This window comes from Nelumbo nucifera, chromosome 2 (assembly GCF_055504915.1).
Source record: "Nelumbo nucifera cultivar China Antique chromosome 2, China Antique-T2T, whole genome shotgun sequence".
Lineage (NCBI taxonomy): Eukaryota > Viridiplantae > Streptophyta > Magnoliopsida > Proteales > Nelumbonaceae > Nelumbo > Nelumbo nucifera.
The window spans coordinates 98,594,948-98,660,586 of NC_142650.1; the positions used below are offsets into that span (position 1 = coordinate 98,594,948).

The 65,639-nt window shown below is 36.5% G+C and overlaps 2 protein-coding genes and 1 long non-coding RNA gene across 4 annotated transcripts; 2 read left to right on the plus strand and 1 right to left on the minus strand.

Moving 5' to 3' along the window:
* The first annotated feature begins 9,946 nt into the window (after positions 1–9,946).
* Positions 9,947–12,937, plus strand: LOC104606348 (uncharacterized). Its single transcript, XM_010271493.2, has one exon. It carries the CDS (start codon positions 10,501–10,503, stop codon positions 12,289–12,291), a length of 1,791 nt encoding a protein of 596 aa, XP_010269795.2. The 5' UTR covers positions 9,947–10,500; the 3' UTR covers positions 12,292–12,937.
* Positions 12,938–14,674: 1,737 nt separating this feature from the next.
* On the minus strand, positions 14,675–17,977 carry LOC104606263 (calcium-binding protein CBP-like). The gene is made up of 5 exons (XM_010271367.3): positions 17,251–17,977; positions 16,957–17,003; positions 16,662–16,837; positions 16,098–16,116; positions 14,675–14,957 (listed from the first exon to the last, which is right to left on the minus strand). Exons 1-5 carry the CDS (start codon positions 17,786–17,788, stop codon positions 14,853–14,855), a joined length of 885 nt encoding a protein of 294 aa, XP_010269669.1. The 5' UTR covers positions 17,789–17,977; the 3' UTR covers positions 14,675–14,852.
* Positions 17,978–39,621: 21,644 nt separating this feature from the next.
* On the plus strand, positions 39,622–55,205 carry LOC104606264 (uncharacterized). Of its 2 annotated transcripts, XR_016082952.1 has the most exons (5): positions 39,622–39,810; positions 39,942–40,107; positions 43,770–43,861; positions 54,667–54,772; positions 54,897–55,205. It is a non-coding gene; the product is annotated as an uncharacterized LOC104606264 (long non-coding RNA). The 2 variants fall into 2 exon arrangements; XR_736750.3 differs by lacking the exons at positions 54,667–54,772; positions 54,897–55,205 and having other exon boundaries at positions 39,629–39,810; positions 43,770–44,640.
* The last annotated feature ends 10,434 nt before the right edge of the window (positions 55,206–65,639 follow it).

Sequence of the window (65,639 nt, forward strand, 5' to 3'; positions counted from 1 at the left end):
GGGCATGCGAGCCAAATAATATCAACCAAATAGAAAATATATGCAATAACAAGAACGCAATCCACAAATAAAAGACACAAGATTTTAACGTGGAAAACCCTTCAAAGCAAACGGAAAAACCACGGGCTCCTAGCCACTTAAAAACTTCCACTAATAAATCAATGGGGTACAACAAAGTGCTTCTCTAGCAATAAATCTAGAGGCTATCAACATTAACTACTCACCCAAAGGTGGATTTCAACATATATCACCAAATAACTCAGAGACAAAATTAAATCTCACCAAAAATGATAATAGAGAAGAGGAATAGCAAATCAAACCGGTAGATATGTAGCTTGAGATGCCATCAACAACATATTAAAATCTCAGGACAATCGGAGAAGGGATCACCACGCGATCTTGTGTTCTTCACCCAAGAAAACCCATAAAACCTGTCTTTCTCTTTTCTCCTCTCTCTTTTCTTTTCTCTTTTCTCTCTTCTATTTTTGGTGGAAAGCTTCTCTGGACTCTTCAAATTCTCGCAACTTACTAAGCAAGTTTATTTGCTCATATATATATATATATATATGCTCATGAGAAGACACATGAGGCTCCTTTTATAAGCCTCTTTGACTTCTTTTTTTTTAATTTTTTGGTGGGCCCTCCACGTGGGAAGGGAACCCAACCAACAATCTCCCCCTCACTTCTCATGTGGAGGGCGGGTCCGCCATGCCAGCAGCCTTCCTGCAAATAACAAGTTTTTCCTTTGATAAAGTCTTGGTCATCATATCTGAGCCATTATCATCAATATGAACTTTCTCAAGTTGTAGCAACTTCATCTCCAACACATCTCGAATCCAATGACACCTCACATCTATATGCTTAGAACGTGAGTGGAAAGTAGAGTTCTTACTAAGATGGATTGCACTCTAGTTGTCACAGTATAGAGCAAACTTTTCTTGCTTATGGCCCAACTCTTGTAGGAACTTCTTCATCCACAAGACTTCTTTACAGTCCTCAGTAATCTGAGATATCTGAGAATCCATTTCACAGTTGCCCAATGTTCTTTTCCTGGATTAGAGAGAAAGCGACTAACAACACCAGCAGCATGAGCTATATTTGGCCTTGTACATACCATAGCATACATCAAGCTACCAACTATGGATGCGTAAGGCACATTCTTCATTTCTTCCTTCTCTTTCTCACTTGTAGGACATTGCTTGGAGCTAAGCTCGAAATGACCTGCAAGTGGAGATACAACAAGTTTTGCTTTACTCATATTGAATCTCTCTAGAACCTTCTCAATGTACTTTTCTTGGGATAACCAAAGCTTCTTGTTCTTCCTGTCAAGGATGATTTTCATGCCAAAGATCTGTTTATCTGGACCCAAATCCTTCATAGCAAAAAGCTTTAATGAGTTATTTCTTCAACTTGTTGATCTTAGCAGCACCCTAACCATGAAGGGATGAGAGATCCATCGTATGGACGCCTGAAGATTGTGGAATTAGAGGGCGAATTTCAAAAAATTTTCTCTCCCTTCAACTGGGAATCGCATTCCCTATTTAGAAAATCATATTTTCAATGATCATTCTTGAACCATAAACTGAACCAGATCTGAACAAAAAGGAGTAGGAGAGGATTATACCTGATACGGAGAAATAGTATCCCCCAATGAAAGTGTTCACGCCCAAGGAAGGATCCAAAGACTGCTCCCACTTAAGATGGCGCAGTGCAGAATGGAGTAGAATCAGCAGTGTTCTTCTCCAAGAACTCTGTCCTTCGCAAGAAACAGCAGGATGGCATGTGAGCACAGCTTCCTATCAATTCTTTCTCAAAGAACTGATGTCAAGATCAAATCTTGACTTCTCCCACATCTGGAGATCGAACTGACAAACAGGGCGGCAAGAACAGGGAGGCGGCAAGAAAGAATTTTGCAGGGTTGCATAATTCTTTCTTCTTTGATTTCAGCACACAAGAGGATCTGAATCTGTCTGTGTTAAAGGCTGTCGCCCCCTCCTTCTTTTGTTAACCTAAAAGATCAGCTCCTAATCCAATTAAGAGCTGCTTATCTAAATCATATTTGGATAAGACCTCTCTTTAGGTGATAGGGATAAACCCTTATCTTATCTGTAGATTAGATTAGCTTTCTCCTAATCTCATTAGGAGGTTTCTAGATCTGAATCACATTCAGATCTGGACTCTCTGAGTGGATAGGGTCAAGACCCTATCCTATCTGCTAATCCATTTGCCATTTTGGCCCTTCAACTTGTTGTCATCAAGTAGTTTTGCAAATGATCCGTTTGCCATTTTCTGATAAAAGAGCAAACATCAGTCCACAACCTAATTTGATTCATGTTCATTACATAGATATGGATTTTAATCTACGTTTCATTTCCATTTATTCATCTTTGAGATTTCCCTCCTTTCTCAATGACGGAGACTACGGGTTGTCTATGGAAATGTGGGAAATCACATAGGGTGCATGGAGCCAACTGTTTCAGCTGCATAACCCCACCACCTTTCTGTGAATGATCATATCCACTCATCACATGAGCTTTCCCTTTGGCCTCTGTCAGACAAGGTTCAAAGCCATTTTCAGGTAAACCTTTCTATCCAGTGAGTGCTTACCCATCATGTTCGTGAACGCCAAGGTACCGTGAGAGAGTTCCCATTTTCTGGTGAAGCCCCTCCCACATCGGTCTATGACGCCCCAATCATCTTATGAAACACTCAAACAAGCCCAACAGCAAATGGATATCCCATTTTTTGGTGCATTTCTTCATTACTGAATGACCCATCCTCATGCTAATGATGGAAGGCCTTTAGAGAGTTCATCATATGAATCTCCCTATCACATGCACTCATATTAGCTGGAGGGAACAGTTAATTACGCCCTAGTTCTAATTTTAGGTCAAACCAAAGTGGCTCTCACTGACTTTCATAAAGCCAGATTTCGGTGGGCCTAAATCGGCTAGGGTTCCGCACGTAACCTCTTGATGATGTGTGGAGCCCACCACTGAGGGAGGTCATCCAATGACCAAAAGGGACACCATGGCAATGATGTGCATTCAGCCATGGTGTGCGCAAGAGCCACTGTCCATTGAGCATGGGCCAAGTGCTTATGGCCCATGTACGTAGCACATCACACATCGATACATCACATGCAGGGATAAATTGATCCAATCAATTAATCATCTGTAAGGCCCATTTGAAGCCCATTTTAAATCCATAATATTAACCATTAATATTATCTAGGTATATGGGCCGAACGGTTCAGCCCATATAGCTTCAAATGTTAAGTGGGCTTTTAGCAGTTTTAACCTTTTAAAACCGGGCCTTTACAGGTTGGGCCGAATTAACCATTTAATTAAACATCAATCCTCAGGCCCATTAGTGGGAAAATTAGGGCCAACTTTCAGCCATGATTAAACTCTAGATTTAGTCCAAACAATTTGAACCAATCTTGGTTCAAATGGGTCTAGGGTTTGATCTTTAATTAAATCTTTAATTCAAGAAAATAATCTGAAATTAAATACTGATAAAATAAAATCAAGAATCAGTCAATCAGGGCTGTTCGCACAATCCACCCTGCAAAACAAAGGTTAGATCACAGTTTGCAGTTTCACAAACTACAAATCGCAGATTGCAGTTCTCCCATCTGCGAAATCTCCTTTTCTGCGCCGCCATCTTCGATCCAAAATAAAATAAATAGAAATCCTATATCTATTAATAATTACATCAGATCGAATACCTAATACATTATGTCTAAAAAAAATTATTTACAGACCAAATGTAATGAATAAATCAAGAAACTACAAATCTTGCAGGTTCCCTGCGCAAACCAAGAATTCGATCTCCTCTTGTACGAACAGCCCATAAATCAAGAAAATCATAAAGAACAGTTCTAAATAATAATCAGATTTATGTAAAATTAATTTCAGATTATTCACCCATTAATTTTGGGAACAGATTTCCCAAAACCCATATCTGCGCAAATTGGGTAGAACACCTTCTGCCCATTTGCGCAGGTTCAGATCTGAAACAAATTGGTTCAAGATTTGAACCATAGCTCTGATACCACTAAAGGGATGAGAAATCCATCATATGGACACCCGAAGATTGCGGAATTAGGGGGCAAATTTCAAAAATTTTTCTCTCCCTTCAACTAGGAATCGCATTCCCTATTTAGAAAATCATATTTTCAAGGATCATTCTTGAACCATAAACTGAACCAGATCTGAACCAAAAGAAGTAGGAGAGAATTATACCTGATACGGAGAAATAGTATCCCCCAACGAAGGTGTTCACGCCCAAGGAAGGATCCAAAGACTGCTCCCACTGAAAATGGCGTAGTGCAGAATGGAGTAGAATCAGCAGTGTTCTTCTCCAAGAACTCTGTCCTTCGCAAGAAACAGCAGGATGGCACGTGAGCACAGCTTCCTATCGATTCTTTCTCAATGAATTGATGTCAAGATCGAATCTTGACTTCTCCCACAGCTGGCGAACTGACAAACAAGGCGGCAAGAAAGAATTCTGCAGGGTTGCTTAATTCTTTCTTCTTTGATTTCAGCACACAAGAGGATCTGAATTTGTCTGTGTTAAAGGCTGCCGCCCCCTCCTTCTTTTGTTAACCTAAAAGATCAGCTCCTAATCCAATTAGGAGCTGCTTATCCAAATATGATTTGGATAAGACCTCTCTTTAGGTGATAGGGATAAACCCTTATCTTATCTGCAGATTAGATTAGCTTTCTCCTAATCTCATTAGGAGGTTTCTAGATTTGAATCACATTCAGATCTGGACTCTCTGAGTAGATAGTGTCAAGACCCTATCCTATCTGCTAATCCATCTCAGAATTCGCCCCATTATTAACTAATAAAATAGCCCAGTTCGAAATGGGCTTTAGGCCCATTAAGCTTATGTGCTCACTTAACCTTCCTAACTACTGCCCAGTTGGGCTTCCTTGTATGGCGTGGGACCCAAGCATTGATCTACACATCAGCCACATGGGTTCGGCCCAGCCTTTGTTACAAGGCCTGGCCGAATACATTGTTAAGGACAATACACCCCCTAAAACCCATCGAATGGGCTCTATGGGCCCAGCACTTACCCTAACTGGTCCCTGGGCCAAGCCACCTTGTAACACCCAGGGACTGTGGGCAGATGCAAGATTAGCCCATTAGGTATTATCCTCAATGGTCTTACACTTAACCTCTCAGCCCATAATGATCATACACTGCCCGACAAGAGAGGACCTCTCCCTCGGCTGCAAGGAACAGTGTTGCACTCTCTACTTATATGGATCCCGGGAATTAAAACCTTCTTGCAAACATTTTAGAAACCATAGTATATATACTTTTATATCTCATATAATATATATTTTGTAAAAACAAATCTCAACGATTGAAATCGGCTGCCGGCAGTCTTGGTTTCCATCAGTGAGAGTGCACCCCCGATCATTACCTTTGTCCGACAAAGGGGTTGATCCTGTCACTATGATCACCCACTGAGATGAATTCTCAGACAGTTCCAACATACCCAAGTTTTGACCCCCGCTAAGGATCTCACTGAGTGGTATATCAAAGACAGCCCAATCCGACACCTAGTGCAGTATCATAATCGAGTCTAGGGGTCGGGTGTAAATTTCCAGTTTTTCCCATCAATCTCCAAGGTCCAAGGCAATACTGAAAATCTAGTCCAGTTCAAAGATTCAATTAATCCTACACTGTATGTGCCTAGGGTCTCACCCTGGTAACTGAGACAGGCCACCCCAACCGACTTGGTGGCACCACAGTGTCAGCCTTGTCAGGATAGATCTCCCCAGACTGACCCACTGGCTGTGAACATTCCAAACTAACACGAGTCTCATTAAGTGTCCAGTTTAAGGGTATTACACAGAAACATATCAAGGGAACATGAATCAAATATGCATTTTTATTCATTTACAATAAACTCATAAAGTACATCATTCTGATTGAAGCTAAGGGCATACAAAACTGTCTAACAGACCAACAATCAACATATCATCCACATAAAGCAGGAGAATAACAAAATCAGCATCAGAAAATTTCTTTACAAACACACAGTGATCAAAAGTAGTCTTACTGTACCCATTAGCTTTCATAAAGGAGTCAAACTTTCTGTACCACTGTCTGGGTGCCTGCTTGAGCCCATATAAACTCTTTCTCAACCTGCAAACAAGATCTTCTTTACCTTGTTTCATAAAGCCTTCAGGTTGCTCCATGTAAATCTCCTCCTCTAAGTCACCATGGAGAAAGGTGGTCTTCACATCAAGTTGTTCAATTTCCAAGTTTAAGCTAGCAGTCAATCCCAAAATAACTCTGATAGTTGACATCTTCACAACAGGTGAGAAAAATTCTTCAAAGTCAACACCCTTTTCTGATTAAATCCCTTCACAACCAATTTTGCCTTGTACTATGGTTGTGAGCAATTTTCTTCACTCTTCAATCTAAAAACCCATTTATTCTTCATGACCCTCTTACCCTTTGGTTGCTTTACCAGATCATAAGTATGATTCTCATGCAAGGACTTCATCTCATCTTGCATGGCTTTTAACCATTCTTGTTTCTTCTCATGAGACAAAACCTCCTGATTGTTCTCTGGTTCTCCCCCATCAGTAATCATTACATACTCAGTAGGGGAATATCTTACAGAAGGTTGATGCACTCTAGTGGATCTTCTCAACTGAGGCTCATCTGGTGGCTCTAAATCATTCTGTTCATCTGCTTTCTCTTCTTCATTTACTAGCTCATTATCAACTAGAGGGGTATTTTCATCTTGATATTCTTGTACATCTCTTCTATTTCTAGTGTTTGCAACTGGTGGATCAACCATACCTGAGTCAACTGGTTCATGATCTGTAGACTTTGGCTTATCTGGCTTTTCAAAGTCTACAATAGTCTGATCCTTGATGAACACTGCATCTCTGCTTCTGATGAGTTTCTTGTTGACTGGATCCCAAAACCTGTACCCAAATTCCTTATGACCATATCCAAGAAAGATACACTGCTTCGTTCTACTATCAAGTTTGGATCTCTCATCTCTATGAACATGCACAAATGCCCATCCAAAAACTTTCAAATAATCATAAGATACATCATTTCCTTTCCAAACCTTCTCAGGAACATCACCATTCATAGGAACTGAAGGAGAAAGATTTATCAAGTCAGCTGCTATTCTCATTGCCTCCCCCCAAAAGGACTTAGGCAGCTTTGCATGAGAGAGCATACATCTAATTCTGTCATTAATAGTACGGTTCATTCTCTCTGCAACACCGTTGTGTTGAGGTGTTTTTGCCACTATCTTCTCAAGCTTGATCCCATGAGTTCTGCAATACTCTGTAAATGGCCCTCTGGATTCACCACCATTATCTACATGAACACATTTCAACTTCTTTCCAGTTTCACTCTCAACTATAGCATGAAAATACTTGAAAACATCTAAAGTTTGATCTTTAATTTTCAAACAATAAGCCCAGACTTTTCTGGAATGATCATCAATAAAAGTAATATAATAATGAGCACCACCAAGACTCAAAGAGTCCATAAAACAAACATCAGTATGGACCAAATCTAGAACATTTGCTCTTCTAGAAGGAGAGAAATTTTTAAATGCAACTTTGTGTTGTTTACCTACCAAGCAGTGAGAGCATGACTTCAAGTCAGAAAAATTCAAACCTGGAACATTATGCTTCTTTGAAAGAATCTGCAAACCATTCTAACTCAAGTGACCCAACCGTGTATGCCAAATTTCAATGGAAGAGTCTTTAATTACATTTACCTCTCGCCCACAAGGTTTAGCCTCTGTCACATAGAGAGAACTGTACTTGTTTCCCCGAACTACCACCAAAGACCCTTTAGTGAGCTTCCATTTTCCTTCACCAAAGTAGTTATGATAGCCATCATCATCAAGCATCCCAGTGGAAATCAAATTAAGGCGAATCTCAGGAACATGCCTCACATTCTTCAAGAGCAATTTGCATGGAGTATTTGTATTCAGGCAGACATCTCCTATACCGACAATTTTGCACTCTGCATCACTCCCCATCTTCACATGACCAAACTGACCACTAGAATATGAAAAAAAAACATCACGACAAGAAGTGACATGATACGAAGCACCGGAGTCTACAACCCATTGTGAATCCTAACATGTGAGATTGACACTGCCACCATTGCATATAATACAAACATCATCACTAACTGCAGCTACTATAGTATTGGCTTCTTCTTTCTTTTCTTCGCCCTTTTCTTTGCTTTGTTCCCTCTTAAGTATTCTGCATTGGAACTTCTTGTGTCCTGGCCTGCCACAGTGATAACACTTAATCTCTTTCCTTGACTTGGATCTTCCTCGAGACTTGTCATTGCTATCATGATTCTTTGGAGTTCTACTTTTGCTTCTCCCTTGCTTTTCAGTAACCAGAACTTGACTCTGCGTTGTTAACCCTTGGACTTTTCTTCTGTTCTCCTCATTCAACATGCTCTCCTTCACCATTTTCAAAGCGGGTACACCATTTGGAGAAGAGTTTACAAGAGAAACCACAAGAGTAGCCAAACTGTCAGGCAAAGAGCTAATCAAACACATAGCATGAATCTCTTCATCTAACTTTACCTCCATAGCAGCCAACTGGTTCAATATACCTTGAAAGACATTCAAATGCTCAGAAACAAAAGTTTCATCCTGATATCTAAAACACATAAGCTTATTGAAAAGAAAAACTTTATTCTGATAATTTCTTTTCTCATACAACTCTTGCAGAATAGTCCCCACCTTATGGGCGTTAGTCTCATTGGCAATATGCTGATACACAGTATTATCCACCCATTGCCTAATCTTTCCAACTGCCTTTCTATTTATTTTTTCCAAGTCTTTATCAGAACCCCCTACCTTGCCTTCATCACCTAATATGGTGTCTTAATAGTCATAACTACAAAGCATATCCATCATTCTAGACTTCCATATTGAATAGTTTGAATCAGTGAGCCTGATCATAGTGCCACTGTTGTTACTGGTCAAGTCCTCCATTTAATTAGCACAAGAAATTCCTCAAAATAACCGAGGCTCTGGTACCACTTGTTGGAAACAAACATGCTATCTCACAATAGCCAAATAACAAAATATATCTAAACAGAAGCAAAATAATTCTCTTTCCCTCTTTGTGCAATCAAATGGGCATGCAAGCCAAACAATATCAACCAAATAGAAAATATATACAATAACAATAACTCAATCCATAAATAAAATACACAAGATTTTAACGTGGAAAACCCTTCAAAGCAAAGGGAAAAACCATGGGCTCCTAGCCACTTAAAAACTTCCACTAATAAATCAATGGGGTACAATAAAGTGCTTCTCTAGCAATAAATCTAGAGGCTATCAACATCAACTACTCCCCAAAGGTGAATTTCAACATATATCACCAAATAACTCAGAAAGAAAATTAAATCTCACCAAAAATGGTAATAGAGAAGAGGAATAGCAAATCAAACCGGTAGATATGTAACTTGAGATGCCATCAACAACATATTAAAATCTCAATATGATCGGAGAAGGGATCACCACGAGATCTTGTGTTCTTCACCCAAGAAAACCCACAAAACCTCTCTTTTCTCTTTTCTCTTTTCTCTTTTCTCTTTTCTCTTTTCTCTTTTCTCCTCTCTCTTTTCTTTTCTCTCTTTCTCTCTTCTATTTTCTGTGGAAAGCTTCTTGGACTCTTCAAATTCTCGCAACTTACTGAGCAAGTTTATTTGCTCATATATATATATGCTCATGAGAAGACACGTGAGCCTCCTTTTATAAGCCTCTTTGACTTCTTTTTTTTTAATTTTTTGGTGGGCCTTCCATGTGGGAAGGGAACCCAACCAACATCATAGCCTTGAATTTAGAGTCGCAGAGCTTGGTTGGGATTGTTTCCCCTCACATCGGAAACCTCACCTTCCATAGGCGTATCACCCTCCAGAATAATAGCTTCCATGGGAAAAATCCACCGGAGATGGGTCATTTGTTCCGCCTGCAAAGTCTCACACTCAGCAACAACTCCTTCAAGGGTGAGATCACAACCAACCTTACTGTTCAAGACTCAAGGTCATCAATTTGATCGACAATAAGCTCACTGGTAAAATCCCGGACGAGATGAGCAGTCTATCAGTGCTTTCCAGACTAGGCCTTTCTTCTAACAATCTTACAGGAAACATCCCACCTTGGCTTGGGAACCTTTCGTCTTTAGTTTTAATTTCTCTAGCTGAAAACAATTTGGTGGGAAACATCCCAGAGGACCTTGGACGAATCGCAGGCTTTGAATTTTTTGAGTTGATTTTAATAACCAAGTACATGGGGAACTTCCTGGGGATATAGGACTCACTCTTCCAAATTTCTAATGGTTAGCTGTTGGATTGAACCTTTTTATAGGAACCATTTCAGTCTCACTAGCCAATGCTTCAGGACTTGAGTATATAGACTTTACTGCTAATGGATTCACAGGACCAGTTCCTGACAATCTAGGCATGTTACCAAATCTTTCCGTAATCAATTTAAGTGGAAATAAGCTAGGAACAACGTATGGAAATGACCTGAACTTCTTCTCTTCATTAACCAACTGCACACAATTAGAGATGATCTTCATGGGTGCCAATCGTTTCAGAGGTTCACTGCCCAACTCCATGGCTAATCTCTCCACCCAGATCACCGTTCTAGAATTCAGAGAAAATAATATACATGGAAGCATCCCTTCAGGTATTGGAAACCTCATCAATATGGAGTACTTGGATATGGGGAAGAATGATATTACAGGCAATATTCCAGTGCAAATTGGGATGCTTCGTAGGTTGCAGGCCTTGTACTTGGACTCCAATAGGATCTCCGGACAAATTCCATCTTCAATTGGTAATTTGACCCTTTTGAACAGTCTTGATTTTGGGGAGAATAACTTAGATGGACATATTCCTCCCTCTCTTGGAAATTGTCAACGGTTGTCAGACATGAGTCTTTATCATAACAACCTTAATGGCTCAATACCCAAAGAAGCTCTCTATATTTCCTCTATTTTAATCATTCTAAACCTTGGTGACAATCCTTTGACTGGCTCCCTACCTTCAGAAGTAGGCAACTTGAAGAACCTTGCCATCTTAATCGTTGCTAAGAACAGATTATCAGGAAGTATCCCAGGCACTCTTGGGAATTGTTTGCTACTAGAGAACATTTTCATGGAAGACAACCACTTTGAAGGAATGATTCCAGAGTCTCTGAGCGCCTTGAGAGGATTACAAAGCTTGGATATTTCAAATAATATGTTGTCTGGAGAAATACCAGAATTCCTTGGAACACTACACTTTCTCATCTATTTGAACCTGTCATTCAATGAACTCCGGGGTGAAGTTACAAAAAATGGGATTTTCAATAATGCAAGTGTGATTGCAGTTGGTGGAAATCAAAAACTCTGTGGAGGTATAGCTGAATTGAAGCTACCCACATGCATCATCACAGCCTCCTCCAAGAGAAAGAGCCACTATCTGCTTCTCGAAGTAATAACCCCAGTGGTTGTTATGGTACTTGTCTCAATTCTATTGTTATCTTTCATTGTTAGGCGTTATTTGAGAAGGCCTCGCAGAAATGAACAGTCTTCTGCACCACCATTTCCTCAGCATTTAACAATTTCTTATGCAGAGCTCCTTAAAGCAACAAATGGCTTCTCTGAGGCAAATTTGATTGGTGTTGGAAGTTATGGCTCCGTATATAAGGGAATACTAGATGAAAATGATGAAACATTGATTGCAGTGAAGGTTCTTAATCTTGACCAAAGAGGAGCTGCAAAGAGTTTCAACTCTGAATGTGAGGCCTTGAAAAATATTCGGCACCGGAACCTTGTCAAGATGTTGAGTACCTGCTCCAGTATTGACTTCCATGGTAATGATTTCAAAGCTCTGATTTTTGAGTTCATGCCTAACGGAAGTCTTGAGAAATGGCTGCATCCAGAAGCGGATGGGCACCAAGAGTTGAGGAAACTTAGCTTTATGGAGAGACTAGGCATAGCCATTGATATAGCTTCTGCACTGGAATATCTGCACCACCATTCCCATGCAGCAATAGTTCATAGTGATCTCAAGCCAGGCAATGTTCTTCTGGATGAAAAATTGACAGCCCATCTGAGTGATTTTGGATTAGCAAATGTTCTTTCTGAGTTCTCTATTAGTTCTGCATCAAATGGAACAAACTCTGCTGCAATGAAAGGATCTATTGGGTATATTGCTCCAGGTAAAGTTGTAACACTCCTTTCCTTTCCTACTTTTATTTTTTAAGTTAGCCTATATGGCAAAACAAGTCTCAAATAACTTAATTAGCACCAGTAGACCAGCTTTCCTTTGCACTTCAAAGATCCAGAATGCAAAATGAGAGCTTTTGTTAAATTAATCCTATTAACACGCAAGGAGATCATAAGATCATTTAAATGGCATGTTCTGAATGAAGGAAAAAGCTGTGGCTGTTTGGTAAAACACAGAGCGCTTATCATGGGCCAGATTGGGCTGGGCAGTGGGAATCTGGGCTTGCGCGTACAAATTAACAAAATTAAAATTTTAATTTAAGTTTGCAATCAAAATTGAGGAAAATATATATAACATTTGTTAATAAAGTTGTAATCTCTCTCTCTCACACACACATACAAAGCAGGCGTATAAATTAGTTGGCCTAGGTCGGATTAAGGGCCAATCTAAGACCAACCCTAACCAAATTTTCTGGGTCAAGATGGGCCTAAAAGAAAAGTGGGTGCTCCGGCCCAGAAATTCCAAGATGGGCCAAGATGGGCTATGCAGGCCTGGGAAGAAATGATGAACCATATGCTAAATGTGAGCCATATATTATTCCTTATTATAGTTCATTGCCCAACGTTGGTCTTGGCTCTGGGTCTTGGGAGGGGTAGAAAAAAAAACTGATTTTCAGCATTTTTTTTTATGTTGTACAAGTGGGCACTCTCAGACTCCTACTCGTGCTCATGCTTGTTAGCCAAGGTGCAATCCTTATTATAGAAATAGTATTTAATCTTAGTTAAATAGTATTTAACAGAGATCAGACATATTGTCACCAAATTGCATGAATTCCCTTAAAACCCAAAACAAAGCTCCAAGTTAGATCTTCCCCATGAATAGCTGTACCTACAAGTTTTATTGATGATAATGGGTTGGAAGGGGTGAACATCCTCATGTTCAAAGTATCAATACACTACTGTGTATCGATAGATGTGTATCGGTACTTGTAATGATACTCCCCCTATTTTTTTATTTTATTTGTTTTCAATTTCAAATAATATATATATATATATATTATTTAAAACATATAGGTTCCTGAAAACATTTGTAAATAAATGTTTTGAGACCCCAAAGATACAATATGATACCTTCGATATGGGGTGTATCGTATCGAAATTTTGATCTTTGATCATCCTTAACTTGGCTAGAACCAAAGGCCTCTATTTTAGGCCTAGGGAGTGGGCCAGGCCCAGGCTTACATCAAGCCCTTTAGCTTGGTCCTAAGCCTGGCCTGGCCCAACCAAAATCATCCCTCAAGTGTGGTGTGACTAAATCAACACTTGCATGCTATAGTCTTCACTGCAATTAATTCATACCCAAATGGACGTGCAGAATATGCTATGGGTGGCAAAGTGTCTACACATGGAGACGTTTACAGTTACGGAATACTATTGCTGGAGATGTTTACAGGGAAGAGACCAACTGATGAAATGTTCAAGGATGGCCTAAGCCTTCACAGCTTTGCTGCTTTGCTAAAATGGCTTGCCAAGAAAGAGTGATGGAGATCATGGATCGGGGTTGCTTGTTCCATAGAATCGCAAAGAGATCGTATGGATGCTCTCACCAAATTACACTTTATCAGGAAAGTTTACCAAGGGATACTCATGCGGAGGCAAAGAGGTACGTAGTAGAGTCGAAGCTCAAGGCTAGCTAGAACACTGCCTACCAATATGGTAACTACAATATGGACATTGAAGTGGGTTCATGCCTTTGCTTTCTATATTCTTCTGAAGTCTGAACCAAATCGTTTTGTCTTAGTAATTAATAAGAATTTAGTTTCTTTTATTAAAAGAAAACTACTATATAAATGCCCAAATAATAGTATATATATGTTACAGATTATGCGTGTTGATAGTGTATAATACACAGGTGAATTGGATTTGTCCAATGAACCGGTTGATGTGATACTTAATTGTTTTGTTCCAAGCAACAAGATCATATATATAATGGTGTAACACCCCCTTAATTTATTTCTTTACTATATAATGTCTATTCTCGCCTTTGGCCTTACATAGACCACCATCTCAAAATTTTAGGCCCCATTTGGTTCGCGGGAGTAGGAGTCTGGAATCGGAATCGGAATGTCCAGTTATTTGGTTGGTTGGGCGGAATCAGAATTCCATTTTCATTCCTGCTGAAATAGCATTCCCCTAATTCTTCTATTTAAGGGAATGGCCATTCTCTGCCTTTCCCTTGGGAATGAAATCTCATTCTTACTGATTTTAATTTTCATTCCTATTCTTGTCTGAACCAAACAGATTATAGGAATGAACTATTCTGATTTGAACCAAACAGACCCTTAGTTCATTTATGACCTCTCTCTCTCTCATATAAACATTTGGAAGAAAAGATGGTGGTGTTATTGCTTCTGCTGCAGTGAGGTGAAGAAATTATGAATTACAAATACAATTCATTCCTGATGTAAAAATTCCTAAAAAGGCCAACCAAAAGACAAAAGCATTGCAATAATAAAAAACAATTCATTCCCTTATGTAGAAACCTTCAGATTAGATAAAGGAAAACCAAATAAATAGCAAACATCTAATTAGGTTGTCTTATGCAATAAGGAAGGGCAGAACAGCCAGCATGAACATGTCGTAGGTGAAAGTTGCAGAACCATTGAACATGGTGTCCCTTTCCTTGAATTTATCTGTCAATCCCTGCACATCATTGTCAACAAAATTAATTTTCAGAGACAAATCAAAATAATTAAGAAAAGAAAGAAATCTGAATAGGATATAGCCTGTTTGGTTGTCATGTGAAATGAAATCAGTTATGTTGTTGCGTAGACATTTCATTGCAGTTTTCTCTATAGGATTAAGTATTTCATCCTCAGTATAAATTCAAAAGTCCTAAAAATTACTCCATTTGGCCGCAACCCATTATTTCTCTAATTTAGATGGTAAATTTGTGCTCTATAACGAATGTAGATTGGTTTGAGACAAAAATCATACATAGTGGAGTGGGCAAGGTGTGGGTTTCATGTGGCCCCATGTTTATGAAACAATACAGTGTTCACTCGTGATAGATTACCCAGCCCACTGTATATGATTTTGTCTCTAGTCAAGCCAGACCTATTACACTATAATGTAATGGTGTGAAGTAGGGGTGTCACTTGGACTAAATTTGGTCCAATCCGATCCAGTTCAATGTGAATCCATTACAAATGGACCAGGTCCAATTTAATGCAATGAATATTTTGGACCGGCCCAATTCAATGTCTAGAACGTCCAATCTATTCAAATTTATTTTCATTTAGACTAATTCTAACCCAAACCTGGTCCATTGGCACCTATATTCTTATCTTCTATTAATGGACAAGATATTGGCTCAATTCAAACCAATCCAATATAAATTTATTATCGATGGACCAGGTCCAATCCAATCCAATAAATACTTCAGACCGTTAAGTCTGGACTGTCCAATTCAATATGTCTTGATGGTCCGTCCAATCCATCCAAATTGATTTTGGTTTGGACAGAGTCCAATCCAAAACCGGTACATTGACACCCCTAATGTGAAGGAAAATCTCTATGAATTCATCACATATAGTATGTCTTGATGGTCTATCCAATCCATCTAAATTGATTTTGGTTTGGACAGATCCGATCCAAAACCGGTCCATTGACACCCCTAGTGTGAACGAAAATCTCAATGAATTCATCACATATAGCACTAGGCAGTGCAACTTGGGTGGGTTGAGTGGAGGAATTGTTAAAATTTGAATGGGCTGGCCCATGAGCCTGAGCCTGCCTGATATTGTGTAAATACATGCTATAAAATAATGAATTAATATGTACCTTAACCGTTAGGCAGCACCTGCATTAATAACAAAAGAAACAAAATATATATAAAATTAGTATCTCATATGAGAATATGGCACAAATTAAATAATATAAAAAAAGAAAAAATCTAAAATATACCCTAATAAATGAAAATGTCAAAACCAATAAGATAATCCATAACCATGGTCTCTAAGTTCTAAACCAGGCAGCAGTTGAACTAGGGTTTTAAATTTATTTTTATTTTGTCCAAGTTTATCCTTTCTATGGGCCTTTTTTGGCCATTTATGCACCTGGATCTAATTTAATTTTACAAAACTAATTTAAAACAATGTTATAAGACCAGGACTAGACTGAAAATCAGAAAAGTCACTAAGCCACGTTTTTACAAATTAATTGGATGATTTATCCCGTTGAAGTGGTTGAACCAGTAAAATCCGTCATTTTGCCAGGATCCAAAAGCGTTATTGATTCCCAATTTTCATGGTCCAACCGTCGGGGTCCGGTCTGAATCTTAAAACACTGATTAAAGGTCTAAACTCTTGAAAAAAAAAACTATAATTATGAAAACTAGAGACATACTCGATGAAATTGTCGTATTCAATTGCCCTGGCTTTACCACCGGATTTGTCATATTTGGAGACGAGCAAATCCAAGACTATTTGAGAAACAGCAAAACCAAGGCTTAGAAGTGCCTCTCGCAGCTCTGATACGTCAATCTTCCCACTTTGATCTCTGTCGAACCTTTGGAAGGTTGCCTGCTTACGCACCAAATATTGTAATTAACTATATAACTACTGATTGATTATGGTTTAATTAATTAATGTATAGAAACTAATTCAAATCCATATAAATAAATTTCTTGGACCAGACTTACCCTCCAGTTCTGAAGACTGTAAAACAGTGTAGTGAATTCCTTTGGTCCTGCATTTGGTAAATAAACAAAGGGCGGGCTAAATCAGAATGAAAAAGAAAAAATATAGATACGTTCATTGGCTTTATGGGCCTTACAAGGGTCGACACTTGACAATGGATCAAACCATCAGATCAAGCTGATCTGGACCGAGATCAATAACTTGCCAGGTGGCAAACTAGTGAAGATCTGTAGATCTTTTTGCTAGTCAACACGTCCAGCAAACCCATGTGGCAAAAGCTCAAAGCACAAACTCACCTATCTTGTAGGTGTTGGTTCCGGTGAAGAGGTACATGAGGAGGCGAACAGTTCGGATGCTGAAACTCTGGCTGTAGGTAGAGAGCGCCCGCTGCAGCTCCTTATCGTCTATGAACCCACTGCCGTCCTGGTCGGCCGCCTGGAAACATGCCACCAGAGTCGGGTCCGTCCCTGGTGGGAACCCCGACGGCAGCAGAGCGGCAAATGGGCTAGCAAATGGAAGTGGGGCAGCCGCCGGTGGATATCCTCCCATTCCGTTGTGCTTGTCCTTGGGAGGCTTCTCACCCGGTGCATGGCCGTAGGGTGCGGAGGGGGCACCGTAGGGAGCAGCCGGAGCGTATGGCTGTGCTAGACCAGCTCCCTGGTGCTTGTCCTTGGGAGGCTTCTCAGTTGGCACGTAATGCGCCGATGGGGCACCATACGGGGCGACCGGGGCGTATGGCTGTGCTGGTGGCGCTCCGTATGGTGCCGATCCGTATGGCTGGGGCGGTGGTGCACCGTAGCCGTAACCGGGTGGTCCTGGTGGATAACCTGCCATTGTCTCTGCAAGAGAAAGGATTTGGCGCTTGGGTTGTCTGAGCTCTGATTCTGTGAGGAGGCTTTTGATCTCTGGAGTCAGAGTCTTTGGGATTTTTATAACTCAGAAAAGGGAAGAAATCGCCGGAGATATTTAAAAGAAAAGGATAACTTTTATGCTTCAAGTTTCAACTGTTGGCCAACCTCAGTGCATTCGAACGTGGTTTCGTTTTTCGGCGGGCAAGAAGAATGCCATAAAGAAAGTCGAAAATTACAAAGTCAATGACTAATCTCGCTATGCCATCTATAGAATATTAGAATGTAAATGGGTCGGGTTAAGTGATAAACCGCACTGACCCGACCAAACGAGTTAGGGTCGGATCAGCCTTACTCGGGTTCCAGTCAAGCTTTGGGTTGAGGTTGATCCTTGCTAAACCCGATCTGTTGATCCAATCAAGTTTTGTGTATATGCATTTGGTGGGAGTGTGTACTCTAATTCAATTCTACAAGTAGACCAGGCAATTGGATTGGGGTGGGTCGGGTTCGGGTTTGGTCAAGATGCTTCGGGTTGATTTTCAGGGTTGGGTTGAATTTCGGGTTGGGATGTTAAATGCTACTCTAACTCTAAACGTTTGGGTTAGGGTTGCCCATAGGTCAATTTGGGTCATCTCAAAAAATAATTGAAATTTAAAAAAAAATAAAGAAAAATTACATGAGAAATGTTAAAATTAAGAGAATTAACCTTAAAATTTTGAAATATAAAATAAAAAACTTGAACATTTAACAATTTAAAGAGTAAACAATAAAAAGTAAAGACTAAATAGAAAAAAATAAAGAGTGAAAACTTCTAACGATGCATAAATAATCCCAATTATACTTGACAATCGGGTCAACGGGTTGACCCATGACCCAACCCAACCCAACCCAATTTTTTCGGATTGGGTCAGATCATGTCATTGTCACATCTAGGTAACTAAATATAAGACCCTAACCCTGTTCTTTTGGGTTGAGTCAACTTTTTGCCAAGTCTATCTACAAGGTTCCATAAGAATTTTTGTCACTAGTAAAGGGATCGAATCAAACAATATTCGAATTTGAATCTGATTAGAAAACTCAATATTCAAATTCAATTCGATATCTGACAGATATTAAAAATTAATATTCAAATTCGAATCTAATTAAATATTCTAATATTCAATTTGATTCGAATTTGACCAATTAATTATTTTAGATAATTAATAAATATATAAAATAAATAATTTATTTATGTAAAGTATATAAATATATAAATTATTTATATAATTTAATTAATTTATATATAAATTGTATAAAATATTTAAACATTTTATATGTTATATATAAGAATTAAATAATTGGTCGAATTTGGATATTTGTCGAATTGAATAAGGCCATATCCGAATTTGAATCCGATTAGCTATTCGATATGAATAGGATATCTAATTTCGACCAATTAGATATTCGAGTTATCCAAATTCAATTTGATTATATCGAATCTTGAATTCGAAATTGAATTTTCAAATACGGTTGACACCCCTATTTGTCACGATTTTGAAAACCATAACAAACCAGATGGTCCAACCGTTCAACCTAGGAACTGAGCATAGCTCCAAGCTCAGTTTTGGACTGGACCATTTTTTTTTCTGAAGAAAACATTGAATTGGTTAAACAATACAAAGTTTATCGGTGCAAAATCAAACCAAATTAGCAATTTTCATGAATTGAATAATATTTACATTTGCACTCTAACCAAATTAGACTTGACCAAGGAAGAGATGACTCCGGATCTCCTATCCACGAGAACCCTGCCCATGCCTACCCACAATATACCACCCCCCGTAAATTGGGAACATCTTCCCTTGCATAATACTATGCAGAGGCTGAGATGTTCTTCATGTGTGACTAAGATAAACGTGGGCAGGGTTCTCGTGGGCAGGAGATCCGGGTTTGGAAGAGATACACCATACATGAATCGGGTCGAGTACGGATCGAATCAAACCGTATCAAACTAAAACAGTTCACACCCCTAGTCCCTACATTTCCGTATGGAGTAGGCAAGAAAGGCATAATTCCCTGTTACGGGCTTTCTTCAGCCGCCTCGTGTTCATTTTTTTGAAGATGAGTATACACACCCTAGAATGGGCCCCATTTAAGAGGGAGAAATCGACACGATCCAACGATGGCGACTGTTTGTGTGAACGATTGAGAAGATTCCACTCATTCTCCCAAACTAATGAAGCCAAAACTGAAGGTTGGTCACTTGGGAAGGACCCATTGAACAGTGGGCCTGATCCTTTAAATGGGGCCCAGCCCATGACCATTGAAGGTTGGTTTACTAAATTCCTTGACATTTCGTTTGCTTTTATAACTAAGGACAACACGACTCTGGATAATGGTGAGATGAGAATGTGTGAATCGAGCTGTCATCGCAGCAACCATTGACGCAATCCGCAAACACGGTCGTACGCTCCTACCCAATCCGCAACTTCTGAGTCATAGTCCATGGGCCATGGCCCATTTTCAGTTCAGCAAATAGTGTAGTGATCTGATAAGACGATTGATTTTTTTTTCTTCTTTTCTTTCCACGCGGATTCGGGAATCGGGATTCCTGCGCCAGGAGTACTTCTGTTATTTCAGTTGAAAATGGAGGGTATTTATGTATTTTTAAGAAAATGTTAGTCAATACACGGTTTACACGGCACCCTTAGCGGTGGCCAACGATGTAGTAACGCGGGCACATGCTAGAGTTAGTTGAAACTACCAAAGTCAACTATCTTCCCGAAACGATACTAATCTTTTATTAAAAAGTCTATCATGTTCCGGTGCTAATTTTACGGGTTGATCAAACCCGAAACCTCGGTAACCCTCTCCTAAATGGACCTTGGGCTGGGTAAGGAAGATCGTATTGTGGAAAAGATTTGTTTCCGAGTTGGGTTCTGACTTCTGATTAACGTGAGAAAGAGATACGTCGACCATTACTATATGCCATTGCGGTAAGAGTAGAAAATGATTGTGTTGGCGGGTAACCCGACCCATATTGCAATGATGGTAGGAAAATGAATATCAATCATTGAGGAAATCATAAGTGTTTTAAAGTCAAATGGATCTAACTAAGGTGTGACCCATTTCATGTCCTGAATATGAAACCAATGAGGCCAAATTCAATTGTATTTCCAATTTTTTCATGGACATTTTGAAAAGAAAAAACGGAAAATTACATTTCACTACACTGCACAATTTTGAATTCTACTGCAATTCTATACAATTTAAAATGATAAATACTCCACCCCTAAAACACCAATACCTGCCCGTGTATTGACATCAATTTCGAGCTAGCACCTACTCCAACTGTATTATGGAACTAAGAATTTTTAGAATATGCTGAATAATTATTCTCCCAAAAAAATGGTATAAGACAAATATAAATGACATTTGACTTTCAAATAACAGATTGTATGGTTATGCCTGCATCTTGAGAATTGAAGTCCGGATCTGTTGACTTTCAAATAACAGATCTGTTGACTACACTACATTGTTTGCAAATCATATTCATCCAAATATTAACAATATACAATACAAGAGATGTTCCTAGTGTGTAACTGGATGAATACGATTCGAACTCTAAGGATTGATCTTGGGCTGCATACATATATTGGGCTTGGAAGGAGATATAAGTTATCACCTTAATCAATTAATTAAAAAAGTATGTAAAAAGCTTGTGCTTTCATTCTTTCAAAGAAGAAGACGGGGAAGAGGAGGAGGACTTCACTCCCGATCCTCTGCCCACCAGAACCCTATCCATACATTACCCACAAGACATTGCAACTAACCCCACGTCTTGTTGTTATTCATAGGGTGGAGATCATATCAGCCTCCCACAAGATTCCCCCCGCCCCTACCGTCCCATAGCATATCTCTGCCATGTATTGAGAGCATCTCCCGATAATAATACCAGAAGTGATGATGTTATCATCGGGATATGTTCCCAATAAACGATTCCTATGGGACTTTGTGGGGAGCTGATTTGAATTCCATGGGAAAATGTTATCAACATGCGACTACAATATCTTGTGGGTAGGAGGATATCCGAGCGCTTCATCATCTCAAGCTCCACCTTCCATGGTTTCTTCTTTGAATGTTGGCAAGGTATAATTTACCTATTTTAAATTTGTTCTTTTTAGGATAATAATTCATTCAAGCCCAAAATCATGCCAGCAAGTAATGAAGCAACCCTAGAAAGCTATTAATTTTTGGACTCCACATCTACTACCAGACAATACATGCACAACAGGCTCCAAAGCCCAATCAGAAGTAAACACGTCAGAGATCCATATAGTTAGCAGATGTACCAGCAATTTGGGTACTTACTATTTACCCCTGTTTGGGCTTCAAAGCCACACACCTCTTGTTTTGTAGCAGGGTTGAAACTAGAAGACTACTGAAAATTTCAATGCTAAAGAGAAATATTGGAAAGTTAACCTCTTATCAGATTGGATTAATCTAATCTTAGATTGGATATTAGGTTTATTTGAGGTAACAGAGACATAAGAATTGATTAGACATTCTTTCTATCTAATTCTTCCTTTTTCTTCTGATTGTGTCTAGTTTCCTCTCTCTATTCTTTCTTCTTTATTTTCTCTGTACTCCTTCAATTTTTCTCTATCCTGTCTAGCTTTCTCCAATTAAGTCTAATGGTTAAAAGATGAAGAATTTACACCAACATGTACCTATGAACAACTAATAACAATAGAAAATGTATAATTTTCGTAAAATTAATAATGCAAAGATAGAAAAACAATTATAAATCAATATCCAATAGAACCATTAATAATTAATATTTTGCAAATAAATAACTCTTATAATCTAATAAAATGTTGAGGAGCAAGGTTGTTTCCCTGGTTTTATAACCCATATTCTCTAACATCTATTGACAAATAAGTTTTTAAGCAATTCAAAATGTACTATTAGGTACTACAATGAACTTTTATGTATATATTTAGATAGTATATATGGTATTCCCCCATATATTTACACGGGAAAATCTACGATGCCAGAAAGACATGATAGCAGAATGGTTTTGACCAATCACAACCTTCCATTAATTTTGATGAAAACCCACCTGATTGGTTATTACTTTTATGATACCGGTCAATTGGTTGTATTTTTTCCAATATCCGGTATTTCTGTAATCATAATCAAACCCTTACATTCATGCATATAGTATTTTCCTTAGGCTCCATATATTTTCATTGCAAGTTTATTTACACTGGTGTAAAAAAATGGGAGTGAGAGTTTTAGTTTCACTTTGTTTTGTTTGTTTGCGGTGCATAGGAAATAAGATGAAACCTGAAGTAAACTCTAAAACAAAAGTGAATCAGAACTTGCACTCTTATACATCTGTACTAGTGCAAATGAACTTGCACCGCAAATAAATGGAGCCTTAAGAAACATCAATTTGGTTTTTGGTCAGACGTCATATTAACTTTTATTTTCTTGAAATTGACATTATAGGATAATAAATAAGTGGAAAAGACAAACATTTATCTTATATGCCTTTTTTTTTTACTTCAAAGACCCACCACAATCATATACCTTCATCCCTAAAAGTTTGTAACTAAGGGAGTGTTTGATAACGCTTTTTAGAGGTTCGGTGTCTGAAAAACTTGCTTTTTAGACACCAGACCCATTTGATGTTACTTCTGAAAATGGGTATAAATCTTATTTTCAGATTTGAATTTGATAGCTCACGGGCCGGCTCTTAACATGCTCAAACGCATTTCAAAGCAAGCACAAAATCAGAAATACCCCAAAAAATGGAAATGACACAATTTTACCCCTATTAACCTCAAAACCTAACATTCTTATCCATTTGTGTTTTCTCTCTAGAAGAGCATCCTCACGACTCCGCTCATCTCGTCTAAAGATCGCCGCTCGTCTCGACTAAAGAACGTTGCTCGTTTTATCGAAGGTATTCTATTCTTCTTCTTCTTCTTCTTCAATTGGCTGTTCATATGGTTCAGATATTTTGATTTGATCTGTTTATGTTTATTTTGATTTCTTCTTCTTCTTCTTCAAATGGCTCTTTATGTTTATCAAACGTATGTTTCTTTTCTTCTTCTCCATTTATCGACTGTTCATAGGGTTTATATGTTGGGATACATGGTGGTGATTGAAACGTCGATCTGTAATTTGTCAGGACGAACTTCATCTTCTAATCTCCAAACCATTGATGAATTTAGTTATCATTTTTTTTTTCGGTTGTATGTTTGTGAGGACGAACTCTTGCACTTCCTTGTATGTTTATGGTTTTTTCATTAATCATAACTCACACCACGAACTCCAAACTCAACCCAACTGCAAACCACTTTTCATTTGAAATTCGTAAAAATGCATATGCGCATTGTTCCAGAAAATCCCATAAGAGTAATCCATCCTATGAGATGAGCTATCTTTGTTTTGGAAACCAGATTACAGTATAATTCTAATTGTTACCCCAATATCAATTTAAATGAATTATCAAACCACTAACTTATTGATTTTAGGCGAATGATTATTGGATTACAGAAATCCAAGACAACCACTAATTGAATAGTCCTGAACTCCTCGATTGAGGAGCTATCTTTGTTTCTAATTAATAGCTAGGTCCAGGGAGATTACAATAAAGCAAACTTGGGGTTGTAATTATTAATTCCATTAATTTTTTATTAATTGTTTTAATCTTTATTAGTGTTAATTATGTCAATTTTTTAATTAGTTATTAATTGTTTTTTTATTAATTATTAATTATTCATAATTAATTTTGTTATATATTAAACTTTTATTTATTATTAATTATTAAATATTATTTTGAATTTGATAAATTATTTTATATGAAATAGTACAAGTTGAGTTCAAAATTACCAAATAATCTATTTTAGGGGTAAAATAGTAAAATCAGATAAATTCAGATATTAAAGGTTTGGTCCAACACAAACAAGTTCAGAGTCTCTAAAAAGTAGAAAAGCATCATTTATATCTCTTTTCAGATTTGAAACACTTTTAATGTCTTTTTAACTTTTCAGACTTCAGATTTCAAATTTATCAAACGCAACCTAATTTATCTTATTTGGGTCATTCATTCTAAAAGTTTATTACATTTGTTGTTTTTTAAATAGGATAAAACCTAAATTGATATTTTTCTTCCTCTCCTAGTTTTTAACCTTTATTTGGTTCTAATTTCACTTTGAAATTGATTTTAGACTTTTTTGAAAGCACTGAGGGATCGGTTTTCTTTTAATTTTTTTTGTAAATGGGGATACATGCTCCCCTACAAATAGAATTTATAATAAGCGTCATGATGCCCAAATGGTTTTTTCATAGCACATACTTCTAATTACTAATAATCTCTATTAACTAATGAAATTTATCTCCACTATCGTTATTTTGGGCTAACTGTTATTGTTATAATTGAAATCGAAAATAAAAAAGGTTAAATTTCAATTCATCTGTCTACAATTATCATACATTTGTTCTTACATTTAATTAGAATAACTAGACATACACTATTGAATAAAGAACTAATAACAAATTGAAAACATTTAGATTTTTCTATAACCAAAAAAATTAAAATAAAAAAGTAGTATCAATAGTTGTTTCAATTAGCGCTAAAGATAACCCATTTTAGCCAAAATCCATGGTAGAGGTATCAGTGAATTTCACAGGGTTATGACTATTTAGGGGTGATAATTGGACTGGATTTGGTCCAATCCGATCCAGTCCAATGTGTGTCCATTACAAATGGATCAGGTCCAATCCAATCCAATGAATATTTTGGGCTGGTCCAATTTAATGTATGAACTATTCAGTTTGTTCAAATTTGTTTTAATTTAAATTAATTCTAATCCAAACCTGGTCCATTGACATCTATATTCCTATCTTCTGTCAATGGACCATATATTGGCTCAATCCAACCCAATCCAATAAGTTCTTTGGAGTTTGGACCATTAAGGCTGGATTGGTCCAATTCAATATATCTTGTTGGTCCACTTAATTCGTCCAAATTGATTTGGTTTTGACAGGGCCCAATTTAAAACCAGTCCATTGACACCCCTTAGTGACTATAGATTGAACTTGCTTTTTTTTTTTTTCTGTTACATCTTTTTATTTTTTTGGCATTACATCTTCAGGGTATGGAAATAGATCAAAACAGACCAGTGGTGTTAGTATATAACATAGATATTTTTATGGTTAATCATCATATTGATCAATTTTCAAATATTAATTTATTTGTGACCAAATGGTCTGACGCATTCCAAATGAAACAAGCCTCGAATTTGATCATGGCAGAATGAAGTTCAAATATGAGAATTCACATCAGCCCCCCACAAGGGGCGCCCCACAACGTCCCACAACACATTCCAGCCGTGTATTGGAAACATATCCCGATAATAATACAAGAAAAAATGAGACACAATCAGGAGATGTTTCTAATATATGAATGGGCTAGGGTGCATAGTCATGGTCATGGAAGAGATGCATACACTGATTGTGTGCTTAGTGTGCTCAGTAAGTGCCTATGTGAGAGGATTTTCATGCAGTAGTTTTGGCATTGCAAGGTAGGCCCCACACAGAAAACTCCGAAAGCAAGAAATACGCTTGCATGAAACAAGAAATCGAATTTTCAGTGAAGGGAGATCGAGAAGAGGCTCAATCAGTGCATGCAGCTTAATCAGTGCTGAAGCTCTCCCAAACAGGTTTTGAATGTGCCTACCAAACTGAACCTGAGGCAAGCTGCTTTGTTTGGTTGTACTGAAAAATTTCATTTGCATTGGTGTAAAGGCATGGGAGGGAAAATAGGCTGAGTGTAATTTTGGTTTATGCTTTTGCCTCAGATTTGGCCTTGTTTAATTGTGAAACTAAAATAAAAAAGAAATATAATGGTGTGGTCCCACCTTAATTATGAGCAAGAGAATGGAGGTAACAGGAAGATTATTTCTTTGGGAGTGACGTAGTAAGCATAATGACAGGGTCCTCACTTTACATGATGAAAGAGTTAAAAGTAAGAACAAGGTGGTGCAAATTTTGCATCAGTTTTTAAGATGCAAAATTTATACTATTAGTGAGGGTAAATGGCACAAATTATTTGGGATTTGTTTGGTTTGCATTGGAATCAAAATCGGAATCAGAAGGGATCTATTTTCATAGACTGTTTGGTTCAGACAGGAATTGGAATGGGATTTCATTCCCAAAAGGGTTGGAAGGAATGATCATTCCCTCAAATCAGAGAATGCCATTCCATCAAAAATGGGAATGAGATTTCAATTCCACCCAGGCACCCACCCAAATAGTTAGAATCAAAATGGCCCATCTGATTTTGATTCCAATTCCAGACCCCTATTCCCATAACCAAACAGTACCTAAATTTTGTATCAAATAGGAGTGTGAATCATAACTACTAACAAACAGATACTACTAACAAAAAGATGCAAAATTAATTTGCATCTGATTCATGTTTGCATTGTAACTAAACACGGCCTAAGGCTATGTTTGGTTTGAAGGAAAAGGTAGGGAAACCTATTTGTCTTTCCCTTCCTTTCCCTACTTTTTCCTTCAAACCAACCACAGCGCAAGGGAATGATTTCATTTGCTAAGTCACCACATTATTACCTTAGGCTGCACTTGGAAACATGCAAATGGAGTGTAAATCCCGGTTTAGGGTAAATTTGCACTTTGATTCACTTTTGCTTGTGTTTGGCAACATTGTATTTATGCATTGGCAAATGACAGGCCAATGCATATTTACATTGATAATAAGATGTAAAAGTACATAAAAATAAGTAAATTTGCATTAAAGTGGACTTTTGATTAAAAAAAAGTATATGCTTTATTAGAATTCATGTTTGCATCCATTACAGATAAAAGCCTATTTGATAAGAAGATAAATTTATCGATGCAAAACTAATCCAATTTTACAATTTATATGAACCGTTGTACACTCTGCATATTTAAATTAACAATTATTTGCATCGTTTCTAAACACAGCCTTAAAACCTGTCAGCTCCTAATATAGGGTGCAGCTTGAGTGGGCTTCGCTGAGAATTTGTTAACATTTAAATGGGCCTGGCCCGAAAGCCCAAGCCTGATGCTGTGTTAATTGTTCAAATCGGATACCTGACACCCCCCCCCCCCCCCCCCCCCCCCCCTTTCAATGCTTCCCTCTAAGGCGGAACGCTCCCCTACTCATGCATTTTTACATTCCACAGCTTCGGCAGATCGCTTAGCCCCGTTCATCTTTGGCGCAAGAGCGCTCGATCAGTGAGCTATTACGCACTATGTCTGGCATCCAAAAATGGCAATTTCAGATAAACCCAACGGCAACGGTAGATCAAACTACGAGGATAGGGGTTGTAGGTTCAACCATGATTTAGGCCCCATTTGGTTTGCTGGAATCGGAATTGGAATAGGCTATTCTGATTTCATCTATTTTGTTAGGTAGAATCAGAATCTCATTTTCATTCCTACTAGAATGACATTCTCATTTGAAGGAATATTCATTGCCCCTCCCTTAGACGAATCACTTTCCATGGTGTTTGGAATTTTTGCTTTTTAATAAATGTCAGTGTTTGTACTTGTTTTTCTTATTGGATTTTATGAGAATGAGATGTTTCAACTTTTAACACATGTTTTATTTTCACTGCAGTCTGTAGCAGGGGCGGAGCCAAGTATATAGGTGGGGGTCCTTGGCCCCATATATGGTTAAAAACTAGTAAAGAGGGTCATTGTCTCCTCTCAAACTTTTTGTTAAAACTATCATATATGTATATAGCTTACTAAGTGGAGGCAAGGTAAAAAACTAGTAAAATGGGTCCCCCCGGAAACTTGAACTGAAATGTTAAGGATCACTCTCTCTAATGCTCCTTTAACTCCTAAAATGTTTATTGTTTCTAGGGCTGCAACTTGGGAAAGCTTAGCCCGAGCCCGAACTGGCCCAGCCTGGAATTTTACACAAGCTAGACTTGGATTTTTGGTCTTCAGGCTGGGCTCGAGCCCAAGAAATTGAGCTTTTTTATTTTTTGGGCCAGGCTCGAACTTAGACCTTAGGTAGCCTGAACCCAACCCAACTATATACATTTATACATACATGTGTATATGTGCAAATGTTGTATATATATTTACATATATATTACATACATATTTATATATATGCATAAATACATTTATATGTATAATTTTAGATTGGGTTCATTGACCAAACCAAGTCTAACTTGTGTCCGAACCTAACCCGAATGCATCAAATTACAATATGAAATAAATTCAGGTTAGAAAAATCAGACTTGACCTCAAACTCAAACCAAACTCAGACCTTAAACCCAAGTTGTAGGATCGGAATGTTAAGAGAATCTCCATCAAGATAGTGACAAGAGAAATGGGATAAATGTTTGTTTGGTAAAAATTATGGAGAAAAGGTGTTAAATCCGATGGCGGTGAAGAGTGTATATCCCAAAACATTAAACATGAGGCATTCATATAGGAAGGTGAGTGTTGACAAAACCCCGGAAGGATTTTATATAATTCTTCTTCCAACATGAGGTTGATATAAGGTCGGTGGTTGATAGGGGACCATGGGCGATGTCGGGGATGTTACTGGTTCTGAAACGTTGTTATTGGGGATTTTTCTTCGCTCATTCAAGGAAGACTAATTCGTTCTCCCACGAATTGTTACTACTCCAAGTCAATTAATATGCTAACTTCCACATAAAGCTAACGGTGGCCTATTTCAAAGAGTTTTTCTTTTAAAGAATTTAAATCAAAACAAAACTCTAGTTCGTCACTTCTCATCTCAAGCAAAACCTTACAGCAGATCTAGCACCTCTTTTGGCATGCCTACTGATGTAGGAATATCTGGCCAATCTTCTTGACTCGTGAAGTTAGTCGGATACATTTTCACCGTTCATCATCAATTACAATCAACCACTCCCAACCGTTTCTCTTTTAAGGCAACTCCGGCTATAAAAGAGGCTAATTTAACTGTCGGAGTCTTCGCCCCTGCGATAACTCTCGGGGCCTCTGACGTCTTCTTTGTCTCAACAGGTTGGACTTGTCGGCCTTGAATATCAAATATAATATTGTTGCCTTAGGCTCTGTATTGGCACCGTTTATGGGAAACGTCTTCAAAAGTTTCTCCTAAGAATTAACCTAATCAACTAATGTTTCTGAAATGGCTGGCAAGTAAGACACCTTTCCTAACATTCAGAATTTAGTCATGATCGACTAATTCGAGCTGGTCCTAAAAAGGATAGACAACCTAGCCCAATGGTTGGACAACGTAGGGCATCCAGCAGGATAGGGTGGCTGCCCCGTCAGAAGCCACGGACAACACAACGAGCAATTTGCCCATACCCTGCTAAGCCAACGCTAGGGTGGCCTAAAGGAAGCCAAACCCTCGGAATCCGGCAGCAATAGCTAACGGGCTAGCAAGCCCCGTTCTAAGACCCATTGGCTCCCCAAACGAGGGGGCAATCTCATGGGCTTCCACGACGAGTGCAGGAACCACGACCGTCAACACTGTCGCGCGAAGACCAACCGGGATGACGATGGGTGCTCAGGCCACTACAGTCCCCCTCCAAAGGCAAGGAGCTGGTGCCACACCTCTCCCCCGTTGGTTCCAACCTCCTCAACGATCACTATGCCCGCAAGGCTCATGATGTGCTAATGTTTGAACACTTTGGGAATAAGGTTGGCCCATCCCACACAAGAGAGAACAAGGAACAAGCCAAAGCAATGATGCCATACATCAACCATTGCCTCAAAGATATTCAGACGCAGATTGGTGTCATTCAAGATCAACTTTGGCAAGTAAAGGAGGGTTGAGGTGACACCTCTGCCAATTGTCATGCCTTATTCAATCGGATGGAAGCCTTCGTGGATTCCATCATCTCTGAGCCCTTCCCACCAAATTTCAAGGCCCTGATGTTGGAGACCTATAATGGGAGTACAGACCACAAGGACCACCTAGAAAGCTTTTGCGCCCTTATACTCCTGCATGGATACTCTGACACCCTCATGTATTGAGCCTTCTAGGCCACGTTCAAGGGAGTAGTGCTCTAATGGTTCTCGACACTACATCCACACTCCATCAGCTCTTGGGACTAGTTCGCGGACCTCTTCGTAGGTCACTTTGTGAGCAATCGGTGGTGTTAGAAAATCATCATCTCCCTGATGTCCATCAAAAAGAAGCGTGGGGAGATCCTTCAAGAGTATATGAAGAGATTCAATTGAGAAGAACTCATGGTCAAGGACCTCGACCTCTCAATCTCCATGCATGCATCCATCAGTGGCCTTTGCCTGGACCCCTCAGTTGGTCCATTTCCAAGACTCTGCCCAATACTAAAGCCAAGTTCTTGAAGAGGGTCCAAAAGTACATTATTGTCGAGGAGGCCAAAGCTAAAAAATGCCTCCAAGATCCAGAAGCAAGGCCTAGTGACAAGAAGAAGGAAAGGGATGGCCGCAGCGATGGCCCCACCTACAAGGGCCGTGAAAAAATACCACCGGCCCCTTCCTTTGACAAGTACACACCATTAAACTCCTCCCAAATGCACATACTAATGTAGGTAGGGAAGGAAGAATTCATTAAGTGGCTAGCCAAGTTAAAGAGGAATCCAAGAAAGATGAACCCAAAAAGTACTACAAGTACCACTATGGCATCGGCCACGACACCAAGGACTGTACGAGCTCAAGAACAATATTAAGTTCCATATGTTGAAGGCGATGCCCCAACATCATCCTCACAATAGCCACAAGTTGGGCCCTACACCCATCGCCCCCTTGCCAGAATCATTGAAGTCATAGTCGAGGGATAGGCCTTGGGGGGAGCATTCGCCTCATCTCAAAAGGCATACGCCATGCATCCGCCTCCAACATCCTCGATTGCCTACGACGACCCTTAGTAGCCCTTGGCCCTTTGCAAAGTGGGAAATAGACCTCCTTGGACCTTTCCCCTCGGCCACAGGGAACAGGAGACACCTTGTCATGGCAGTATACTATTTCACTAAATGGGTCAAAGTCGAGGCCCTGGCAACCATTATTGCCAAGATGATTCATAGCTTCTTCTAGAAGAATATTGTTTGCCGATTTGGCATCCCATACATGCTCATCACCGACAATGGCTGACAGTTCGATTACTCCATGTTTATAGAATGATGTGGAAGCCTATGAATAAGGCAACAGTACACCTCGATCAGCTACCCTCAAACTAATGGGTTAGCCGAGGTCACCAGTAGGACAATCCTAGATGGATTGAAAGAAATGTTAGATAAAGCCAAAGGTCTTTAGGTGAACGAGTTGTACAACATTCTATGGGTGTACCTAATGACACCTCAGACTGCTACAGGTGAAACTCCCTTCAACTTAACGCGTAGGGAAAAGGTTGTCATTCCAGCAGAGATCGGCCAGTCAACACTTTGAACTGAGGCATACCAGGAAGCTGAGAATAGTGAAGAGTTATGAAATAACCTTGACTTGTTGGAAGGTGTCCGAGAGAAAGCTCAAATCAAGGACGTGGCCTACTAGCAAAGAGTTGCAAGATATTATAACTCCTTAGTTAGAGAGCATCACTTCAAGGAATGAGACCTAATCCTTAGAATGGTCATGGTTCCCAAGCCCGGCATCGGAAAGATTGACCAAACTGGGAAGGGCCCTACAAAATCAAGCAAGTAGTAGGGCTTGGCACATTTCACATGGAATATATGGGTGGAAGCCTAGTGCCTCGTATTTGGAACTCTAAAAATCTTAGGATGTACTATCAGTAGAAGTGTAAATACCTTAGTGGAAAATTGTAAATGAAAAGTGTAAGTTCCTCTCACTTCGGATCTTTCTTTGTGTAAGCGTTCTCATGCCCTCCAATCGCTAGGACCCCTTAGCTAACCGACCACAACATACAACATTTCTTAAGGTTATGCGCTCAAACTAGACATCAACCCCCTCAACCGACCAACCGCAGTATATGACCTTCCTTAAGGTTATACGCTCAGACCAAACGCCGGCCCAAGGCATACGACACTTTGTGAGTCATACGCGTAGTTTCCTTTTGACCTTCTTTGACTAAGGCAAGAGCTTTTGGAACCTTGACAACTGTTGATAAGTGGCCCACGACCCCAGCCTTGACCTCAAAGACCCTTAAAGAAGTAAGTCTTTGTGAAGGCCAAAGATCCAAAATCGACCAATTACTTAATAAAAACATGATGAACGACAGACTAAGTAAACAACACTTCTCCGCTAAAGCAACCACTCATGACCTTGGCCACAAATCCCCTAATCAAAAGGGCATGTTCTTGGCTTACGCAATCACCTCCCTTGTTTAGGCAAAAAGTTCCGAGACTTCAACAACTGTTATCAAGCGACTTGTGATATCGGCCTTGGCCTAAAAGACTCTAAGATAGAACATCTTCACAAAAGACTAAGTAAAGATCGCTTTCACAAAAAAGAGATACTTTATTAAAGAATTACAAGTTTCTTTACAAAAATACCTCTTCGGGAGGAGACATCGGCCCCTTGTACAAAAGAAATAAGAGAATAACAGAAGAAAAGCATTTTTTGACAAAAAAAACTCAAGTGTCTTTACAAAAAAAATGCCTCTTATGGGAGAAGTGTTAGCCCCTTACAAAAAAAATGAAGAAAAAGTATACAAGTTTTAGGGGCACGCAAACCCAAACAAAAGAAAACTCTCTATTGGGCCCCTCTGGTCTGAGTAGCAGCCTAGGCAGTGGGTGTCAGCGGTCGGGTTCTAGTCCATCCCTAGTATATCCACTAACTGTTGAGCTTCAATAGGGAACGGGTCCAGTTAGCCGACGTCGAAGCTCGGAAGAATCTTTGACACTTGGGCCTTGCAATCGTCAAAGCCCTCTAGGTAAGCCTGGGAGGCAAAGAAGGTCAGATCCACCTCGTGCTCATCCGAGGCTTTGTACTTTTCGAACACTTTCACGGTTGTCTCCTCCAACTGTTGCTCCATCGACACCAGGGAAGACTTCAGCTCCTTCAGGAACTCCCTTTTAGTAGCCACCTCAACCTCAACCTTCTTTTGACGTTCATGCTTAAAGCGGGCCCACCCCTTGGCCTCAACTAACTACTACTTTAGGCGCTCGATCTCCTCTTGCACCTATCAAAGTTGCTGAATCAACACCTTCACATCGTCGCAGAGGCCAACCGAGTAGGAGACCATCTACATAGGAAAAGGAAAACTTATTAGTCACATTCTGCCAAGAAGACCTTAGTGACATAACAGACTCGAAGAAGTATGCGCATACCTTAGCGGCCTTGTCCAAAAGCATCGTCGCAGAAGCCAACCGAGTAGGAGACCATCTACATAGGAAAAGGAAAACTTATTAGTCACATTCTGCCAAGAAGACCTCGGTGACATAACAGACTCGAAGAAGTATGCGCATACCTTAGCGGCCTTGTCCAAAAGCATGTCCTGGACCAAATCCATAGTGTGTTGAGTCCAGTACTAGCGGTTGTCAAGAAGGACCATGCCAACCTTTAGTTTCCAACTAATGCCAGCCATCAACAGGGAGTCCCTCTCTTGCATGCTCCACTATGGCTGGAAGATGCGGTGATTGATGAGTGGCTCATCCTCCCAAGGATCGAATGATCGAAGCGCCCCCAAGTGAAACCCGCTCGAGACCCCTTGGGCCAGCGCTACTCGTACAGTTGGAATTTATTTGCCCGAGGGTCTCGAGCTGCTTCTATAGGGCATTTCTGCATTGTCATCTTCTTACGGGCCACCTTGACCTCAGTCCATTGCCTAGCAGCCACCTCCTCCTATGAACGCCAAGGCATGCTTCCGGTAGCTCCCTTCTCGATGGCTCTCTTGGATGTCGTGGCCTCCAGCAACTTTGCCTTTCTACTGTCGTTCATTTCTACCAACAAGACAAACAAACAAGTCAGAAAAGTGGCAACGAAATTCAAGTAATGTCACAACTGGCAGACAACGGGAGTATCCATCCCAAGGGGCACAAGACTAAGGCCGACCATCACCAAGGCCTCCTCCTTCACCAAGGGCCCGACGTGAATCGTTCCACCTAGCCGGAGCCGATTCATCATGGTCTTCTCTTCATCGCTATTGCGTGGCAAGATCCTTTCGGCCAGCATATATAGGTCCCCCCAACCAAACTAAAAGGACAACCCTTGGGGGCAACTAACAAAGAATAATTTCTTCTTCCAATTATTGACAGATGGTAGGTTGTCAACCACCTTTCCTCGTCGGCTTTGAAAATACCACAAGCCTTCCCTATCAGGATGCTTCCTCAATGCAAACAAACTCTGAAATATGTACAGGGTTACAGACACACCTCGGAGATGGGCCATCACCAACACAACCACTATAATCCTAATGGCATTGGGAGCGAGTTGGATACGGGTGAGATTGTAGTGGTTCAAAATCTTAGGGATTAGGGGTGCAGGGGAAAATGCAACCCAAAGTGAAGGTAATGCTCATGGATGCACACCTCCCTTTCGGTAGCAAGCCATGACCAGTCACCAACTCAGGGGACTTTAACCCTATAGTCCCCCAAAATGTAGTATTTCTCGGCCAAACCCCTAATTTTCTCCTTGCCAAGAATGCTATCTAGGTTAAAGCGGGGATAACGCCCCAGCGTTATGCCTCAGCCCGCTCCTCGTCCGTAAGTCCCTCGACCTCCTCCACATCTACCACTTCAGGAAGCGCAAGAATATTTCCTGTGGCATCGACCCTCAGTCACATGGAACCAATACTCTCATTAGAAGAGTCCGCACTCTGCTGGTCGTGCTTGACCCCGCGATACATGACCCTCTCCCTCAACATCTAGACTCTAGATGTCCGAGAGGAGCTCTTGAAGTCACTACTGTCACTTCCATCGCCACTAGGAGTGTTGTTGGGAGTACTCTAATCGAGAAGGTTGTAAGCTTCAAGACTAGAATTCAAAGCCGACATGTCGAGGATAGAAGTTATTTACCTAAAGTTGTTTAAGAAAAGAAGTCTAAGGAACTAATTGTGGAAATCCGAGGTGTCCTCTGTAGCTCTAACACTAAAGGTTTTGAGCAAATGGTGAAGTCTCTCTCAACCAGCCTCCCTATTTAAAGGAAATTGTACAACCTAAATTCAATTGATCCAACGGCCGTAGATCACCAACCTGATAATCCAAACCAACAAGCACCATGTGGCACCGACCTCGGGATATGAAACAACGCCAAGAGACAAGGCTGGCTCACCCGTCGACTTCGACTCGAGGACATGCCGAACCAGATCCCCCCATACTATCTCATGCATGACCTCAATTAGTCGACCCCGGTGCCCGTCCTGTGTACGGACCTATGATGGATGATGTCAGTGCCCATATGGGGCACGAGCAATGCATGTGGATAGCCTATGCCTATACGGGCCACGGTCATATACCCTTGGCCTGGAATGATCCTTTACTAACACGAAGGATGAATGGAGGAGTAGTAGCCACACAGCCACTGAGAAGAGCTCCACAACCGAGGTTGACGCCTCCACGTGAATCCATCATAATCTCTTCGGCCGAAGCTGAGGCCTCCACACAACTCGCCAATTGACCTCAGCCACTACGGCCTTAGGAGTAAAGGGCAAGCGATGTAGGAATATCTATCTAACCTGTAGATCTTGACACGTGGCGTCAACCGAATGTATCTTGGTCATCCATCATCAACTACTATCAACCATTCCCAACTACTCCTCTTCTAAGGCAACTCTAGATATAAAAGGGGCTACCACATTGAGGTAAAGACACAAACTTAAGCTCTAAGTTTCCTCACTTACTTGGTCTGGCCCCTCATAGCCCTCGGCTAACTTGATCGTCGGAGTCTTTGCCCCTGGGATAACTCCTAGGGCCTCTAACGTCTTCTTTATCTTAGCAAGTTGGACCCGTCAACCTCAAACACCAAAAATTATATTTTGCCCTTGGCTCCGTATTTGGTAGCAACACCTATGAATGGAGAAATGAACAATCCAAGTAATTTTTATCTCTGTGCATAGGTCACTAGATTTGAAGTTGATGTGAAGAAGATTCCAAATGGAGGGTCCATATCGAGTCTAGCTTCGGATGTCAAAATGGAGGGGTTAACGGTGTTGGAATTGGACAATCTTAATATTGTTAGACTCACAATTTTGAATTCTATGCATCTACATGGTTGCATTTTTTATTTCATATGAGTTATGGTTCAAGATAAAAAATGATCACAATCAGATGATCAAAATCAGTTTCGGCTTCGAGTCTTGAGATGAAAAGGTAAACGGTATCAGATTTGGAATTTTGGGTTCTATGTATCTATGGTGTTGGATTTCTATGTACCTAAAGTATTGAAGAAAGACTGAATGGCACAAAAATGGGGTGTCTACATACCTCTTTTGTTATTCTTGAGTAATGTGACATATGTTAGTTATGGAAGTTAGAATGACTTTAAATGAGGTTCCTCTTGCTAATTTAACATGGATATATCATTTTCTTCTACTATAAAGAAATCCTACTTAACCTTATCAAATCATTCTAAGGAAATCGCATTAAGATGTTGGTATGTTTAAAGTGGCTGCATACTTGGCCACATATGCTGCAGTTGCTTTTACTCTTGGAAATAAAATAAATGCAGTTATTAAACCAATAACAAGAAGATGATAAGTGGATATAACAACTTAATAGTAGGCTGGTCTTCTTTTAGCCCAAGAAACCATAGGCTTCAAGACATTAATACTTAAACATAAGCTTATATAAAATATTTTAGAGAGTGATATTTACTCAAACTCTAAAAATAATAAATAACAAAAGTGCCCTCAAGGCCTCAAGAACCAATGGCATGTTGAAATCTTATGCTAGTCTTAAAAAATGAGCAAGAGCCAAGAGATTATTAGAATTAGCGAAAATAGATGCTTGTCATCAAGGTCTTCTAGTGTTTTCAATCTACATGATGGCACAAACTTTGACAATCTACAAATCTGAAAAACAAGAATAATATAGCTAGCATTAGAACACATATATTAATGATATCAACAAAACAAATATATTGGCTTGAGCTTAAATGCTTGAACTGTGTTGTTGCATACCTTAGAAGCCAAATATGGTAGTCAAAGTACTTCATAACCTATCACTTTAATAATATGAGAGGTTTGGAGTATTATGGTTGACAAAACTGTGTCACTTGACTTAATTGAGTTAAACTAACCATGGGTGGAACACTAGGGATGGTTGCCATGCTTGTAGCAACACATGACCCCTACATAGCAACAATATTAGAAAAATGAAAACTATATACAAATAAGCAATAGTTAAAAACTATAAAGTATGAAATTACCATAGGGTTGAATTAACTGAGAGCTTGCCATGGTTGTAAATATATTTGGCAAAGATGGATCAAGATTTTTGGTCAATTTACTCTTCTTATGAGCAGTACTATCGCCGTCTTCATGCAATTCCTATAAAAATTACCAAAGATATTAATATAAATATTAAATAAATAAAAACAAAGATAAATAAGAATATAAAATGTACCGAATCTATATGGGTTTTCTTTTTGTGACACTTGCATTCTCTAAATAACCAACTTTTCTAATGTTGCTACCATGCCCTTTGCTAGCTCGTGTCTTCTTACCTAACCCTTCTCTAAATTATCTTTTAAAGCTTGAATTTCATCACAAGGTCCATATTCGCAATCAAGATTCACATTGATGCTTTGAGAACAACACTAAAACTTGGAGAGCTTCTTGCCTTAATTTAGCATCTTTTCTACCACTTTTCTTATATACTTATACACATCTATACTACTTATAAAGGTGTGAATGGGGTGTAATTCTCTGGAATTTTCATTGGACAAAATTTGCCCCTTCAACTTGAGTTATCTAAGGGGTAAATGTGTATTTTGAGAAAACTTTAATTAAGATTGTTGAAATTGCATTAATCATCTATTCTATACTACTATTAAATTAAAAGTATGATGAAGGTGTGAACTTTTCTTAACTAAAATAGTTTCAACTATTATTTTCACTTCATTTAATCCGCTCTAATTAACACTTATATTAAGGTATTAACTCTCATTGTTCCTTATTAAATCCTATATTAAAGCTATTTTTTCACTAATAAAGTCTATTAATTAGATCTATTTTAATACTTTTAACAATATAAATTCATGTATTTTAAAATTGACTCATAAACAAAACATTCTTTCATCTAAGGGGTGACCAAGCAATTCAACCATTTGAATCAAATTGATTAACCTACAAAGTCATAGTTAGATAATAAAATTTTTAAAATAGAAATAAATATAGAAAACTACAAACAAACGAAAAAAATAGACATATTTATGATATTTTTATTAATAAAATTAAAAAAATAAGGACAACAAACAAAAATTATTTTTATTGATGATGAAAATAAAATACATAATCTAAAACTAACCAAACATTAAATTATTTTATTTTTGGTAGCGATTAATAGTTCTACTTTTGGGTCAAACGTGTTGACCTTTAATGTCATGATTAAATAATAAAAATTAATAAAAGATAAAAAGACAAAAAAAAATACAAAAATTTTGCAAAAAAAAAATGGGCACATCTATAATATTCTATTTTTATCATATTAAACAAAAAAATAAGTGCAACATATAAGAATTATTTTTATGCACGTAGAAATATAAAAATTATAAAAAAATGGACACATCTATAATTCATATTTTGCAACCTACACTACTAGAAAGTTTAGTTTTAAAGGCTGGAGGCAGAGGTTGCAACCAGCCTCCATAAAAAAGGCAATTATGATGGTTCATATGATCTTATGTAGAGGCACTTTATAGATGCCTCTATATTATAATTCATGCGAGGATATTTTTGGTATTAGCGACAGTTTATGAAACCTTAATTTTTACTCATAGTCTCCCTTGTCCTACTCTTCCATTCACAATATCAAACAAGTCAAAAAATCATCAATTTGGTTAGGGTTTTTTATTAAATTTGAGTGTATTAAAGAATGAATCACCTCAAGAATGACAATAATTCCATTGCAACAATAGGTTAGGGATTTTGAGATTTTAGTTTTTTTCTTTTTAATCAAGTTCGTTGAGGTCTTTTTCTAGAAAACAAATTGATTCTCTTTTCCTCTTCCTCCAAATAACCATCTTCACCTCATCCAACTCTATTCCAGATGATTTAGCAAATCAGGAGCTCTAATGTAGATTGCATAACAGTGTACAAGGAAAGCTATAGCAGATTGGAAGAATGGTGATAGCTAAGAACGGACGGTGGCGCTGGTTTACGATTCCAAATCTTGGATCTACAGACTTCACATCTCTTTCAACGCACATCTCCGGGTAGCTCTATAAGTTCCTTTGCTTCTCCTTCATTCCTTCACATCTCTGTATTGTCTATGTTTTTCCCCCTTTTCTTTAAGAAGTTTGTGGTTAGAAATAGAAAATCAATAGGCTTTCGTGGATTAGAAGATGGCTATACTAAAATTTGAAGAAATATAGAGGTCTTCTTTTAGATATTTCTTTTTCATTGAAGATTTCCCTATTTTTTCTTTATTTGTTTGATTTGAATATGTGGGATGTTGGGGCAATAGAAAACATATTCAAAACTACCGACTAACATATTATTTTTTTTATAGTTTTCGTTACACTTAGACAACAATGATTTTGCTAACTACAGCCATTTCTTACACTATTTCTAGTTTTGGGGAAAGGGAAAGAAAATGGAGTTGAGCAGCTTTGTCATATTCAACCTATCAATGACTAACAAACAAATTTCTAGTGTATGGGTTCACCAAGTGGAAGAGATAGGTTCAGTGACCCACCATTCTTGGCATTAACAAACAACCCAAGAGCACTTGTCTAGTAAATCATGTTATACAGGGAACTTGCATAGTTAAAGTTTTTTTATTCATAGCCCAAGATCATTTATAATTCTTTGTGATTGGCACCGTTGTTGTTTTACTTGAAACTTGGTTAATATGGTTGTGTTTATACTATATAGCTGTCAACTATAATCAGGTTTGTATTAACCTAATAGTCCCAATTAATGATTGGGTTGGCTCTGTCTGGGTTTGTTATTAGGGTCTGGTTTGGGACTGGATTGAATTGTTAAATGAACTAGTAAGAATCTTCTCTTTCAGTTGTAATAAAATTTAGCTTCCTCCAGTGTTCTTTTAATGTTAAATCATGGCAATAAATTCTATTATCATGTGGTTTGTGATCCCTCGCATCTTTATTTGTATGCCTGTATTTTTTCCTTATGTGCTTAATCATGCAGTGCCCACTGCTACCAAACTTTGTTTTCAGATCTGTATTGACTGATTAAAGTTATATCAACATATATCTTTCTCTATAGTATGATTTTATTCGAATTATATGGAGGTATAGTTACTAGTGTTTGGTGCTAATGTGGTTGTATATTCATTATTGTGGTTATTTATGTATTTGGTGGATATCATGCCATGTTTAGCTTCAATGTTTTTTTGAGCTAGGAAATAAGTAGTCCACCAAGTTATAACTAGCAAGGAGAGGAGCTAGGAAACTCTAGTAGCTTCTACTTAGTTTGCAGTTATTTAATTGATTAAAGAAACTTTCTATAGTGGAGAAAAAAATTAAAAAAGTAACTTTTCAACAAAAACAAAAACAAAAAAAGCTTTTACTTTTATCCAAACTCAAAGTTGCAAATAATTACCTTTGGAATTTAATGGAAGATTGGAATCAACAAAGATAATTAAATATACCTGAAGTGCAGGAATATCATCATCCTGATTTACCAAGGTCAGGAGCCCTATGTAAAACATCATTTATAACTATTTAGCTTATTTGGTTGTGTGCAGCTATAAGGATATTTCATTCATGCACATTAGTAAAACTTGGAATTGGAAGATTAATGCCTTGAACATGCTAATAAAAACATGTGAAATATACAGACAACATAGAGGGAAGATACATTGCTAAAAACAACATAACATAGAGGAGAGATGCATCATTAAAGCAAACAAGTAAAAAACTTAACCGTAATCAGTGTGAGCGCCACTGGAATTGTTTATACAGGATATACGAAAATAGAAATCTATCAATAAGACCCTTTAAAACTCAAAAAAAAAAGGAAATTTTCAATAAAATTTTGACCGATAATTAGTATTTCATTACCATCCAATATCATTTTCTGGCATTTCTGGAAACTTCCTTAATCTTATTCACTGAAAAATAATTAGTTTCAGCCATCAAGTATCTCACAACTTACTTAATAACTTATTCACTAAAAGAAATTAATAATTTATTTAGTTCAGCCACTTAAGTTGTTACCAAGCATAGTTGTATTGGTATAGTGGGTTTTACTATTCAAAACTACAAAGGTTGTAGCAAAAGAACTAGATTATTTCAGTTCATGTCATAAAGATTTTTATTTTAATGCCCCTTTGCTTTTAGCAATGATTTCACAAGCATAGTTAAGATTTGGCCAAACAATCCATAATCTTCATTTATCTAATTGTACATCCAAATTCAGTATAAGATTATGAGGGTGTTCCGAAAATGAATTGTTTTGTTTGTTGTGATTTCAATAAAGAAATTAAGCCCCACAAATAGTTTTAGAATACATTATTTTTTTTCTTAAAATAGAAACACATCAAACACGATTCTTGGTTGTGTATTATTTTCCTTTTTTCATAAACCATAAATGCACTCTGAAATTTCTAGTACTAAATACCAAATACATGATTTCCTCTGGTGGTTTGATATTATTTAGTGTAAAGTTACAACATCTAGATAGATATTCTAATTAATAGATGCTAGTTCACCTTTCTTATTTTTACTTTATTTCATTTTTTGCTTACACTTTTGACCCAAATCCATTTAAATGTGGATTGATATGGTTAGTAGGAGCCTTAAAGCAACAGTTCAAGGGTCTATGTTAGTTCCCCCTACATTTGCAGGTGCTTTGTACATACCTTTGACTGAAATATTAATATGAATAGGTAACATGAACTATTGATAGTTCAAGTGCTCTCTGTACATCATCCCTTTATGATAGAGGGGAAAGGCCAAGGAGACTGTAGAGAGATAGACATAGAGTTATACATTGATAGAAACAAGCCTCTATCTAGGTTTTCAAAGAAATATTGGAAGCCCTAACAATAGTTATGCATTGATATGGCTACCAGTCTTTAATGTCTAGATGTTATATTCATTTTTCTCTTCTTTAACTAAACTCTAACACTTCTAAGACTTAAATCTATTTCAATGTGTTGAGGATTATTTGGAACATGGTTTAAGTGACAACTGTTCTCATTGAGAAAACTTTACTTGGATAAAGCTCTTCTTTAGGCTTTTATAAGAAGATGATCCAATATATTCACCTTTTACTACCATCGATTTAATCAATTGTTTTTCCATTTATTGTTGCATAAATAACTTGAAAGCATTGTGCTTTTGAGGAAAAAGAAAATCCCTAGTAAGTTTAGGATGGGATTGTTCCTAGAGAAAACCCCAAAGTGCCCTTTTTAAGTAAGATTCATAGCTTGCAAGTTTTGGCTTTAAGTTTTAACTGCAGGGAGGGGATGGGAAGTTACTTTGACATATACTAGGGTATGGTTTGGTTTTGTAGCAAGTTGTTCACGACACCTGCCATGCCTAGATATGGTCATGTGCCATGACATTTTCCATGGTGATGTTTTATAATCATTGCAAGTGAAGCTTCATGTCATAATTTGTTAAATTTCATATCTCCTTATTTTGGAAAGAGTGAAGATATATCAAATTTAGTTTTTGGGTTTATAATTTCAATGTTGAATTCAAGATATTAGTTTTCATGTTTCATACATTCTTCTAGTTATATTGCTGCTTTCAGCAACTCGAGATTGTCCTTATGACTATACTAGAGGCAGGACTCCCACCCGTGATATATTAGAAATGTGAGAAGTTTCTGGGTCAGTTTGAAGTAGTAGTTCAGCATTGAAAATCTCTGGTTTGTCCTTGATAGTCTTGTTTGTATTGATTAGGTTCCTTGCCAAGCTTGATAAGGCCAAACGTGCTTTCTGCTTTGCTAGTGGAATGGCTTCTCTCTCCATTGTGACACATCTAATTGGAACCAGTACGTGTCGATCTTCTTGAATCCTCTAATTTAATTGCTACCAGACTCTCCTTGTAATTTTCTTAACTTGCCAATTTCATGTGAGGCAGTTGTTGCTAGAGAAGACATATAGCAGTTCAGATTGGTTGCTATCATAAATACTTCCTAATAAAGGAATTGTGGTGAAGTGAATATATTTTCCTACCTTCATCTGCTCTTCCTAATTCTGTAAGTTATAACTATAGTTGATGTTGAGAAAACTTGTAATTATGTGTAGGCAAGTGAACACAATTGATCTAGATGAGGTTGTAGCTTCAATTGGTACATAAACTAAGGGCCTGTTTGGTGTGTCTTTTTGGGAAGATCTTCTGGTAGCTCTGACAGTCAAATGACGCATTGAGCTTTTGCATGAAGGTCTGAAAAGCTCGAAGCACGTTTGGCAGATGCATGTCTTTCCATGTCTTTCTACGTGAGAATAAAATGTGAAAAACGTGAAAAACTTCATTTGAAGCTTCCTGAAATCAGAGCCCAAAATGAGTTGTTCATGTCTTTTCGGCATTCCGTCTTTTGGCAGCTAGATCTTTCGCGTGCCAAACAGAAATAGTCCAAAATTCGGTCTTCCCTAAGTCTGTATGGCTGGAAAGTCTAATTAACTCTTGCCAACAAATTTTTTATATTTGGGTAAGAAGTGTTTGTTCATTAGAATCACTAGAAACTGAAATGCAAGTCCAATTTTTTTGAATTCTTACAAGGGTACCATTGGAACAAAAAATTTGTGTACTACCTCTGATTCGTAGGTAGCTTGGAGTCTAAATAAATTGGAGGAGTTTTCAGATTTTGGTTCATCTATTTAGATGTGTAGCAGAACACCACCGAGCATTGAAAAAGCAAGTTTTTCAAGGTTCGGTGGTGTATTCAGTGCTACCGAAGACGACCTTAGCTGGGAGGAAATGATGAATTTTTTAAATTTGGTATTCTTGCAGAGGCTATTTTGGATTTTCACTTTCACGAAGTCTATTTTCTTTTTCATCCACTCATTTGTTAGAGAACGAAGTTTTATATTTTCTAAAGGTGCTAGCTAGCTTATTGGTTTAGGAGAATTGTCCCTAATTATTAGCCCATTTCCGTAGGAATTTTATAGGACGCATTAAAAAATAAGAGAATCTTAAAATAGGAAAAATATGAAGAATCATAGAAATTTTGGGGACATTAAAGTTGCATTTGATACCAAGGCTTTGTTTCAATCCAAAGAAGGCAAATATTTTTCAATATGAAATATTTTGTTCATATTTCAATAGAAACAAAAAGATCTTTACCCTCCACACCTTGAAATCTTAAATATGTATTAGGCCACAAAATAAAGTAGTGTTTTGATGCAAAACTAGGAATAAGATGCTCTCCTAAGGCTATTTTTAAGGTAAAAATCATGCAAAACATGTAATTAGATGGTTAAAGATCTTTTGTTTTTGAAAAATTATAGTTACTAATTTAATTTTTTTTTTTGCTTTTTGTTGTATTACTTTTTTTCTTGTAGGCTATAGAAGAAAAATAATGTAGATGGTGTTAAGATGAACTACTTTTTTTCTTTTCTTAGAGTAGGAAGTGAATTATTTTTTGTATTTTTTATTCCATATGTTTTTGTAGATGGATTGTTGTTTTCTTTTTAAATTTGTATCAATTAATATGAAATAATATTTAGAAACAATTGCCATCTTTTAATAAATATGTAAATGGATTGCTTTAAATAGCACATTAAATGTTGTTATATAGGTTTACATAAGTTTTACAAAAGATAAAATATGTTGTTTTAAAATATATATAAATGATCTTTAGAGATAGTCGCAAGTGCCTCTAAATAAGAGCAACCAGTACTTTTAATGGCAATTACAAGTGCTACTATAAAGCATAACTAGTATTCTTAAAATTACTTTTGAGTTGTCTTAAATTTAATTAAAATGCCTCTAAAAATGTACATTTGGTGGCATTCTTACATGTCTCTATATAATGCTTTTTAGCGACAATGCTTTAGATGTATGATTATGTGCCTCAGTATCGTATTTTTTGAGGCATTTACCAGATGTGCCTCTAATTATCAATCAATCGCCACTATAACATTTAGAGACTACACATTTAGAGGCAATCACTTGAGTGTCTCTAATTCTTTTTAAAGGCATTTTTTGTTACTTATATAGATGATTTTTCTAGTAGTGTTGCATCCGATTAATAAAAAAAATCATATTCAAATTGACTTCATTCGGTCCCGAATTAAAATTTGAATTTGATTATTTTGTAATATTTATTTGTTTTAATATATAAAATTTATATATTTATATTTTAAATTATAAAAAATATATTTTTATAAATTATATTATATATGAATTTATATCTATAATAAATTTAACAGGTTATATTTATATTAATTTATTATATATAAAAGTTGAAAACTAAATATCTTTTTTATTTTTTATTTTACAAATGAATGTGGACTCATATTAAAACCAAATCCAATTGGATTCAAATGTAAGTTTTCAGTAGCGGATCAAATTTTGATGCAAGTTCTCAATAATTGGATCAGATTTAAATTTTGTTCAATCCGATCCAAATCCGATCTGTTTATAACCCTACAAGCAGGGGGATCTCTCATATACAACCTTCATTCAATAATCTAACCTTATAAGGTGTAATATGAGCAATAGGTCTAGAGTTGTAAATAAAAGAGAAAATAAAATTGTTTGGCAAGATTCCTAATTTTTCTCAGAACACAATGGGCATTTCTTTTAATATTTTTAAAAATGGTGTCATTTCTAGCTTTCCTTATGAGATATTAAATCTTGTTTCCTTTCTATCTAAGGTATTTTTCTCATAAATAAATTATATTAATTAGATCTATATCTAATACTTTTAATAATATAAAATTCATATTTAAAAAAATGACCAAAAAACAAAACCTTCTTTTGTACATGTGGCAGGTAAGCAATTCAACCATGCAATTCAAATGGATCAACCCATGATGCCATAATTAAAATATATATATAAACACAGACACATAAAAAAATACATAAGTTTTATAAAACAATTTTAGACACATTATTATAACCATTATCATCATCTAAAATTGTCACGTGCAAAGCACATATATATTTACTAGTTTAATAAAAACATGAATGCCTTCTTTTCTTACGTAGCACTTACTGAAACCTCTAGCAACACTTTGAAGTTCTTTAAACAATTTGGAAAACTCAGTTAAGCGACCACAATAATCAGTTACTTCTTTAGATTTTGCATCCCTTGTCCATCTCTTTAAGACATAGTGTAATTGTTCTTTTATTTGTCTTTGAGAAAGAACATATAATGCATGCATACATAAATTTCCTACAAACTAAAATTTCTTACAAATGCAACTTCCATACAAAAATGACTAAATGTCATAATATACTTGCGATGTTTATTCAAGTATTTTACGTTGTACTCAATTATTGTTCCAACTTCTACTACACTTTGAATAAAATAATCATGACTTTCCGAATATTACTTTGCAAATTCCTTAAACACTATTGAAGTATATATAAATGCAACCTAGTTTAACATGCGTATTGGAAAAGTTAAGTAGGGGATGCTTTGGCTCATTTCCACTTCCATCCCTAATTCTTTATGCTAGCGATTTGATATAACTCCATCAAAATGCTTAAAAAATCAATGCAAATCAAGAGTGGAGTTTAAATAGCCTTCCAATAAACCATTCATTCTCTTACTCCTTTGTGTAGTTTTCATGTCATCACAAAAATTGCTTCTTCCATATGCCAAAGCCCATTTCTCTTTCACTTAAAACAATCCTTGCAATCAAGTATTTTCTACTAAATCATATTTTGATATCATCTCATGCCATGCTATTAGAAATTCCTCATCTTCATATTCATATATGCATCTATTAAACTCCTTATCAAAGAAACAAACAGTATAAACATGCTTCAAATGTTTGGTTGCATTTTAATATATATGCCATATGCAAAGATGATAAAAAGTGTTTAAAAATACTTGTTTGATTGCATTTGCCATTATTGGATCTTAGTCAAATAGAATTATCCTTGGAAATACTTGTTTGCTTATGATGATTAACCCCAACAAAAAGTGCAAATGGTCATTATTAGTAATTTATCCTAAAAGTGGTATCAAAGTAAACAACATCACTAAAATAACTATAATTAACCACCATTCTTCAATCTGCCCAAAATATGTTTATTATTAAACCTTCATTATCAATTTGAATTGAGTGAAATGATGATATATTCTCTTCTTGCATCTTATTAAAATACTCTAATATGACTCCTACACCTCCATTTTCCATGTCCTTTTTCTTTTAGCATGCAAATAGTTATTATAACTAATACTAATAAACCCAATATTTTGGATTCCTCTTGTTTGTTTACCCATGAATTCTACTATTGTTTTTGCCTGTATGCCTAAATCATCTACAATATTAGCTTAGGCTTTTTGTGTTACTATTATTTTTTTTATGTGATCTAAACATATATGGTCTATTTAGAATTATAACCAAATGGATATGAGTTACTTCAAAATTTTTAATACAATATTTTTCATTATCTTGCAATGCAATAGTCATTCATGCAAACAATCAGTTCTTTCTACATCACAATAAAACTTTACCTTTGCTCTTTGTTTATCCTCACGACAATACCCTTCTTAACAACAAACAAATATTATATTTCTAAAAATTAAAAGTAAATGACATTTAAAATATAAATGGTAAACACTATAAGCTAATATATAAATTTTCTTAAGAACCTTTTCTCAACCTTTTGTTTTCTTATTTTTAATTAATCAAACCAAAAATTCTAGAAAGAGGAAAACATGTATAATATCTTTAATGTATTTTCAAAATATTTTAAAATAATTAAAACCAAATAAAGTGGCATAAAGAGGAAAGAATAGTAAAGAAAATAATAATAATAACAATAATAACAACAATAATAATAACAATAACTAAGAAACCATTGCAAAGGGGTTGTTAAACCATAATAGGTACATGCTTATAAATTATGATTCCTTAATACATTCTCTGAGTGTTCATATAAAAATAATTTTACTATTTTATTTGGTAGCCATGTAAATAAATGTTTTGGGTGTTCATATATGTGTACAATTTTGCATTAAGCTAACTATTATAAGTAAGGCACTTTTGGTCTTAAATTCTTTACAGATAAATTTTCAATCTAGAAATGCTAGTAAGGCTCCCTTTGGGAAGAGTGCAAATGCCGGTTCAATGCTTATATGCACTTTGATTTAGTTTTCCAAATTAATAAAAATGTATTTGTGTTTGTATTGAAAATGACAACAAACATAGATTCCAATATATGTTTGGAATCAAAATGAGAGCAAAGTTTGAAAATTTCTTTTTGGTAAAAGAAGTTTGAAACTTTTACACAGTTAAATGGAAGTTGCTCAAATAATGTGGGAGGAGATATATAGTTATGATAGCTCTAAACTATATAGTATATATTGTAATAATATGAGTTCTAGTAGGTCTTAGCTGTAATGAATTCTTATCGATCAAAAGAAAAAAAAATCTAACAAGAATGGATAAGATAGCTACACACATACAAGACAAAATAAATGAGACCAAAAAATAAAACCTACATACTAAACAAAAGTAAACAAGAAAAAATAGTAGAATCTACATCTTGATGTGTGCTCTTTCCTTTGAACATTTTTTTATTAATTAATTAATTAATTAATTAAATAAGTTAATTGACTAACTAAATTAATTAGTGGAACTGTAATTATAAATGTTAATCTACAAATAAGATATTTTGTTTTCATTTTTCTTTTTGATCCTTACATGTTTCTTTTTGTTCCAAACATGTAGTATTTTTTATTACAACAATGTATCAATGAGTATTGTTCTTGTTTGAAGGATCTGTATATAAGATATAAGCATTTGGTTTAATATAATCAAGTTTCAATCACTTGTACCAATTTAAATATACAAAGATTGAATGAAATGTTCAAGTAAAAATTTAAGAAAATAAATTAAAAAACAAAAAAAAAAATCTTAAGATGGTCATGGAATGAGTTGATGATATCTTCCTTTATATCAGAACTATGAGGATAATCATGGTTCAAATTTAGACTTGAAGTTTGACGCTCTTATGAAACCATATTGGTCGAATTCTTTTGACCTTACTGAATAGACTTCTTATTTTGTTCTTGAGTTGATTTCTTACCTTAAGTCTTGTGCCCACTTAAGTTTTTCATAGAGCTCCCAACAAGTGTCTCTAATATGTTTAGATCTTTAATAATGAGTACACCACAACTTATCCTTGTCATCCACCCTTTTTTTGAGAATCATTTTTCTTTAAAGAACTTCCCCCATTTGTATATGCACCTCCCCTAACAATTAGAGCCACCGACTCCCCATCTAAATAATTCATAACATTCCCCATGCTTTCTTTTGATTGTACTAGAGCATATACTTCCTATACTAATGGAAGCTCTTTACTTCCCAATATATGAAAACTCATACATAGTATTTAGCTCCAAAAAAAAGGCAAACATCTGTTGCTAAGAAACTATTAGATCCATTGACTCCCCATCTGAATAATTCATAACATTCCCCATGCTTTCTTTTGATTGTACTAGAGCATATACTTCATGTACTAATAGAAGCTCTTTACTTCCCAATATATGAAAACTCATACATAGGATTTAGCTCCCAATGAAAGGCAAACATCTATTGCTAAGAAACTAGAGACTTGTAGGCCTTAGCATCCTCATCGCATTTCTAATCCACACTTTGGTAGTGGTCTAATTCCTTATAGATGGAGGTCAAATTTAAGTAATATGTAGAGAGACTCCTCTCCCCTTGTTTGCATATTTAAAAGGCAGCTTGCATTTGATAAATTTTTGCATAATAACGTTATTCTGAGTAAGTAGACTTTGCTTGCTTCCAAATTTCAAAAGCAGTTTTAGCCCACATGAATGTTTTTCTTATATGTGGCAGCATAAACAGTAATATCCATGACATTACCATGTTGTTTTCCCGGTCCCACCTATCATGTTCTACACTTCCTAACTTAGGTTCTTTTGTCTTACCATTGATATAACCTATCTTCCCCCTTGCAGTAATGTAGACTTTAATCCCCTTTAACCATTCTATGTAATTAAGTCTATTAAAAAGGATTGAAGCCATAAGCAAATTCATATATAATGCCACAAAATTTTCATTATGGCCAGAAGACACCCCATAAACAATGAATACTCAAAAGAAATTGGTAGAAGGAGCTAGTTTCACTATTCAGCAATATTCCTAGTCTGGATAGTCCCCACATGGACCACTTCACCCTATGGCAGGCCACACAAGTAGGCATGTAAACGACATTCAAAAATCTGAATTCAAATATGAGATTTAGTTTAATTTAATCGAATTTAAATAATTCGAATCGAATATGCGATCTGATTTGGATATACATTGATTCGATTCGATAAATATCCAAACCAATTATATATTATGTATATATTATATATATTATATATATAATATAATATAATATATATTTATAAAATATAAAAGTTAAAAAAGAATGAAAAATAACTAATGAGTTCAAAAATCTCAAAGTCGAACATTCGAACTCTTTCAGTTTATTGAGTTTGAACCTCCTTACCAGTTACCTCTCAAAACCCTAAAGTAAAACCCTAACCCTCCGTTGTCACTCCCTTCGCTGTCGTCAGACGCCACCTGAGCAACCACCATCGGTCCATCACCGGTCACTGCCCCTCATCGTCCAAGCAACCACCAACCTTTTGTCAGAGTTCGGACACCATCGTTGCTCATCTCATCTTTCCTCTTACCTCTATCTCTCCTCTCAGAGTCTGTAACTTGCCACCCAAGAAACCACCATCACCAACGGCAGCGTTAGTGATAGCGGTTGAGCACCGGTCACCAGCCATAGCTCAAGCTCAACGCCGTCTCCTTTGCCCGTTCGCCGCTGCTCAAGCTCAAGCAACCCTCAGGCCTTAACCATCTAGCATCACCGGCCTTGTGCTGCAACCCGCAACTGCCGCTAGGAACCCACGCTTGTTTCCTGCTAAATTTTTCAGATTTTTCATCTTTTTTTCTAATGAGATAGTGATTTAGATTTTTCAGCTCTTTTCCTATGCTAAAATTTTCAGATCATAAATTTCTAATAGTGATTTAGATAATGATTTATTGGTTTTTTTGTTTTTGGTTATGAGCTAGATTTTTCATATTAAATGAGATAGAATAGATTATAGATTTAGGAATTGGTTTATTCATTTTCCTATTCTAATGAGATAGAATAGATTATAGATTTTTAATTTGATAGTGTTTTAGATAATGATTTATTGGTTTATTGGTTTCTGGTATGACTTATGAGCTAGATTTTTAGCTTAAATGAGATAGAATAGATTACAGATTTAGGAATTGATTTATTCATGTAGATAGTGGTTATGTTGCAAATTTTTTTGTCATAATTCCTAAATGATATTGTGAATATTTATTGCTTCTCATTTTTAGTAATTTTATTTTATGATTATCCATTTACCTTGCTAGTTTTAAACTTCTAATATTTTTTAAACTTTATTTTGTGTAATCTTTATTTAGGTTATATTTTTACCTTTGAAGAAAATATTAAATGTCTAGATCAATTAATCCTTCTCAATCTAGCACTAGACCTAATGCCAATAGTGAAAATGGTGAAAATGTGAATAGTCCTAGGATTGCATTGCCTCCATTAGTCCCTAGAAAAAGAAAAAGAACATCTAAAGTGTGGAAGCATTTTGACATAATCCTTAATGCAAAAAATGAGGAAAAAGCTACTTGCAATTATTGTAAATAAGATTTGGATACAGTAAGCATTAGTGGGGCCACTCATCTAGCTAATAATGTCTCAAGATATCCACAAAGATTACCAAAAGGACAAAGAGAAATTAGACAACAAATGTTGACACTTTTTACAAATGTAAGTGACTCAACCTGCAGACTAGAGGGATGGAGATATGATCCCATAAAGAGTATATATGACTTTGCAAGGTACCTAATCAAACATAACCAACCATTTAGCATGGCAGAGCATGAGTTTCTTGAGATTTGGGTTACTGGTCTTAATCCCATGCTTAAAATGGTTTCACGCAATACAATTAGGAATGATTGTATGAAAATCTATGAGGATGAGAAAGAGAAGCTTTATGGCATTCTTGATAGGCTTGATTCCCGGGTTAGTCTCACTACCGATATGTAGACATCAAGGCAAAATATTGGATATTGTTGTTTAACTGTACATTACATTAATGATAAGTGGCAATTGAGAAAGAAGATTATAGGTTTTTGAGTTGTTAGAGAGAAGCATGATGCTATAGACCTTACTAGAGTCATCAAAGATCTTGTTTTCCATTAGAACCTTGATAGTAAAGTGATGGCTTTCACTGTTGACAATAATGCTTCTATGAATGATGCTGTAATTAAAAAATGAAAGAGTGACTTTCTGGGCAGGGTAAACTTCTTTTATCAGGGGAATTGTTTCATGTGCATTGCATAGCACATGTTTTGAGCCTCGTTGTGCAAGATGGATTGGATGTTGTTAGGCACTTGATGGAAAAAGTTAGAGAATCAGTCAAATATCTACAAGCTTCAAGCCAAAGAAATCTAAAATTTGGAATGGAAAAAAGTCAATTGAAGATTTGTAGTAAAAAGGAGTTAGTTTTAGATTGCCCCACAAGATGGAATACCGCCTATGATATGTTCAAAACTGCACTTAAGTATAGGGCTGCATTTGCTCGATTGGAACAATTTGATAAAGAATATAATCTTAATCCATCTTCTGAGGAGTGGGATATTGGTCAAGTTTTTTCTGAATGTTTGGAATATTTTTATGAGGCAACTAATGCATTTTCAAGGACTACATATCCAACATCCAACTTGTTTTTTCCCGATATTTGTGAGATCCGTGTGCAGATTGATGAATGACTATTGAGAAAGTACGATTATATTCAAGCAATGGCTGGGAAAATGTTGGAAAAGTTCAAGAAATATTAGGATGAGGTTAATTTACCTTTGACAGTAGTAGTGGTTCTTGATCCAAGATACAAGTTGGCATTTATGAGGTATAATTTGCTTAGGGTTTATGGTTATGTGGGAGAAGATGAAGTGGCAAAAGTGCGTGAATGCCTTTATAACCTTTACTCTCACTATATAAATTATGATACCTCATCCACTCCTAATGAAGAGAGTAGTACCCTTGAATCAACCATGACAAGTTCAGCTTCGGGTGTGATGTAAGAGAGTAAGAAGAAGTATCTCAAAGGCTTTCAAAAATGGTGTACAAGTAATGAAACAACATCGGTGTTCTATTACAAAAAAAAAAATCAAAATTGGACCAATACTTGGAGGAGTCCTTGATTCCAGAAATGTCAAATTTTAATGTGTTAAATTGGTGGTCAATTAACTCTTCTAAGTTCAAAATTCTCTAAAAAATGGCTCGTGATGTCCTAACAATTCAAGCAACCACTGTAGCATCAGAGTCAGCACTTAGTATAGGTGGTAGAGTGTTAGATCCTTATCGGTGTTCATTGCTTCTAGAAACAGTGGAGGCTTTGGTTTGTGCACAATATTGGATTGAAGCACCTCTTAAACCAAAAACTCCATGTAAGTAACTATATTCATATATTTTTTTGGTATTAAGCTTATCATCTTTTTAAAATTAGTGTATTAATCGTATTCTATATTTTTTGCATGTTTTAGTTTCTTTTAATGAAACACATGTTTCTTCTATGTCTCCTATTGGTAAATCTAGTGAAACTCCGAGGACTCCATCCTCAAATTCAAGTGGAAGGTGAAAGTGCAAGGACAAATTTTGATGGAAATGATGCTCATGCAAGTGGTGCATCCAATTAGCATATGTAAGATTGAAAATAATTTTCATTCTTTTAAATATTTATGAATTATAATTGATGTTTTCCAAGATTTGGACTAACATGTGGTTTTATACTTTTCTTCCTCTTTCTTTTCTTTTCTTTTTTGTAGGCTTGAACTTTGGTCATTTGCATGAAGGATAGTTTGGAGCCTTGAACAAGTTGATTGGTCATTTGCATAAAAAATAGCTCATTAACTTGAACTTTGGTCATTTTCCTTGGAGACTTGAAGCCTTGAACTATCTTTTATGGTTGTATGGATAAATTGGTTATTTTAAACTATTTGGGATGGATTTTCATATATGCTAGTTAGCTTTTTTTTTCTTCTTTTTGATTTTGTTGAGTTGACAATTAGTGTGGCTATGTGAGTCTTTAGTTTTGGTACTTTGATGAATATGGTTTTGACTATAATCTAAAGTAATCAAGCAACTTATGCTTCTCCTTCTCTTTAATTGATTATGGTTGTTGAAGTATTGAATAGTCCATGCTTTGATTAATAAGGGAATAAATGAAGAGGTAATACTTGAGTTTTGACATCTTTATGTTTATTTTTTCAAAGTATAGTTTCAAAAGAGTTTTATTAATTAGGTTTTTAATTTTTTCTGGCTTTTTATTTGAAGTTGAGGGGAAACAAGTGAGAATCCAATCCAAATGCAGCCTTGGGTCAGGGTGATAGGCAAAGAGAAACTTTTCCATGTAGCTGTTGCAACAACCTTCTTCATTGATTTGCATCGTATCCTTAAAGTAATTGTTGTAGGGAATATTCGAACTTTATGTCATCATAGACTGGTTCTTTTGGAACAGGTTTTATCCCTACTAACAAATGTTTATTACAAGAATAAAATTTATATACTTAATGGCAAATTTTTTATTCGATTTTTCACCTTTACTTCCATTCAGAAGTTCAAACTTCATTTAATGCTTAATGCGGATAGAGAATTTCTTGCTCAGAAAAGTGCACCTTATCGTGATTTTTATAATGTAAGGAAGGTTGATACACATGTTTGAAGGGATGAGAGATCCATCGTATGGACACCTAGAACTTGCGGAATAAGGGGGCGAATTTCAAAAATTTTTCTCTCCCTTCAATTGGGAATTGCATTCCCTATTTAGAAAAACATAGTTTTCAAGGATCAATCTTGAACCATGAACCAAACCAGATCTGAACCAAAAGGAGTAGGAGGGAGGATGTACCTGATATGGAGAAACAGTATCTCTCAATGGAGGTGTTCACGCCCAAGGAAGGATCCAAAATCTGCTCCCACTGATGATGGCGCAATGCAGGATGGAGCAGAATCAGCAATGTTCTTCCAAAAGAACTTGACCCTTCGCAAGAATCAACTATATGGCTTGTGAGTACAGCTCCAATCAATCTTTTCCCAAAATATTGGTATCAAGATCAGATCTTGATTTCTCCCAAGAACTGGAGATCGAACTGAAGGTAATGGTGGCGGCAGTAAGGAGGCGGCAAGAGAGTATTCGCAAGGTGCAGAATTCTCTCTTCTTGTGATTTCAACACTCAAGAGGATCTGAATGTGTGTCCTTTCAAAACTGCCGCCCCCTTCCTTCTTTTGTTAACCTAAAGGATCAACTCCTAATCACATTAGGAGCTGCTTATCCAAATCATATTTGGATCAGCTTTCTCTTCAGGTGATAAGGATAAACCCTTATCTTATCTGCAGATTAGATTAGTTTTCTTCTAATCTCACTAGGAGGTTTCTAGATCTGAATCACATTTAGATCTGGACTCTCTGAGTGGATAGGATCAAGACCCTATCCTATCTGCTAATCTATCTCAGAATTCGCCCCATAATTAACTAATTAAATAGCCCAGTTCGAAATGGGCTTTAGGCCCATTAAGCTTATGTACTCACTTTAACCTTCCTAACTGCTGCCCAGTTGGGCTTCCTTGTATGGCGTGGGACCCAAACATTGATCTATACATCAGCCACATGGGTTCAGCCTAGCCTTTGTTACAAGGCCTGGCCGAATACACTGTTATGGACAGTGCACCCCCTGAAACCCATCTTATGGGCTCTATGGGCCCAACACTTACCCTAAGTGGTCCCTAGGCCAAGCCACCTTGTAACACCCAGGGACTGTGGGCAGATGCAAGATTAGCCCATCAGGTATTATCCTTAATGGTCTTACACTTAACCTCTCAGCCCATAATGATCATACACTGCCCGACAAGAGAGGATCTCTCATTCGGTTGCAAGGAACAGTGTTGCACTCTCTACTTATATGGATCCCGGGAATTAAAACCTTTTTGCAAACATTTTAGAAACTATAATATATATACTTTTATATCTCATATAAAATATACTTTGCAAAACAAATCTCAACGGTTGAAATCGGCTGCCGGTAGTCTTGGTTTCCATCAGTGAGAGTGCATCCCCGATCATTACCTTTGTCCGACAAAGGGGCTGATCCTGTCACTATGATCACCCACTCAGATGAATTCTCGGACTGTCCCAACATACCCAGGTTTTGACCCCCGCTAAGGATCTCACTGATTGGTACATCAAAGACAGCCCAATCCGACACCTAGTGCAGTATCATAATCGAGTCTAGGGGTCGGGTGTAACTTTCCAGTTTTGCCCATCAATCTTCAAAGTCCAGGGCAATACTGGAAATCTGGTTCAGTTCATTGATTCAATTAATCCTACATTGTATGTGCCTAGGGTCTCACCCTGGCAGTTGAGACAGGCCACCCCAACCGACTTGGGGGCACCACAGTGTCAGCCTTGTCAGGATAGGTCTCCCTAGACCGACCCACTGGCTGTGAACATTCTAAACTAACACGAGTCTCATTAAGTGTCCAGTTTAAGGGTATTACACAGAAACATACCAAGGGAACATGAATCAAATATGCACTTTTATTCATTTACAATAAACTCATAAAGTACATCATTCTGATTGAAGCTAAGGGCACACAAAGCTGTCTAACAATGTTTGCCACTTGGCATGCATGAACCAGAAACATCTTTTGAGATTTATAAAATCGAAGCTGAGAAAAGAACCTGATGAGGTACTGATTTGGATCAACTCTCTTGTGCTATTGCAATACTTTTTTTTCCAGGTCAATTCACATAAGCAGAACCTGACTTTGAAACCATTACCTCTTTGGACCAACTTAGGGAATTAGGATCAATGCTATGTAGAGACCTGTGCAAGGGTGCCATATTGTGTTGGATAGTTCAATTTTTAGTGTAAATTTCTTATCCAACACCTTGACCATTTGTTTCCTTGTTGAATCTTAGCAACATTAGTATAGGATTGTATTGCATATGCAAATATGGAATCAAAGCCTTCCCGACGAAGTTGCATACTTGATTACTTAGAACTAATAAATAGAACATTTTATTTTGAAGATAAGTTGCCTTTGTATTACACTGAAGCCTTTAAATAGTAGCTTTGAATGTTTCATCTCTTTAGGATAGCTTAGGCTCTTACTTGGGCAAGCAACAGAACTGAAGCCTGTCCAATAATTTTGTCATCGTTTGCCTGGAAATTAGTGACAAATATAATCTTTCCTTTTGAAAGCAAGTCACATTGTTGGTACACTGGAGTGCTATGCTTTCATGTACTTATATGCAGGTTGTAATATTCCAAGATGGGACATATTTGACATTGAAAGAAGTTTTTGAGAGTTCAGATTTAATTGGGTAACATGAAATTCAGTTTTACTATTTTAAAATTGTCTAGTATATCATGTATTTTGAGGCTTTATAGATAATTATGGTGTTTCTTCTAATAGGTATGATCTTAATGTGGATCTGCTAGATGTTCATGTTGATAAGAGTACAATTCATCGTTTTGATAAATTTAATCTAAAGTATAATCCTTGCGATCAAAGCAGACTCAGGGAGATTTTCCTTAAATAGGATAATCTTATCCAAGGTACACAGTACACCCTATTGTCATTAATCCTTGTTGAAAGATAGATTTTCAACATTCCAATTCTACAATCCTTGTTTATTATGTTTGGATGCTACAAAGACAATGGTAGTCGGGGCTGTGCTTCCACAGTTCAAAATGTATGCAATGTGTCCTATTGATATCTGCTTCATCATGTATGAGACACATGGCAGATTAAGGAACAAAGACTGTTTTCAGCCCCTGTAGACTAAGATTAAAGCTTTTGACATCTAACATTCAACAAAGAAACAAAAGGAAAGTATTAATCAAAGACATCTATATTAATGTATTGGCTAGAAATAGACATATGTATAACTGTATTAGCTATAAATCCATTGACTTCCACAGTTTTGATGATTTGGCCATTTGGGTCCTTTTTTCCACTTCTTTGCAAATAATAATACTAGGTGTAAGTGGGGTATTGATTGTAAAATTGGAATTAATCTAATCGGATTCAAATATATTTGAATTCATATTGAAAAAGCTAATTGGTCGAATTCGGATCGAATCGAATATTTGATTTAATAATCGAAATCAAATTTGAATTGATATATTTGATATCCGTCAGATATCGAATCGAATTCGAATATCAGTATTTATAATTGGTTTTGAATTCAAATCTAGCCTGATTCAATTTGAATTTGATCTATTTACAGGCCTGCACATAAATACTTAGAATACCGTAAAAGAAAAAAAACTTGCATACAGATCATCCAGACTAGTACAACCTAGTTATAGGGTACACAATAGGAACACACGATCCATATAGGGCTAAGAGTGCCATTTATAGCATTAGTTTACCCCCTTTTTGAGGGTTTCCTAGCACACGACTAAAAAGAAAAGAAAGAAAAGCACTTACAAACTAGTCGTTGTACTTCTTTTTCACTAGCTTCAATCAATGGAGAACAAAAAACTAAGAAGAACTGATGATTGAACTGTTTTTAGTCTCAAAACTGATGCACCAACATTTTTGAAACATTGTTGAATGGAAGAAAGAAAAAAGAAGAGAAGAGAGGAAGAGAGGAGAGAAAGATTTGGAATCAAAAGGATAGACTAGCAGCACCAACGTTTTATTAATGTTAAGGCGACAAAATAAAAGAGGGAAAATACAACAGTGCCTTAGTAGTTAACTACTAGGAAACCTCTTTGTCTAATAGTTGACTACTATGAACAATATACTGCTAGTAGTCAAATACTAGCAATAGTATACTGATAGTAGTCGATTACTACGAAATCTCCACATGATGTAATCAACTACTAGCAATTGAGTACATTCTTTCAACATTTTCCAACAATATGTGAATCGGGGAGGGTTGGGTTTATCCTAATACCATACCCGTATGTGTTGTAAAATCCCAAAGTCCACCATCATCCCAAAATCCATCATTCAAGCAAAAAAGCCACCCTGTCGGGGTGAGTACCCACCAAGCAAGGTGGAAATTGCCATCCCTAGTTTCGTTGGACATTTGGGTATTTATACAATTAGTTTAAATGGTTGGAATCAATGTTTCAATGCTTGAAACATAAATTTCTCCATATTGAGTGCAATCTTGTAAGCACAGCCAAGTACAAAAACTATATTTTAAGTGAATGCTTATGAGACAACTTCAATTTGTCATAAAGAAAAGAGAAAAACCTCTTCTTCCACCAACTTGATGATTCTAGAATCTGAATCTCAATAAAGACACCAAAATTGCAAACAAAGAAATAAAGTTAAAAACATTATTTCTACATGAAATCAAAGAGTAGAGATGTTGTAGAAGCAATAATCACAATTCAAATTACAAAGTAATAAAAAGCCTTTTTTTCTTGTACAATGAAGAAGCTTTTCAAAAGAGGTGAATAGCATGAACTAAGTTGCCCAAGAGAGCCCAATTTAGATGAAGTTGTTTGAGAGCTATGGTAGTTCCCAAGTAAGAGTATAATTTTAAATGAGATTGCTATTTTTGTTTTTGTAGTTAAATTGGGAATTTAATTAGTAATGCTAGTAAAGGGAAACTACTACATCCCTCACTAGTCCAGCCCCTCTCAAAAGGCCTCTACTATCTACTTTAGAAAGTAAACACCTTATGATATATGTTAAATGAAATCTTGGAGATTTCTTTTGATCATTGTTGCTTTTTTAGATGGATTCCAAGGGAAATGAACTCCTTGGTTGATTCCCTTTTGAAATTGGGAGTGGTTAGAATTGATTTGTATAGTGCTAACTCTTTACTGATGTTAATGCTTTGGTTTCTTTTCAGCCTTTTTTCACATCCTTCATGTACTCCCCCCCTTTGAGTAATGAAGGTTACCTCTTTTCAAAAAAAAAAAATAATAAAGAAAGAAAGAAAGAAAGAAAAAAAGTTTAAATCTGACAAGAGAAAGGGGTCACCTTGTCTAAGGCCTTTCTTAGCAAATCAGCCCATTCACTAGGATTGAAAAACAACAAAAGTACAAACTTTCTCTAATCCATATCTTCAAACCTTGAGCCTAAGTCATGTCAAAGGACTATTAATTGTATGCATGAAAAAGAAATAAATGGCTAAGTTCTATACTAGCATAATCAATGGAAAATTCAAAAACACTTTTAGAGTTATAAAAAACACCAACAAATATATCACAATTACCAAAAATATCTTGGAATATTTTGAAAACCCAAGAGAGAACCACAATGACAAGAAAGTATTACTTAACAACTCCAAACTCTAGATCAAGCTTTGTTCTTCTACCCTTTTCATGTAGTACAAAAGATCTTGAACCCCAAACATTGATTCACTCCAAAGAACTCAAAATTATAAGCTATTGAACAAGATATGAGAAGGACATGAATTGGGATAGAACCAACCTTTCAAATCTTTAAGTGTTCAAGTTCTTTTGATGCCAAGTTAGTTAAATTAACAGAGTTCTCCTCTAGGAACTCAAATACCTAGAAACCATGAGGCAAATATAAAGAACCATAACCCAAACATAAATATCTAGAAGAAAAATTGACATCATGAAACACTAATTGCAAACTAGAAATTATAATGATAAAATTGAAAGAAGTATCATTCTAAATAATTGCACCAAACAACATGGTTGGTTTGAGTTTCTATAAATAGAAAGAATTGGACAAGCCTTGGAACACATCTTTGTCATTCTAGGCTTTACAACATAATCAACATAGTTCAAATAGCAAAGCAACCGAGCAAGCTTATGTCGTAAATGAACCTGAATTAAATGAAACCACCACCTTTAATCCTCATTTACATTATCTAGGTTTTAAAAAGAACAAGAGGAAATGACTTATATAATCTCTGATGTTATACTTATAATGCCCTCTTCTTGGGCAGATAAGAATAAAAGACAAGATTCATTAGGAGCAATTATGCATTTTACAAAGATTCTTATTAAAGGAGATAGAGATAGAAATAGATAGATAAATAGAGAGAGGGGGGGATTTAATCGAAACGGTTACTAGAGAGATAGTTGACAAGTCATAAACTTGATAATAGAAATCTATGCTTGCACCCATGATGAGTCCAGAAAAAAATAGAAGAAATAAAAAATGGTTCAAATTTAAAATATATCCATTAATATAAAATTACAAAAAAAGACTCTTTACAATGATGATTCTTAATATCCATACATTGAACTAGTTCACTATACATAAAATTAATATTTATGGCCTAAGGCAAACAAAAAAGTCAATGAAAGTCCATGACAATGCTTCAATCATTAATTTCAACTCCTTAAATTTCACCTACATGCAAATTAATAGGTTTTGGTTAGAATGGCATAGTATGTGTATGATATAACATAAAATAAATATCACATTTGAATTCAAATGAAATCCTCTCTATTCCAAAGTATTTCCAACTCATAGCTTTCCATTCTAAAAATTCTAGTTTTTTTTAAACTAATCTAGCAAGGCATCATTAATTAGGCAAGTGTTCATAAATAAGTTTACAGTACAAATGCACATAACTATAAACATATTCAAGAGTCCAATTAGACTCTAAGAGATTAACACCTTTACATAAACTAACAAGATTCCCTAAAACAATTTCTCCATGTTTACATCATCAATCTACATGTTTGTTTTCTTTTTGTAAGTGCTTTCCTACATCCCATTGTTTGTATAGAAAAGGGAAGACCATTTTGGGCATGATTTCAATAGCTTTAATCTCGACTATGTGGTCAGAAAGAAACAATAGGGTTTGTGAGAGTAAGGCTTCCCAATCTAATGAGATTGTCTAAAACACGACTGTCAGATTTTATCTTAGGCTAAAGCTGCAAACATATGTATAGATTCTCTCTTTTTTGTAATTAATTTACACTTCATATTGATGTGATCATACAATCTTCATTCATCAGCATATTTTTAGTGGGCTATGGCAGGGTGGGTGGGAATAGACTTTAGTGGGGGTACCATGGCCCAGTGCTCTTTTGTAAGATTACTATTGATGGGTTTGTCGAAGCCCTCAAAATTAATACTAGCCCCACAATAAAATATTTGCAGTAAAAGTGGTTCTAGGTCGAATCCCACAGGGAGCAAATCAATAATCTCTTAGCCGAATGGGTAATGTAATTGAGTGAGAGAATTTAAATACTGAAATTAAAAGAAAAGAAAATAAATAGCAACTTAAACAAGAGAAAACCAGTCTTACCGAATTCTGGTTCAAGGGTTCGGGTTGAATCGATTGGCCACCAATCCTAGGTACATTTCAGCATTCTTGCAATTCAAGCATTTAACCTTAGATTTATTAGGATAGCCATAATAAACCTTGTGTTTTCCTAATTCAGTTGACCGAACCCAGCATTCGATCAACACTTATCACCACTCAACTGGGTACAATAGCATCCATATTAAACAGTGATAGCATTAAGATTTGTGAAAACAGTTAAACCAAAATAACAATAATTGAGATAGCTGCAATTACTGAATCTTGTTCCATCGATTCCATTAGGTTGAACCATGTTAAAACATTGATCAAAGGCTGTCATGAACAATTGACCCAAAAAGAAATCAACCTAATTGCTACTTGCACCATTATTCGTGACAATTACGGATCACCGAAATCATTGATAGCAGTAGGAAGATCAACATTAATTCAGTTTGTCAAATTAATTAACATCAACATCCAATAAAAATATGCACAAGAATCAATGAATACTTGAATTAGAAAGCAAGAAAATAAAGTAACTACAGAACCTCACAATGACACAATCGAACCTCCCCCCTTGAACCAGAAAAAAGAAGCTTAGCTGCTCATGATCTGCGCAATCTCCATGCTTTGCTTCTTTGAATTATACTAACAGAAATGTCAAAACCAATGGTAAAAGGCATATAGCAAACCATATGGTGATGGAATTTATTTTTTGTCAATAAAACTACCCTTTGGCCCGAGCAACTGAACCATTGATCGTTTGACCTAGCCACCAAGTCACGGGTTGATTTAAACCAGACTAAAAACTACTAGAATGCCCCATAGGTCATGATTTTAATGATCAAAGTTATAATAATTAAAGTTATATATATACATATATATATAGATATATTTGTTTTTAATTATATAAATGTTTTCAACCCAATTGACCTAGATTCTTAAATTGTTCAAATTGTCACTGATCACAACTCCAAGTCTGGTTTCCCTAAAACTTGGTATTTGACAAAAACTATTAACTTGGTCAAAACTTATTGACCTAGGTGGTTAAAGCCCGATTACCAAGTCACTGGTTACACACTAAAATGTATTTGAAACTTTTGGAGGTCATAATTTTGCCTTTGGTTGCCTAAAATTTAATTGAGGTGATCTTTATATTGATTTTGGTAACATCTTAAGATAAATACGTCTCAAGGGCCAAAGGCACATTGTCCTGCTACTTTTGCAAAAAAAAAAAAAAGCATTTTTGGTCTAATATCTAAAATTTTAGTATTTTATAAATAAAAAATTAAAATTTGAAACAAGAATATAAATTATACATAAAATAATTAATAATATGCTAAGATGCAACAATCTGATCTGGTTAAACTAGTGATCCATGACCTGAAGGCAAAAATGGTTTATGGTCAATTTTTAAAATATTGATTTTTATGTATAGGAAGGGAATATAAATTCTGTTAGTATAGTATGGACCTATATCGATGAAATAATGATTTTGTTAGTAATTTATAAGACATATAGTGAGGGATTTTAATATCCATCAGTATTATATAAAACATATATAGTGACAAATACCCACCAAGGGTTGGGAATCCAAAGTGATCAGATTTGTGGTGATGAGTGTAAGACCCTTTCATTTTCATACACGAAAGTAGTTAAAAAATAGAAATTTGCTCATTTTTGCTTTTGATATTTAAAAATTCTCTTCCATGATACGTCCAAACCAGCCAAAATAAAATGAAAAATTGTCCTTCGGATTTCTCTTAAAAACTAAAGTGAAACATTACTACTACATCTTATGCATGAACATTTCAAATCAATAATTGGTGGGGCACCTTTAATATTAGCTTTAATCCCAAAAAGAAAAAATCAAAAGGAAAATGAGAAGCGGCTCAGTCACCTTCAGTCCAACGTGGCTAAAGAGTGGCCACCTGGCAAATTGAAAAACTTGGCCTCAAAGATCAGGCTACCAATATTTATTGCCCAGCCTCAAGAGAATCTGTCCTTGTCACTACGTCCTCGTTAACAATATATTCATCAAATGGCTGTCTTAGGGGGAGTTTTAAAAAGTGCTTTTGCGGCTTATTGTGTCTGAGAAGCTAAAAGAACACACACACAAAAAAAAAAAGCGTTTGGTTAAAAAAGCCACAGATGGGCTTATTGATTCCGAAAAAGTAGTACAAGCTCATTTAGCAGAAGTAAATAATAAATAAAAAGACTGGTTGTAAAATCTGCATTTTCGGGAATTTGGGTTTACAAAAAAACAAAAAATTGGTTGAAAAAGTATCTCACCAAACGCTCAGAAA

Coding starts and splice junctions, on each gene's coding strand:
- LOC104606348 (XM_010271493.2), top strand. CDS start 10,501: ATGTTACCAAATCTTTCCGTAATCAATTTAAGTGGAAATAAGCTAGGA.
- LOC104606263 (XM_010271367.3), bottom strand. CDS start 17,788: ATGGCAGGTTATCCACCAGGACCACCCGGTTACGGCTACGGTGCACCA. Junction 17,004..17,250: donor AACCAACACCTACAAGATAG/GTGAGTTTGTGC, acceptor TACCAAATGCAG/GACCAAAGGAATTCACTACA. Junction 16,838..16,956: donor ACAGTCTTCAGAACTGGAGG/GTAAGTCTGGTC, acceptor GTGCGTAAGCAG/GCAACCTTCCAAAGGTTCGA.